The sequence below is a fragment of the Pristis pectinata genome, chromosome 38, assembly GCF_009764475.1.
Source record: "Pristis pectinata isolate sPriPec2 chromosome 38, sPriPec2.1.pri, whole genome shotgun sequence".
Lineage (NCBI taxonomy): Eukaryota > Metazoa > Chordata > Chondrichthyes > Rhinopristiformes > Pristidae > Pristis > Pristis pectinata.
In genome coordinates this window covers 8510704-8582173 of record NC_067441.1, presented here as the reverse complement: position 1 = coordinate 8582173, position 71470 = coordinate 8510704, and the positions used below count along the sequence as shown (strand labels likewise).

Here is a 71470-nt window from a genome sequence, read left to right as displayed (position 1 = left end):
CCTCGATAGCTCAGTCCCTCGAGTCACGGCAACACCCTCGTAAATCTCCCTCTGCACTCTTTCCAGCTTCATGGCATCTTTCCTGCAGCAGGGTGGCCGGAACTGAGCTAGCAGGGATGGGACAAATAGCCTCCTTCTGTGCCAGCTGTATCCAGGTCCACTGAAAGTACAAACAGGAAATAATCTGTGAAGGTGGCTTCACTACTGATGCCCAGCCATGAGTGCTAAGTGCTGCAGTGAAGTCCCTCTGCCTAGTGGTCATGGTCAGAGAGTCACACAGCACCAAACCTGGGCCCAACATCAACCACCACACTAATCCTACATTGATCCAATTATTTATATAGAACATAGAACAGTACAGCACAGGAACAGGCCCTTCGGCCCACAATGTCTGTGCCGAACATGATGCCAAAATAAACTAATCCCCATCTGCCTGCACGATGTCCATGCCCCTCCGTCCCCTGCACATTCATGTGTCTGTCTAAAGGCCTCTTGAACGCCTCTATCGTATCTGCCTCCACCCCCACCCCGGGCAGCACATTCCAGGCGCCCACCGCTCTCTGTGTGAAAAACCTGCCCCGCGCATCTCCTTAAAGCTATGCCCTCTAGTATTCGCCATTTCTACCCTGGGATAGAAATATCTACGCCGCCGATAATTGTAAAGACTTCTATCAGGTCTCTCCTCAACTGATCCATGCCGATCAAGATTCCCATCTTAGCTAGTCCCATTTGACTTCCAAACCTCTCCTATCCATGCACCTGTCCGTGCCTTTTAAATGTTATTAATATACCACTTCCTCTGGCAGCTCATTCCATATACGGACCACCCTCAGGTTGCCACAGGTTCCTATTAAATCTCTCCCCTCTCACCTTAAACCTGTGCCCTCTAGTTCTTGATTGCCCAACCCTGGGAAAAAAGACCAGGTGTATTCACCTGTTGTGGGAGTGTTGTTCTGTCCCACTCCTGACTTGTGAGGTGAGTCACTTGTCACTCTTAAGAGCCTCGGCCCTGCCCTTAAAGCCATGGTGTTATGAGGCTGCTCCGGTTCAGTCTCTGGGGAATCCAGAATTCAGGAAGCCCCTCTGAAGAATGTGGAACTCAAAGTCCAAGTCGAGTTTATTGTCACGTGCACAAGTCCATGTGTGCACGGGTGCAATGAAAAACTTACTTGCAGCAGCATCACAGGCACAGAGCATCAGAGACACAACATTCACAAGAAAAACAGAAATTAAATATAAATTAGACACAGTTTTTACAAGAAAGAACAGAATTAGAACAAAAAACAAAGTCCATTGTAGTGGTCCCAGTGTTGCTGTACTGAGGCAGCGATTAGGGTTGTGCTGGTTGGTTCAAGCACCGAATGGTTGAAGGGAAGTCGCTGTTCCTGAACCTGGTGGTGTGGGGACTTCAGGCTTCTGTACCTCCCGCCCGATGGGAGCTGCGAGAAGACGGCACGGCCCGGATGGTGGGGATCTTTGACGATGGATGTTGCCTTCCTGAGGCAGCGCCTCCTGTAGATACCACCGACGGTGGGGAGGGATGTGCCCGCGATGTATTGGGCAGAGTCCGCTCCTCTCTGCAGCTTCCCACAGTGAGAAGTTGAGGCAAAAATGCAATGGGAAGCCAGAGAGACACAGAAGGGAAAAAGGTCGGGATGAAGAGGATTCGTGGGGAGCAGAATCACCGGCTCAGACCAATTGGTTCAAATAGTTGTACAGCATGGGAGGAGGCCCTTCGGCCCATAATTGTCCATGCTGTTCAATCTCATCCCATTTCCCGGGACTTGGCCCGTATCCCTCTACACTCGTGTCATCCATATTCCTGTCCACATGCTTCTTAAAGGTATCTAATGGTCCCCTCTGGTGGTGTAGGTGCCACGTTCTTGTGGGCAACCACCCCAGGTCTCGCCATAACCTTTCCTGTCAAGAGGCAGCCTGCGGTCTCGGGCTGCAGACGGCTTCCTGTTCCCTCTCCTCAGCCTCCTACAGCCGTCTGCTCTCTGCATCCTGGGTCTCTGATGTGGCCAAGCTGTGCGTGACAAGCGAGAAGTTTCCACTGGAAACAGATCGATGGGGAAGGTGAGAGGGCCAAGGAAGGGCACAGAGAGAGAGAGAGAGAGAGAGAGAGAGAGAGAGGGTGGCAGGAGTTCTCACACACCCAGCAGCTCGATCTGTACCATTCCCTTCCCTGCTGCTTTGGCAGGTGCGCTGGAAACAACTCACGGTGCTGGGCTGGAGAGCAACAAGCCTCGTGACACCAGGCGGCCCTGAATCTGCTTCACCACTGTCACCATAGAGACCTGGCGCCCTGGCAAATGGATGGCCAACCTCCAGCCTCATCTGTTGGGAGGTACGGTAGCGTAGCGGTTAGCGTAACACTATTACAGCGCCGGCGACCCGGGTTCAATTCCGGCCGCTGTCCATAAGGAGTTTGTACGTTCTCCCCGTGTCTGCGTGGGTTTCCTCCGGGTGCTCCGGTTTCCTCCCACATTCCAAAGACGTACGGGTTAGGAGGTTGTGGGCGTGCTATGTTGGCGCCGGAAGCGTGGAGACACTTGCGGGCTGCCCCGCACAACACTCGACGCAAAAAAGATGCACTTCACTGTGTGTTTCGATGTACACGTGACAAATAAAGAAATCTTATCTCTTATCTTAAGCACAGACATGGTGGGCCAGAGGGCCTGTTCCTGTGCTGTATGATCTACCTCTTCAAAGAATTCTCTCAGGATGGTTAAATGTGACTCAGCCTTTTAAAGTCAATACCGATAACCTCTATTATGTTTAGGCTTTTCCTTCAGATATCATCTTCCATAACTACGGAAGTAGAAGTAGTTCTAAATGCGGGCAAAATCAGCTCCAACCTCTGCCTCCTGAGAGACATTTAAGCACAGACAAGATGGGCTGAAGGGCCTATTCCTGTGCTGGATTCTCTACCTTCGAACAGTTACTGGCCTGCAAGGCCCCCTTTAAGGATGACTTCACCCAGCTAGAATTGTTAGAATGGAAAGAGGCCATTCAGCCCATTTATGTTGCTGTTGTACAAGGCACTGGTGATGCTGCACCTGGAATATTGAGTTCAGCCTTGGTTATCCTTTGTGGTTATGGAAAGATGCCATAAAACTGGAAAGAGTGCAGAAGATATTGCCGGGACTTGAGGGATTGAGTTACAGGGAGAGGTTGGACAGGCTGGGACTTTATTCCTTGGAGCGTAGGGTGACCTTACAGAGGTGTGTAAAATCGTGAGGGGCATAGACAGGGTGAATGCGCAGTCTTTTTCCCAGGGGGTGAGGAATCAAGAACTAGAGGGCATGGGTTTAGGGTGAGAGGGGAGAGATTTAACAGGAGCTTGAGGTGCAACTTTTTCACCCAGAGGGTGGTCCATATGTGGAACGAGCTGCCGGAGGAAGTGGGTGGGGCAGGTACCTTGACAATAGTTAAAAGGCATTGGGACAGGTACACGGATAGGAAAGGTTTATGAGGGATATGGGCCAAACGCGGGCAAATGGGACTGGCTTAGATGGGAATTTTGGTCGGTGTGGACCGGTTGGGCCAAAGGGCCTGTTTCCGTGCTGTGTGACACGGGGAAGGAGGCACGTGTACCGGTTCAGCCACAGCTGGGGTACTGGTCTTGCACTATGATCACGCCAGTGAGTGGTTTTGCAGAACTCTTATGGGAGCTGAAGAATTTGTAATTGTTTTATTATTGTCACGTGTACTGAGATACAGTGAAAAGCTTTTGTCTGCCTGCCATCCAGACAGATCATTCCGTACATAAGTACATCGAGGTAGTACGAAAGGAAAACAGAATGCAAAATATAGTGTTACAGTGACAGAGAAAGTGCTGTGCAGGCAGACAAGTAAAGTGGGTAGATTGAGAGATCAAGAGTTCATCTTTTAGCGTGTGAGAGGTCCGTTCAAGAGTCCGATAATAGCGGGATAGAAGCCGTCCTTGATCCTGGCGGTACGTGCTCTCAGGCTTTTGTACCTTCTGCCCGATGGGAAGGGGGGAAGAAGAGAGAATGACCGGGGTGGGGAGGGGGTCCTCGATTATGTCGGCTGCTTTCCCGAAGCAGCGGGAAGTGCAGACAGAGTCAGTGGAGGGGAGGCTGGTTTGTGTGACAGACTGGGCTGCGTTCAGACTGTCCCAGATGAGACTGCTTTCATCACCTACATATTTAGCTCAATGACGGACATCGCAGTGACCTTGGTTCTGTTGTGGAGTAGACGTTGTCTTTCATTAGTCCCGTGGATTCGCTCCATCGCATATGGGACTTGCTCAGTTGGGCAATTTGGTTGGCATGGACGAGTTGGGCTGAAGGGCCTGTGTCTGTGGTGTGTAAATCTGTGACTGCAGCTTCCCCTCTGCTGAGTTTCAGCATAAGATATAGGAGCAGGATTAGGCCCTTCGGCCCATCGAGTCTGTTCCGCCGTTCAACCATGGCCGATTTGTTTTTCAACCCCATTCTCCCACTGTAATCCTTAACCCCCTTACCAATCAAGAACCCATCAATCTCTGCCTTAAATACACCCAATGACTTGCAACGAATTCCACAGATTCATCGCCCTCTGGCTGAAGAAATTCCTCCTCATCTCAGTTCTGAAGGGACGTCCCTTCATTCTGAGGCTGTGCCCTTGGATCCCGGAATCTCCTGCTGATGGAAACATCCTCTCCACGTCCGCTCTATCCAGGCCTTTCAGCAGTTGGTAGTTTTCGGGGTATTTTGGCTGCCAGATGCCTGTGGAGCTGTTTCTCCTCTCGAGGTGTGGTTTCTCAAGTTTCTAATCCAAGAGGTTAATTAGCTCCTGGATCGCTCGGTCATTCGAATCAAACCCAGTTTTCCATTGGAGAAGCCTTGAGTCACTGGTGGACTGCAGTTAGCAGAGACACAGTGGGCTGAAGGGCCTCCTTTTGTCCTGCAAATATCTATGATTAACTGGATGCTTTCAGGAACTATGGAGCAAGAAGCTCAGTCTGTCCAGCATCGATTCTGTGCAGCGGAGGGCAGGTGTATCGAGGGCACAGCCGGCTCTGTGTCATACTGACGGCTGGGAAACATCTGGATCCCTGGGATTACGGACCATGCAATACATACAATCCAGTGCCTACCCTCATCCGCCAGTGGAGTGGCTCAAACTGCAGAGTAATACCTTCCCTGCCAGTGCAGCCTTTCTCCTGCCAGTGGAGCCTTTCTCCTGCCAGTGGAGCTCCTCTCCAGAAGGGTCCCCATGAAGGGTCTCTCTTCAGTTCTGGTGAAGGGTCTCGATCCGGCGTCGACTGTCCATCTCCCTCCGTAGATGCTGCCTGACCTGCTGAGTTCCTCCAGCACTTTATGTGCGTTGCTCCAGATTATAGCATCTGCAGAATCTCTTGTGTCTCTGTTGCACCTGCTTCAACCACTTCCTCTGGCAGCTCTTTCCACATACATACCAGCCTTTCTGTGTAAGAGTTGCCAACCAAGTTCCTATTAAATCTTTCCCCTCTCACCTTAAGCCTAATGCCCTCTAGTTCTTGATTCCCCAACCCTGGGGATAAAGGTATTCACCCTATCTATGCCCCTCATGATTTTATGCGACACCTCGCACTTATCCGAATTAAACTGCATTTGCCATTCCTTGGCCCACTTACCCAGATGATCAAGATCCCCCTGTAATTTTTGATAATCTTCTTCATTGTCCACCTTTGCCACCTATTTTAGTGTCATCTGTACACTTACCAATCATTCCTTGTACATTCTTATCCAAATCGTTGACATAGATGGCTCCTGAGGCACACCAGGAGTCACGGGCCTCCAGTCTGACAAACAACCTTCTACCCTCGCCCTCTGCTTCCCGCCATCAAGCCAATTGTGTATCCAACCAGCCAGCTCTCCCTGGATCCCATGCGATCCCGCCTTCCAGAGCGCAGCCTGCCTTACGGAGCCTTATCAAAGGGATAAGAGGTTTAGAGGACACACAATAGAAGAAGACTGTGGAAAAATCGGAGCGGGAGTAGGCCACTCGGCTCCTCAGACCTGCCCAACCGTTCACGATCATGGCTAATCTGCCTCAGGCCTCATCTCCTGCTCAACCCAACTCATCCATGCCCACCAAGGGACCACCAAGCTAGTCCCATTTGCCCGCATTTGGCCCAGATCCCTCTAAACCTTTTCCTGTCCAAATTTATTTCAGCTGTAGTAACTGTACTCACCTCTACCACTTCCTCGGGCAGCTCGTTCCATATACCCACCACCCTCTGGGTGAAGAAGTTGCCCCTCAGGTCCCTTTTAGATCTTCCCCCTCTCAGCTTAAACCTGTGCCCTCTAGTTTTTAATTCCCCTTCCCTGGGAGAAAGACAGTGTGCGTTCACCCTATCTACGTTACCCATGATTTTATACACCTCTATAAGCTCACCCCCGAATCTCCTACGCTCCAAGGAACAAAGTCCTAGCCTGCCCAACCTCTCCCTATAACTCACGCCCTCGATTCCTGGCAGCATCCTCGTGGATCTTCCCCGCACTCTTTCCGGTTTAATGACGCCTTTCCTATAACGGGGCGGGGGGGGGGGGGGAGGGAGGTGGGATCCAAACTGTACACAGTACTCCAGGTATGGCCTCACCAACATCCCGCACAACTGCGACGTAACCTCCCAACTCCTATATTCAATGCCCTGACTGATGAAGGCCAGCGTGCGAAATGCCTTTTTCACCACCCTGTCTACCAGTGACACCACATTCAACGAACTCTGCACTTGTACTCCCAGGTCCCTCTGTTCCATTACGCTCACGAGTTCTACGCTGGTTTGACTTTCCAAAATGCATCACCTCACACTTATCTGTGTTGAAGCCCATTTGTTACTCCTCGACCCACAAACCGCTGGAGGAACTCGGCGGGTCGGGCAGCATCCGTGGAGGGGAACGGAGACAGTCGACGTTTCGGGTCGAGACCCTTCGTCTGGACTGGAGGATGGAGGGGAGATGGCCGGTGTAAAGAGGGAGCAAGAGCTGGCAGGTGATAGGTAGATCCAAGCGAGGGGAGCGGGGGGAATGACGTTGGAAGCTGGGAGGCGATAGGTGGAGGTGACGAAGGGCTGACGAAGATGGAATCCGATCAGAGGGGAAGGTGGAGCACGGAATAGAGGCGAGGAACCGGTGGGAGGAGTGTGTGGGCGATGGACAGATGGAGACGGTGGCAGAGGGGAAGGAGGGTCCTGAGCCGAAACGTTGACCGCCTGCTCTTCTCCACGGATGCCGCCTGGCCTGCTGAGTCCCTCCAGCGTCAAGGTGCTTTTCATGTGGATTCCAGCATCTGCGGTCCGTTGTTTCTCTGGTTAAGGTGGTTTCAGTAGGAGTCTGAAGACGTTAGAGAAACACAATGCTGGTATGGATGGGGATTGGAATTACACCAGTGTACATGGCAATAAAGGACGAAGCAACGTTTAGGAGGTACATGAAGAAGTGTATAAAAAGGTGCCTTGAGAGATGACCGGCAGCAGTGATTTGGAAACCCTTCACTGAGGGAGACCCTGAATCAGGGACTCAAGAGAACTCGCTGGGATTGAACCCTGGCTGGGTTCATCAAAGTGTGGGTGACATCTGAACACAGCTGGTGGGTTTGGGAAGCCGTGAAAGCTAACGAAAGAGTTGTATAACTAAAGAGCTAATGAGTCTGCTTTTAAGCTGCATAGTGAATCTCTGAATGAATCGCGATTAATAAAGAAGTATAACTCTCAGGCAAAGTCATCGCCTGATGTGTTTTATTGGGTGCTGCATTTAAGTAGCAACAGGTAGTTGGACTCTGGAATGCACTGCCAGAGACTCTCACCCCACTGAAGAAGCATCCAGACGAGTATTTGAATTGTCAAGGCACAGAAGGTTACGGACAGAGTGTGTATTTTTCATTTCATTCGAGGGGCGTGAGCTTCGCAGGCCGAGCCAGCATTTATTTTCTGCCCCTAGTTGCCACTGAGAAGGTGGTGGTGAGCTGCCTTCTTGAACCCATGATGCTGCTAAGGGATCTGGACCCAGCAATGGTGAAGGAACGGCGGTCCGTTCCAGAGTCAGGATGGCATGCGGCTTGGAGGGCAACTTCCAAGAGGTGACGGTCAATCACCTGGGCGGGTGGCCAGCATGGGCAGGGTGGGCCAAAGGGCCTGTTTCTCTGCTCTACGGTTCCAAGAGTCCGTAATCCCCATGAACTACACCTCTCCTGGTTTCGCCTTTCCATATTCAGGACCCCACCCAAGTACATTGCGTTAAGAGATGTCATGCAGTCTGATGTATTGGGCCAAATCATAGAATGTACTACAGCACAGGAACAGGCCCTTCAGCCCACAATGTTGTGCTGAACTAATTGAGCTAATGATACCTAAATCCCTTCTGCCTGCACATGGCCCACATCCCTCCGTTCCCTGCACATCCATGTGTCTAAGAGCCTCTTAAACGCCTCTATCGTATCTGCCTCCACCCCCACCCCTGGCAGCACATTCCAGGCACCCACCGCTCCCTGTGTAATAAACCTGCCCCGCACATCTCCTTTGAACTTACCCCCTTCTCATCTTAAATGCACGCCCTCTAGTATGAGACATTTCCACCCTGGGGAAAAAGATACCGGCTGTCTACCCTATCTATGCCTCTCATAATCTTATAAACAGGTCTCCCTTCAGCCTCTGCCGCTCCAGAGAAAACAACCCAAGTTTGTCCGACCTCTCCTCATAGCTCATGCCCTCTAATCCAGGAAGCATCCTGGTGAATGGTGGAGGCTGAGGGGGAGAGGCTCGGAGACAGGCACATGGATGTGCAGAGAATGGAGGGAGATGGACACTGTGAAGGCAGAAGGGATAAGGCGTTTTAATTAGTTTGGTACAACATTGTGGGCTGAAGGGCCTGTTCTGGTACTGTTCTATGTCCTACGTTAATAATCTCTTTGAAGAAGCATCGGTTGTGGAGCCAAGCAGGAAGCTGAGAAGCTCACCGTCAGAAGGCCTCAGGCCTTAGGCATTGGGTACACAGTCACAAATCATGAACTGCGAGGAATTAATTAAAAGCAGGCACAACGTAAATGCGGCTAAATATAGTTCCAGTGTGACAGAAATAGAGTTGACCGTAAAATTAAAGGAAATGCTTGCCAAACGAGACAGCTTTAACAGGAAGGCCAGCGATCTCCTGTAAGGTATTATTAACTCCCCGTAGTTCATGAACACTCCTAATGAAAGTGTACTCCTTAAACCAAAAGCTGGCTAACCAGAACTGCAGTCTATATATAACTAAGAAAGTAATTTAGTGACAGTTCCGTGTGAAGCAAGACATTGGAAACTAGTGGCTTTCTCCCTCCCTTCCCCAACCACCACATGTTAACAGATTAAAGGGAAAACACTAGAAATGAAAGAAGTGTTTTTCTTTTTGCATTACCTTGGTCTGCACAACAATCTTTGCACCATTCTATTGTTCTGTGTTTGTATTTAATAGAGTCACAGAGTCACACAGCACAGAAACAGGCCCTTCCGCCCAACTGGTCCATGCCGACCAAGATTCCCATCTGAGCTAGTCCCACTTGCCCGCATTTGGCCCGTGTCCCTCTGAACCTTTCCTATCCATGTACCCGTCCAAGTGCCCTTTAAATGCTGTTAATGTACCTGCCCTCAACCACTTCCTCTGGCAGCTCGTTCCATGTACGGACCACCCTCTGAGTGAAAAAGTTGCCCCTCAGGTTCCTATTAAATCTCTCCCCTCTCACCTTAAACCTGTGCCCTTTAGTACTTGATTACACAACCCTGGGGAAATAAACCTTTGTGCATTCACCCTATAACCCCTCATGATTTTATACAACTCTATAAGATCACCCCTCAGTTTCCTACGCTCCAGCGAAAATAGTGCCTAACTGCTCAACCTCTCCGTAACTCAGTCCCGCAAGTCCCGGCACCATCCTCGTAAATCTCCTCTGCACTCTTTCCAGTTTAATGGCATCTTTCCTGCAGCAGGGCAACAAAAACTGAACACGATATTCCAAATGCGGCCTCACCAACATCTTGTACAACTGCAACATAACCTCCCAATTCCTGTACTCAGTGCCCTGACTGATGAAGGCCGGCGTGCCAAACGCCTTCTTCACCACCCTGTCTACCTGCGACGCCACTTTCAGAGAACCATGTACCTGTATTTATTATCAATTTTAACACTGATTACTCTCTGAGCTTCACACGAGCAAGGAATTTCATTGCACACTGGTGTTCATGACAATAAGCCAATCTGAATGCAAAGTTTCTTTGCAAATAACTTGGTTAGCTGCTTCTTGCTGGTTGGTGGGATCTCACTGTGTAAAATTGACCATTTTCCTATGTGCTTGAGCAAGGGCTTTGAACGAAGTATTTCGGGTAGCCCTGAGCCCAGGTGATTGCGCGATGTTCTGTGCTGTTTGTAGCTCCTCGGTAAATGAAGCAGCTCTTACCTGCATCAAAATAACAGTCGAGCACAGGCCATAAGTTCGACGGGTATACAGTGGAAAGCATTCTGACTGGTTGCATCACTTTCTGGTCTGGGAACTCCAATGCACGGGAATGCAAGAGGCTACAGAGAGCGGTGAGACTCAGCCAGTTCCACCACGGGTACAGCTCTCCCCACCATCGAGGACATCCACATGAGGTGACATCCATCATCGGGGACCCCCACCGTCCGGGCCATGCCCTCTTCTCGATGCGGCCATCAGGCAGGAGGTACAGGAGCCTGAAGACCCCACACCTTAAGGTTCAACAACAGCTTCTTCCCCACTGCCGTCGGGGTCTTGAACCTACCTCAAAAACTTTAATTTTACCTCGAACTACATTCCTTCTTCTCTCTCTCAACTTGGACTTGTGCCATTATATTTACTTTGTTGTGTAAGTTGTGTCATAGAGTCACACAGCACAGATACAGGCCCTTCGGCCCAACTGGTCCATGCTGACCAAGATGCCCCCCCCAAACTGATCCCATATGCCAGAATTTGGCCCATATCCCTCTGAACCTTTCCTATCCACGTCCCTGTCCAAGTGTCTTCTAAATGTTGTTACTGTACCTGCCTCAACCACTTCCTCTGCCAGCTCGTTCCATGTACGGACCACCCTCTGTGTAAAAAAGTTGCCCCTCAAGTTCCTATTGAATCTCTCCCCTCTCACCTTAAGCCTGTGCCCTCTAGTTCTTGATTCCCCAGCCCTGGGAAAAAGACAATGCGCATTCACCCTGTCTATGCCCCTCGTGGTTTTATACACCTCTATAAGATCACCCCTCATTCTCCTACGCTCCAGTGAAAAAGTCCCAGCCCGTCCAACCTCTCCCAATAACTCAGCCCCGAGTCCTGGCAACATCCTCGTAAATCTTCTCTGCATTCTACCTAGTTTAATAACATAATTCCTACAGAAGGTCAGCCAAAACGGAACACAATACTCCAAGTGCAGCCTTACCAGCGTTTTTACTACTACAGCACTATCGCCCAACATCTACACTCAGTACCCTGACTGATGAAGGCCGACGTGCCAAATGCCTTCTTCACCACCCTGTCTACCTGAGGCTCCACTTTCAAGGAACCGTGTACCTGAACTCCCTCTGTTCTATAACACTCCCCAGGGCCCTGCCTATGTATAATTTATGTTAATTTAAGTTTATGTTAACTTACATTACACCTCATCTTATAATGTACTGTGCTGCTACTGCAAAATGCTAATTTTCATGGCATTTATACCCTGGGTATGTGTGCCTGTGACAATAAACTAACAGCACATAAGTGCCAGGCAATGACTATCTAAACAAGAGAGAGTTGAACCACCTCCCTGTAATATTCACTGGTATTATTCGGCTCGCTGTTGACCAGAAATTCAACTGGCCAGTCCTGTATGTCCCACGTCTACCAGAGCAGGTCAGGGGCTGGGGAGGCCACGGTGAGGGACTCACCTCCTGACGCCCCGAGGCCTTCCCCCCATCAGGTCAGGAGTGTGACGGGACACTCCCGACTTGCCTGGGTGAGTGTGGCTCCCAACAACTCTCGAGAAGCTCGACGTCGTCCAGGACAAAGCAGCCTGCTCGATCGGCACACAGTCACAGAGAGAAAGCGCAAACTCTGCACACACACACACACACACACACACACACACACACACACACACACACACACACACACACACACACACACACACACACACACACACACACACACACACAGAGTGACGGAGGTCGGAATCGAACCCGGGTCTCTGGAGCTGGGAGGCAGCAGCTCTGCACTATCGTTCACAATTTGACACTGGTGTGTGTGGGTCTGCATACGTGTGTGTTTGTGCATGTGTGTGTGTGCATGTGCTTCTGTGCATGCTTGTGTGTTCCTGCATGTGTGTATGCATGCATACATGTGTGTCTGTGTGTGCGTGTGCATGCATGAGTCCTGATTGACTGTTCCCATCCTCACAACAGGCAGTGAGTCCCAAACCATCACTGCTCTCTCTCACCACTGCCAGAAGATCCTCATGCCCAGAAGCTCACTAGTCAGGTTCATCCTGAGGCCATCTGCTCTGTGTCACACTGAGAGAGGCTCCCCCTTTATCTGTGAGGCTGAAGTCCAGGCTCCTGGACGATCTGATTTGTAAGCAGGACCACTGGAACCAGAAAGACACCATTAAACTAGAAAAAGTGCGAAGAAGATTTACGAGGATGTTGCCAGAACTCAAGGGACTGAGTTATAGGGAGAGGTTGGGCGGGATAGGACTTTTATTCCTTGGAGTGTAGGAGGGGGTGACCTTATAGAGGTGTGTAAAATCATGAGGGGCATAGACAGGGTGAATGCATACAGTCTTTTTCCCAGGGTTGGGGAATCAAGAAATAGAGGGCACAGGTTTAAGGTGAGAGGGGGAAAGTTTAAAGGAGGTGAGTGGGGTAAGTTTTCTTTTGCACGGAGAGTGGTGGGTGCCTGGAGGGGTGGTGGAGGAAGCAGACGTGATAGTGGGGTTTAAGAGGCTGAAGGACTCATTGACGACTTAGCTAAGGTGGATGGTCACAGCCTTTTCCCCTGGGTAAGGGGAGTCTAAAACTAAAGGCCATAGGTTGTAGGTGAGAGGGGAGAGATATAAAGGGGACCCGAGGGGCAACTTTTTCACCCAAAGGATGGTCCGTATGTGGAACAAGTTGCCAGAGGAAGTGGGTGAGGCACGTACACTAACATTGATAGGTACATGGATAGGAAAGGTTTAGAGGGACACGGGCCAAATGCAGGCAAATGGGACTGGCTTAGATGGGCACCTTGGTTGGCATGGACCAGTTGGGCTGAAGGGCCTGTTTCCGTGCTGTGTGCCTCTAACCATTGGGACACCACGCCGGTGCTGACGTCTGGGCTGCTCTGTGGGTGCTTCATAGAGTCATACAGCACAGAAACAGGCCCTTCGGCCCACCTCGTCCATGCTGACCACGACGCCTATCTACACTAATCCCATCAGCCTGCGTTAGGCCCGTATTGGGCAGGCACGGTAGTGCAGCGGTTAGCGTGACGCTATTACAGCGCCAGCGACCCGGGTTCAATTCCGGCCGCTGTCTGTAAGGAGTTTGTATGTTCTCGCCATGTCTGCGTGGGTTTCCTCCAGGTGCTCCGGTTTCCTCCCACATTCCAAAGACGTACGGGTTAGGAAGTTGTGGGCGTGCTATGTTGGCGCCGGAAATGTGGCGACACTTGCGGGCTGCCCCCAGAACACTCTACGCAAAAAGATGCATTTCACTGTGTGTTTCGATGTACACGTGACTAGTAAAGAAATCTTATCCCTCTACACCTTTCCGATCCAAATTTTAAACATAATTGCATCAATGTGTTGGGCCCAGGATAGATCTTTATTTTATTGACAAACACTACACAAACCCGAGAGCACTGTCCCATTAACACACCACTTCCCCTAACTTTGGATATCACTGACATGTAACTCCATTTAACTCTCTTTGTTTGACTTTAGAAGCTACTGGTCATCTGAGGATTCCGTTCCCTTGTGTTCACTGATCAATCTTAGCCACAGTTCCCCAGCAGGTCTGGAAAGCCTGCCTTGAACTTTCGTCCTTTAATAACACACACACACGCACACACAAAAACGTTGACCTGTGGCAGTTTGATCTGCCCACTTGGTCATACCTTCTTCAACTTAATCATGCCCGTTTCCTGTAAGTGTGTGAAAGAGATCCTGCTCACTGCTGTGACAGTGCGCTGTCCTCTCAAAGGAATGAAGTCTTGACTTCGAATGCGTTTTCACAGGCAAAGTCCTGGGCTTATCAGAGACGTGCCAGGAATTCACTCCCGCGGTTTGAACATTAACATTTCCAATGGATTTTTCGGGAAGAGTCCAAGCTTTTGGTTGCAGCTTCTTTGTAAATCCTAGGGGCAGCCAACCCCGCAGAAAGTGGACGTAAACAAGCACCTGTCGACTGATCGCTGCCTTTAGTTCCTCAGGTTAGTGTGCAGTCCATCCTGTTTGTTTGCACAGGTCCTCCAGGTTTTCCTGATCACCACTCTTTTATGTGTCAAGGTCACTTTTATAAGTGCTGCCAGCTGACTCCCTTCTAACGTGGGTTTTGCGTCGAGGCAAGTCCACCCCTCCTCGGGTCTGGCCTCAAGAGCATCCCTGTTCAAGGGAAGTCAGTGGCAGTGATAGGAGAGGGGCCCTCACTGGATGTGCTATCAGGGAATGTCCTGTTCTCCCTGCACCTCGAGCGAACTGAGAGACAGTCCGTGTCCCAATGTGGCATTGCCCCATGTCTAGCAGTCACCAAGAGCCGATGATCCCCAACATTGAACAGCAGGTCATTTAGGAGCAGAGATGTACAGAGGGATCTTGGAGTCCAAGGCCATAGCTCTCTGAAAGGGGCAACACTAGTATATAGGGTGGTAAAGAAGGCCTACAGCGTGCTTGCCTTCATTGGTTGGAGTGTTAAAAGTCGGAAAGTCATGTTGCAGCTGTATAAAACTTTGGTCAGGCCGCATTTGGTGTGTAGTTCTGGTCGTCCCAGTACAGGATGTGGAGGCTTTGGAGAGGGTGCAGAACAGGTTCACCAGGATGCTGCCTGGATTAGAGAGTATGAGCTACAAGTTGGACAAACTTGGGTTGTTTTCTCTGAAGCGGAGGGGAGACCTGATAGAGGTTTATGAACGTATGAGGCTCATCGATAGAGTAGACATTCAGAGTCTTTTCCTCAGGGTGGAAATGTCAAATACTCGAGGGCATGGATTTAAGGTGTGAGAGGGGGAAAAGTTGAAAGGAGATGTGCAGAGCAAGTTTTTGTTTTTTTTTTACACACACAGAGAGCGGTGGGTGCCTGGAACAGGGTGCCGGTGGAGGGGGGAGGTGGAGGCAGATACGATAGAGGGGTTTAAGAGGCATTTAGACATGAACATGAAGGGAATGGAGGGAAATAGATCATGTGTGGGTAAACGGAATTTAATTTGGCAGCACAGATGTGGTGGGCAGAAGGGCCTATAATGATATTAGAACACAGCTCAGGAACAGGCCCTTCAGCCCACAACGTCTGTGCTGAACACAACGCCGAATTAAACTAAACCCCTTCTGCCTGCACGTGATGCACGTCCCTCCATTCCCTGTGTATGGAACCAAATAACGGAGGTGGGTTGGGGGGGCGGCGGGGTGGGGGGGGGGAGACCCAGTGGGAGGGGTGTGTGGGTGACGGGAAGATGGAATGTGGGGGAGGGGGAAGAAACAGGGCGATGGGGGGAGGGTTGCCCTGACTCCAGACCAAACGGTTTGCATTGGGATCCGTTGGATCAGTTTATTGTCACACACACACCAGGGTGCAATGAAGTTCCTTGCTCGTGTGAAGCTCACAGAGTAAACAGTGTACACGCTGACAGTAAATACAGCGACAAGTGCAAAACAACAGCGTGCAAACAGAACAGTGACAGCAACGGAAGAGGGAGAGTTCAGAGTCCGAGAACGTGGCAGCCCCATCGGGAAGGGGGTGTGAGGGAGGTGACTGGTTCAGGAGCCGGACAGCAGTGGGGAAGAAGCTGTTCTTGAGTCTGGATGTCCGGGGCTTTCGAGCTCCTGTATCTTCTCCCAGAAGGTAGAAGAGAGAACAGGGAACGGCCGGGGTGGGGCAGGCATCCCTGACGATACCGTCGGGTGTCCTGAAGCAACGCAGGGTGAGGACGGACTGGATGGGAGGAGGGTGACGAGCCGGTGACAGACTGGGCCGTGTTTACCGCTCTCTGCCGCTTTGGGCTTGAGCGTAAATTGGGAGGTGGAGATGCAAAGACACGAAAAGCTCAGCAAAATGAACACTGGTTATGTCAGGGCTCCCTGCAGGGATCTGGTGGTGAGGTCTGGCACGTGGATCTTGGCCTGTGGAAGGGAACTGTTGCCTCGGCCACATTCTCAGATGCGCTGCCTTTTCTGATGTTACCAGGAGATTTGCTTACACTTTCAGTTGGAGCCAATGACTCAAAACGTGGCTCTCGGTTTCGGTGCTGGGGTGAGAACTATGCCTCTGAGCTTCTCTGACAGGATGCATCGTGCAGTTAGAGCAATCTCTGCCCCTACGCACTCCTCTACTCCTCCCTCCGCACTCCTCTACTCCTCCCTCCGCACCCACTGACTCTTACCCTCACCCTCAACTTGTCAGCTGGTGGGTTCAAGCCCTACTACAGAGACCGGAGGCTAACCCACCCCTGGACCGGCACGGTGGCGCAGCAGGTAGAGCTGCTACCTCGTGGCTCCAGAGACCCAGGTTCGATCGTGACCTCCAGCACTGTGTGTTTTGCACGCGCACGTGTCTGTGTGGAGTTTGCACGTTCTCCTTGAGACCGCGTGGGTTCCCCCCCCCCCCCCACATCCCAATGACGTGGGGGGGGGGTCCGTGGGTTAATCGGGCCACTGTAATGCCCCCCTTAGTGTGTGGGTGAGGGGTGGGATCTGGGGGAGGAGTTGATGGGAATGTGGGGAGAATAAAATGGGATCGGTGTAGATGGGTGGTTAATTGTCATGAGAATGTGGGAGAAGTTACAGAAAAATAACGGGGAAATCGATTGCTCTGAAGGCCAGCATGGAGTCCATGGGCCGAATGGCCTCCTATGTTGAAAAATTCTCTACGCTGACAGACTGCTGCTCGGTCTGACCTGCTCCATTGTGGATGGAACATTAGACAAGGCTCCATCCAGATAGTGTAGGGAGGTTGCCAAAGGATACAGTGGGATATAGACCAGCTGCAGATATGGGCAGAGAAGTGGCAGATGGAGTTTAATCCGGGCAAGTGTGAGCTGCTGCACTTTGGGACAGTACACAGCTAATGGCAGGATCCTTAATGGTATTGATGAACAGAGAGATCTTGGGATCCAAGTCCATCGCTCCCACAAATCCATAGGTAATAGAAGGCATACGACATGCTTGCCTTCATTAGTCGAGGCACTAAGTTCAAGAGTCAGAAAGTTATAAAGCTCTAGTTAGGCCGCATCTGGAGTATTACCTTCAATTCTGGTCGCCCCATTCCAGGAAGGATGTGGAGGCTTTGGAGAGGGTGCAGAAGAGGTTCACCAGGATGCTGCCTGGATTAGAGAGCATGAGCTATAAGGAGAGGTTGGACAAACTTGGGTTGTTTTCTCTGGAGCGTCAGAGACCTGATAGAAGTTTATGAGATCATGAGAGGCATAGATAGAGTAGACAGCCAGTATCTTCTCCGCAGGGTCGAAATGCCTAATACTAGAGGGTGTGCATTTTAAGGTGAGGGGGGGTAAATTCAAAGGAGATGTGCGGGGCAATTTTTTTTGTTTACACAGAGTGGTGGGTGCCTGGAATGCGCTGCCAGGGGTGGGGGTGGAGGCAGATACGATAGAGGGGTTTAAGAGGCTGTTAGACAGGCCCATGGATGTGCAGGGAACGGGGGGATACAGACCGTGTGCAGGCATAAGGGGTGAGAGTAACTGGGCACTATCAGCTTAACTAGTTTGGCACAGACATGATGGGCCAAAGGGCCTGTTCCTGTGCTGGACTGTTCTGTGTTCTATCTCCCCTCTCAGAACGAATAAACAGAGAGCAGGAAACCTCTTCCCCCGAGTTCTTAGCCAGTATTAACCCTCAAACCCATCATTGGAACAGTCAGCACAAAAATAAATTGCTGCAGATGCTAGAAATCTGAGCTAAAGCAGAAAACACCCAAGGTCATTGACCTTGATCATCCCATTCTCCACAGAGACTGACTGACCCGCTGAGCGTTTTCCGTTTCCTGTTCCCAAAGCACACCAGTGCCTCTGCTTCCTCAGAAGACTAAGGATATTCGGCACGTCCCTGATGACCCTCACCAATTTTTACAGATGCACTACAGAATGCATCCTATGCAGATGCATCAGGGCTTGGTACGGCAACTGCTCTGCCTAAGACCACAACAAACTGCAGAGAGTTGTGGACACAGCCCAGCCCATCACGGAAACCAGCCCCCCCCCCCCACCCTCCACGGACTCCGTCTACACTTCCCGCTGCCTCGGGAAAGCAGCCGACATAATCAAGGACCCCTCCCCACTCCGGACATTCTCTCTTCTCTCCCCCCCCCTCCCATCAGGCAGAAGATGCAAAAGCTCGAGAGTACATACCACCAGGCTCAAGGACAGCTTCTATCCCGCTGTTATCAGACTTTTGAACGGACCTCTCACACACTCTACCTCATCGTGGCCCTTGCACCTTATTGTCTGCCTGCACTGCACTTTCTCCGTAACTGTAACACTATATTCTGCTTTCTGGTTTTTAAATTCCTGGCTCAAATGATCTGTCTGGATGGCACACAAAACAAAAGTTTTTCACCGTATCTCAGTACATGCGACAATAATAAAGAAATTACCAATTACCAATCAGAGGATCAGGTCAATCATTCTACTGCTGTTTGTGGGATCTTTCTGTGTACTGAAGAAAGTGCCTGCCGTCCTCCAGTGACTGTGCTGGGAGAACTCATTGGCTGATGTGCTTTCGGCTGTGATGGTCTTTCCTTCTCTTCAATACTATAATTCCAACCAAACTCCGAGACCTGGGACTCAACACCTCCCTCTGCAACTGGATCCTTGACTTCCTGACCAACAGACTGCAATCAGTGAGGACAGGCAGCAATACCTCCGGCACGATTATTCTCAACACTGGTGCCCCACAAGGCTGCGTCCTCAGCCCCCTACTCTACTCCCTATACACTCACCATTGTATGGCCAGATTCTGCTCTAACTCCATCTACAAGTGTGCAGATGATACCACCGTAGTGGGCCGTATCTCAAACAGCGATGAGTCGGAGTACAGGAAGGAGATAGAGAGCTTAGTGACATGGTGTCATGACAACAACCTTTCCCTCAGTGTCAGCAAAACAAAAGAGCTGGTCATTGACTTCACGAAAGGGGGCGGTGTACATGCACCTGTCTACGTCAATGGTGCTGAGGTCAACAGGTTTGAGAGCTTCAAGTTCCTAGGAGTGAACATCACCAATAGCTTGCCCTGGTCCAACCACGTAGACACCACGGCCAAGAAGGCTCACCAGCGCCTCTACTTCCTCAGGAGGCTAAAGAAATTTGGCATGTCCCCTTTGACACTCACCAACTTTTATCGATGCACCATAGAAAGGAATTTGCTCGAAGGAACTTGAAGTTCTCAACATTGACGTAGACAGGAGCGTGGACACCGCCCCCTTTCCTGCAGTCAATGACCAGCTCTTTCATTTTGCGGGCAACTGCTCTGCCCGGGACCGCAAGAAAATGCAGAGTCGTGGACACAGCCCAGCACATCACAGAAACCAGCCTCCCCTCCATGGACTCTTTCTATACCTCTCGCTGCCTTGGTGAAGCAGCCAGCATAATCAAAGACCCCACCCACCCTGGGTCATTCTCTCTTCTCCCCTCTCCCATCAGGCAGAAGATACAGGAGCCTGAAGGCACGTACCGCCAGGCTCAAGGACAGCTTCTATCCCACTGTGATAAGACTATTGAACGGTTCCCTCATACGGTGAGATGGACTCTTGACCTCACAATCTACCTTGTTGTGACCTTGCACCTTATTGTCTACCTGCAATGCACTTCCCTGTAGCTGTGACTCTTTACTCTGTATTCTGTTATTGTTTTTACCCTGTACTACCTCAATGCACTGTGTAATGAATTGATCTGTACGATTGGTATGCAAGACAAATTTTTCACTGTACTTCAGTACAAGTGAAAATAATAAACCAATTCCAATACCTTCTCCTCTCAAAACCCTGCTTGCAGTGCCTGACCCGAAACCTCTCTCACCCCGCAGCCGGGGCCCACTTGCTCTGAGACTGATGGCAAGCCCGGGCTTACACGTTCTGCCCTCATGAACCTCCTTTCACATCCCTTTCACGATCCCCAACTGCTCTTCACACCCAATTAGGTCCTCGTGGTCACGGTTGGAGTGTAGCCAATATATACACAGCAAGCTCCCATAAGCAGCAATATGACAATGACTTGATAATCCGTCACTCATGGTTATAGTAATATCTCCTCAGGGCATGGACGGAGGCCATTCAGCCCATCCAGCTGGGATTGAGCGATAAATACTGGACAGGGGCCTTGTGGTAAACACCGCTCTTCCCCACGTTGACCAATGGGGTCTTTTACATCCATCTTACAGGGCCTTGGTTTGATGTCTCATCTGTTGTTGTACCTCCCTCTTTGATAGAGTCATGGAGTACTACAGCAAAGAAACAGGCCCTTCTGCCCATCTAGTCCTTGCCGGCCTGGTTTTCTGCCAGGTCGCATCCACCTGCACCCAGACCATATCCCTCCAAGCCCCTCCCATCCATATACCGATCCAAACTTCTCTCTGATGTTACAATTGAAGCTACATCCACCACTTCCGCTGGCAGCTCGTTCCACACTCACACCGTCCTCTGAGTGAAGAAGTTCCCCGCTCAGAATCCCCTTAAATATTTCACCTTTCACCCTAAACCTACGACCCAACCTGTCTCACCCAACCTGAGGGGGAAAAGCCTGCATGCATTCACCCTATCTATAGCCCTCATAATGTTGTCTACCTCTATAAGATCTCCCCTCATTCTCTTGCACTCCAGGGAATAAAGTCCTAACATATTCAACCTTCCCCTTTAACTCAGGTCCTCAAGTCCTGGCAACATCCTTGTAAATTTTCTCTGCACTCTTTCAAGCTTATTGATATCTTTCCTGTACGTAGGTGACCAGAACTGCACACAATACTCTAAGTTTGGCCTCACCAACGTCCTATACGACTTCAGCATAACATCCCAACTCCTGTACTCAATGCTCTGATTTATGAAGGTCAGTGTGCCAAAAGCTCTCTTTACGACCCTATCTACCTGTGACGCCACTTTCAAGGAACTATGGATCTGTATTCCCAGATCCCTTTGTTCTGCCACACACCTCAGAGCCCTACCATTCACTGTGTAAGTCTTACCCTGGTTTGTCCTCCCAAAGTGCATCACCTCACACTTGTCTGCATTAAACTCCATCTGCCATTTTTCAGCCCATTTTCCCAGCTGGTCCAGATCACTTTGCAAGCTTTGAGAGCCTTCCTCGCTGCCCCCAATCTCGGTGTCGTCGACAAATTTGCCGATCCAGTTTACCACACTATCATCTAAATCATTAATATAGATGATAAAAACAACGGACCCAGCACCGATCCTTGCGGCACACCGCTAGTCACAGGCCTCCAGTCAGACAGGCAACCATCTACTGCCAATCTCTGTCTTCTCCCGCTAAGCCAGCGTTGAGTCCAATTGACAACTTCATCCTGAATGCCAAGCGACTTAACCTTCTGGAGCAGCCTCCCATGCGGGACGTTGTCACTGGCAACCCAACTGTCACAGAACTTTCCTCCTGAGGGGATGGTGGAGGCAGGGAGTCCCACAGCATTTAAGAAGAGTCTCGATGAACACTTGAATCATAAGGTAAAGGAAACTATGAAATAGATGCTGGTAACTCAGAATAGTGCCAATAGGTAGTTGATGGTCAGCATGCCCATCGAACGGAGAGCAGTACAGCCCAGGAACAGGCCCTTCGGCCCACCACGTCTGTGCTGAACATGATGCTGAATTAAACTAAATCTAGGCGGCATGGTAGTGTAGCGGTTAGCGTAACGCTATTACAGCGCCAGCGACCCGGGTTCAATTCCGGCCGCTGTCTGTGAGGAGTCTGTACGTTCTCCCCGTGTCTGCGTGGGTTTCCTCCGGGTGCTCCGGTTTCCTCCCGCATTCCAAAGACGTACAGGTTAGGAAGTTGTGGGCATGCTATGTTGGCGCCGGAAGCATGGCGACACTTGCGGGCTGCCCCCTAGCACATTCTCAGTGACGCTAAAAGATGCATTTCACCGTGTGCTTCGATGTACATGTGACTAATAAATAAATATCTTACTTTATCTCTTCTGCCTGCCCATGATCCATATCATTCCGTTCCCTGCACATTCATGTGTCTATCTAAAAGCTTCACAAACACAAATCGTAAATCATATCTGCTCCCTCCACCACCCCTGGCAGCCCATTCCAGGCACCCACCACTCTCTGTGTAGAAACAATCACCCTGTCTACTCCCCTTAAACTTTCCACCTCGTGCCTTAAAGCTATGCCCTCTAGTTCTTGACATTTCCAACGTGGGGAAAAGTCTCTGACTGTCTGCCCTATCTATGCCTCTCATAATGTTATAAGCCTCTATCAGGTCTCCCCTCAGCCTCCACCGCTCCAGAGGAAACAACCCAAGTTTGTCCAACCTCTCCTTATAGCTCATGCCCTCTAATCCAGGCAGCAACCTGGTGAACCTCTTCTGCACCCTCTCCGAAGCCTCCACGTCCTTCCTGTAATGGGGCCACCAGAACTGCTCACTGTTGTGTCGAAGGGCCTGTGTTTTACAACTATGAGAACCACAGACACATTTTTATCCAGCTAGCCAAAGGTTTACACGAGGTTGACAGTCCCTAACTGTAGGTGAGTTGTAGAATCTGGGAGAAACCAACGGGACTCGCTTGTCAGAGATGGGATTCTCTCTGGATTTTGGGAGACCCACTTGGAACTGCTATTAGTGTCACAGAGTCATGCAACACTGAAACAGGCCCTTCGGCCCAACTGGTCTATGCCGACCAAGATTACCATCTATGCTAGACCCGTTTGCCAGCATTTTGCCCATATCCCTGTAAACCTTTGCTTTCCGTGTACCTGTCCAAATGGCTTTTAAGTATCGTTATTGTACCTGCCTCAACCACTTCTCTGGCAGCTCCTTCCATATACCCACCACCTTTTGGGTGAAGAAGTTGCCCCTCAGGTTCCTATTAAATCTCTCCCCCTCTCACCTCAAACCTGTGCCCTCTAGTTCTTGATTCCCCAACCCTGGGAAAAAGAGCATTCACCCTATCTACGCCCCTCATGATTTTATACACCTCTATAAGGTTACACTCCAAGGAGTAAAGTCCTAGCCTGCCCAACCTCTCCCTATAACTCAGGCCCTCGAGTCCCGGCAACACCTATTAATATAATTAACTCCAGGAGAGTGTAGGAAGATTTGCAAAACTACAGAACCATCCAAACCAGGAATAGAAAATAAATCGCATGCCTTTAACACCTTGTGTTCCTGTAACAAGAAGTTGGTGTACCTTTACTAGTTATAAAAGTAGCAGCGATGGGAACAAGGAGCACTTGAGAGGCACGAGTCATCTCAGCAGGATTGGCCGCCGCATGGGGGTGAAACTCAACCGCAAAGTACTGCTGCGATGGCTTCAATGTTCGGCAACACGAGTGGCTGAGAAACGTGCTTGAGACGTCCATCTTGGAACGGACCTCCTGCACAATAAAGATGAACTCTCGCTCTCCCAATCTACCTCGTCGTGGCCCTTGCACTTTATTTGTCCACTTTCTCTGTAACTGGGACACGGTATTCTGCATTCTGTTTTGCTTTTGCACTACCTTGATGTACTTATGTACGGAATGGTCTGTCTGGAAGGCACGCAAACAAAGTCTTTTCACTGTATCTCGGTACATGTGACAATAATAAACTAATTACGTTCTCTGAACTGGCTGGAAATGAGACCAAAACTCTACCTTCTTTACTAATGATCATTAGTATCATACAGTGCAGAAGCAGGCCCTTCAGCCCACCACATCCATACTGTTCTATCTCCATCAATGCCATTTACCAGCATTAGGTTGGCCGTTTTCTCTGACGAAGGATCACTGCGAATTATCGGACAGGTTGCCAAGGTGGTAACCGCTCTTTGAAGCAGTTCCTGGGCGTCAACATCTTGGAGGATCGATCCTGGGCCCTACGCATTGATGCAGTCACAAACAAAGCATGCCAGCAGCTCTACTTTGGTTGGACTTCCAGGAGATTCGATGTGTCACCGAAGACTCTTAGAAATTTCTACAGATGTACAGTGGAGAGCGTTCTAACTGGTTGCATCACCACCTGGTATGGAGCCTCCAATGCGCAGGATCGCAAGTGGCTGCAGAGGGTTGTAGACTCAGCCAGCTCCATCGCGGGCACAACTCTCCCCGCCACCGAGGACACCTTCGAGAGGTGGTGCCTCAAGAAGGCGGCGTCCATCATTAAGGACCCTCACCACCCGGGACATTCTCGTTACTACCATCAGTGAGGTGACACAGGAGCCTGAAGACCCACATTCAACGTTTTAGGAATAGCTTCTTCCCCTCCACCATCAGATTTCCGCACGATCCATGAACCCATGAGCACTACCTCGTTATTCCTTTAGTTTTGCGCTATTTTTCTAATTTATAGTAATTTTTATATCTTTGCACTACACTGCTGCTGAAAACAACAATTTTCACTTTATTTAAGTCAGCGATAATAAATCCGATACTCTCATACCAGTTCCTGCCTGGGTTTAATGCCTTATCCAACTTCACTCACCGAAAGATGGCGTGTGTGTGTGTGTGAGCGAGCGAGAGAGGGGCACTGGACCGCAGAATTCCAATGAGCAAGTGGTCACAAAGCCACAGTGAGTGGACACCAATTTCCAGGAACCTGCTGCACTGCAGGTGTTGTTGGTCTGTTTGGCCATTCCCTATGGGGGAAGCAAGGGTTTGTCATCACTGTAACCGGCTTTGAAAATGTTCTCGGGTTGAGTCAAGGAATGAAAGTGAAAAGCCAGAAATGCCTGCGGTTTCAGAAGAAGCTCGGAGACCAAGAACCCATTGACTAAGACTGTCCGAAACTCATTGGAGTTTTAGCAGAATAAAGGCTGATCTCACCGAGACACGTGGATTCCGAGATGGGTTGACGGGGCAGAGGCTGAGAGACTAGTTCTCAGGGGTCACAGCGTTGTCTCGGCCTTCATCAGTCAGGGTACTGAGTACAGCAGTTGGGACGTTACATTGCAGTTGTACAAGGCGTTGGTGAGGCTAAACCTGAAGTATTGGGTACTGTTTTGGTCACCCTGTTATAGGAAAGACATCATTAAGCTGGAAAGAGTGCGGGGAAGATTTACCAGGACTCAAGGGCCTGAGTTATGGAGGAGGTTGGGCAGGCTGGGAGTTTATTCCTTGGAGTGTAGGAGACTGAGGGATCACCTTATAGAGGTGCATAAAATCATGAGGGGCATAGACAGGGTGAAAGCACTCAGTTTTTCCCAGGGAAAGGGAACCAATGGTTTGTGCATGGGTTTAGGGTGAGGGGGGAAAGATTTAAAAGGGACCCGAGGGGTAAATTTGTCACGCAGAGGGTGGTCCATATGTGGAACCGGTTGGCAGGAAAAGTGGTAGAGGCAGGTACAATAGTGGCGTTTAAGACACTTGGACAGGTCCATGGATAGAAGAGGTTTAGAGGGATATGGGCCAAATGCGGGCAAATAGATGGGGCACCTTGGTCGGCATGGACGAGATGGGCCAAAGGGCCTGTTACCGTGCTGTACGGCCCTATAAAGGGGGTCAGCTAGTGAGGACTCCTCAAGGTGCAGCAGATCTCTGGAATTCTACCACCCCAGGAGCTACGGAAATTCAGGATCCGAGCGTTATCGAGTCTGGCACCAATGGGATCCGGGATCAGGATGGGACACAGGATCAGATGTGATCTCAGTGCTCCTATGATGTTCTGATGTGGGCAAGGAGGGGGTTTTGTGGTTGAAGAGCAGATGTTGGGGGCAGGGCAGGTGAAGGAGGTACTGGATTGGGCGGGGCATCGGACATCTCATTTCTGGATATTCTGCCACCACCCCACCCCCCCACTTTTTCTTAGTCTTTCTCGGATGTGAAAGAGATTGGGGGATGATCTCAGTCTAATCAGGGCCAGCTTCACCACCCCTGGCCCCGTCTCCTGTCCCACCACGGCACAGTTCTGTGCTCCTGGTCTGGTTCTTCGGTCCCTCACAGGACCCACAGAATATTGAACACTACAGCACAGTACAGACCCTTCGGCCGACGATATTGTGCCGACATTTTATCCTACTCTAAGATCTATCTAACCCTTCCCTCCCACATAGCCCTCCATTTTTCTATCATTCATGTGACTATCTAAGAGTCTCTTAGATATCCCTAATGTATCTGCCCCCACAACCTCTGCCAGCAGTGCGTTCCACACACCCACCACTCTCTGTAAAAAAAAACTTACCCCTGACATCCCCCTTATACCTTCCTCCAATCACCTTAAAATTATGTCCCTTCAAATTAGCCATTTTCACCCTGGGAAAAAGTCTCTGACTGTCCACTTGATCTATGCCTCTTATCATCTTGTACACCTCTATCAAGTCACCTCTCATCCCCCTTCTCTCCAAAGAGAAAAGCCCTAGCTCGCTCAACCTATCCTCATAGGACATGCTCTCCAATCCAGGCAGCATCCTGGTAAATCTCCTCTGCACCCTCTCAAAAGCTTCCACATCCTTTCCATAATGAGGTGACCAGAACTGAACACAATACTCCAAGTGTGGTCTAACCAGAGTTTTATAGAGCTGCAACATTACCTCGTGGCTCTTGCACTCAGTACCCCAACTAATGAAGGTCAACATACTATATGCCTTCTCAACAACCCTATCAACCTGCGCGGCAACCTTGAGGGATCTATGGATGTGGACCCCAAGATCCCTCTGTTCCTTCACACTTCTCAGCCCAGGTCTGCATCCTATCATTGTCCTATTATAACCTACAGCAACCTTCCACACTATCCACAACACCGCCAACCTTTTTATCATCAGCAAACTTACTAACCCACCCTTCCACATCCTCATCCAAGTCACTTATAAAAATCACAAAGAGCAGGGGTCCCAGAACAGATCCCTGCAGAACACCACTGGTCACCGACCTCCAGGCAGAATACGCTCCGTCTACAACCACCCTCTGTCTTCTATGGGTGAGTCAATTCTGAATCCACACAGCCAGGTTTCCCTGGATCCCATGCCTCCGGACTTTCTGAATGAGCCTTCCACAAGGAACCTTATCAAAGGCCTTACTAAAATCCACGTACACCACATCCACTGCTCGACCTTCATCAAAGTGCTTTGTCACATCCTCAAAGAATTCAATCAGGCTCGTGAGGCACGACCTGCCCCTCACAAAGCTATGCTGACTGTCCCTAATCAGCCTATGCTTCTCCAAATGCCCATAAATCCTGTCTCTAAGAATCTCCTCCAGTAATTTGCCCACCGCTGAAGTCTCACTGGCCTGTAATTCCCGGGGTTATCCCTACTCCCTTTCTTGAACAAAGGGAGTTTGTTTGAACAAAGAGGTGAGGTGTTCAAGGTTCGGCTCACTTGGTACCCACTTGAATATCTGCACCCCTTCCCCTTGGGTAAGGAGCAGATAGTCCCATCAGCTCTGGGCTAGGGTCCTGGGGACCACAGGCTGGGCTTCGATTCAGAAACCTTCCCGTCACACCAACCTTTTTGGTTTGATATTCCTTAGCTGAGAGGTTGTACTGTGAGCAAGGACAGGACATTGCCTATCCCTAATGGTCCCAGAGGAGGTGGGAGTTGAATCACCTTCTTTGGAGACACAAGAGACTGCAGATCGCTGGTATCTGGAGCTACACACGAAACTGCTGGGGGAACTCAGCGGATGGAGCAGCATCTGTGGGGGAGGGGAGAGGAAAAGTCGATGATTTGGGTCAAGACCCTGTAGCAGACAGACTCCCCTCAGTCCTGATGCAGGGTCTTGACCTGAAATGTCAACAATTCCTCCCCCCCCCCCCCCCCCCCACCAAGATGCTGCTCGACCCGCTGAGTTCCTCAAGCAGATTGTTTGTTGAATCACATCCTTGGCCCGGCTCAGTGACTTTTGTCAAAGCCCAACTCCTTTTAGAATCACATAGCGCAGGAGACCATTTGGCCCATCATCTCAATGCTAGTTCTCTAGGCTGATTTTTCCCACTCTTAGCTCCTGACAGTTTTTTTCCCCCCTTTTCCAGTGCAAAAAGGACAAATTACTGGAGGAACTCAGCGGGTCGGGCAGCAGCTGTGGAGGCAGAGAGATGGTCGATGTCTCGGGTCCTGACACAGGGTCTGGACCCAGATCGTCGACCATCCCTCTGCTCCCACTGATGCTGCCCGACCCGCTGAGTTCCTCCGGAGGCTCGTTTTGTGCTCCGGATTCCAGCATCTGTCACCCAGTGTGTCTCCAATTCCCTTCTCCAGTTTCCGTCCGATTCCCCTTGGGAACTTCCTGTTAAATTGGCTCCCACCGGATCACAGGAACTCACAGTGCAATGCAAACTCTTCGTAGCTTCTGCCTGGCACTTTGTGCCAATCGCTCGAAACGCAACGACCCTCCTGTTAGTGTTACTCTCTCGTCAGCAATAATAGCTGCAAATGGTAGAACCTGTGCTGAGATACCTTTTTACTTTCCTTTACGTCTCTATGCCTTGTAGAAGCTCCTGACCCACAGTGGAATGTTAATAAAACATTCTTGAAATCTTGCAACTTTTTTTAAAATCATATTGCAGCTGGAAAAAGCTTTTGTTCGGCTGCACTTGGAGTATTGTGTGCAGTCCTGGTCGCCCCCCATTACAGGAAGGGTGCGGAGGCTTTGGAGAGGGTGCAGAAGAGGTTCACCAGGATGCTGCCTGGATTGGAAGGTATGAACTTATAAGGAGAAACTTGGGTTGTTATCCCTGGAGGGTGGTTTAGATGGGGAAATGGAGGGACCAGCAAACAAATGGAGGAACTCAGCGGGTCAGTCGACGTTTTTATTTAATCTTCCTCGTTTAATCTGTTTAATCTTGTTTAATCTGGCCAACGAACATTTTAAGTTGTTTCTGAAATAGTCTTCTCCGTGACTTCTTGCCAGTACCTTCTCAGGCATTTCAACACACCAATTCCTTCACTCCGTTTAATCCTTCTGCTTAAAATCTCAGTCCGACGGGGCCAAAACCAGGGCTCAACACCAAATGATGTCCCAGATTTAATCAGTGCCTTTTAATGTCAGAAAAGTACAAAAAAATGCGTGGGATTCTGGGGAGGAAAAAGAAGAGGCAGGAGAAAACAAGGATGAACGTAGGCACCTTACAATCAATAGTACCTTAGAAGTGTAGTTACTGTTGCAGGGAACAGTGTCCGCTTTGTACAAAGCAAGATCCCACAAACAGCAATATTATAATGTGTGCTTTGTAACATCGAGTAGCCATCAGCAGGGGTGCGCCTCCGTTCTTCCAGCGGTGGATCAAGATCTCGACACGTCCACTGGCGAGGGATTCGGTCCAATGTCCGGTTGGTGAGACGGCACCCGACAGCGCAGCTCCACCTCGCCGCAGGCGCTGAATCAGCAAGCCGGGCTCCGGTCTCACGTCCGCGGAGCCTGACGTGGGCGGTCGACTTCCGAGGGGGCGGCAAGGTACAGCGGGGGCAGGGCAGGGGCTACTGGAGGTGTCCAAGAACAGTATGGCACAAGACCAAGAGAGATGGCAGAGAGTTGGGGACGCAGCCCAGTCCGTCAGGCAAACCAGCCTCCCCTCCACATCCCGCTGCCTCGGGAAAGCAGCCGACATAATCAAGGACTCCCCCCTCCCATCGGGCAGATACAAAAGCCTGAGAACACGTACCACCAGGCTCAAGGACAGCTTCTATCCCGCTGTTATCAGACTATTGAACAGATCTCTTGTATGATAAGGGTGATCTCCCAACCCACCTTGTCATGGCCCTTGCACCTTATTGTCTGCCTGCACTGCACTTTCTCTGTAACTGGAACAATAGATTCTGCATTCTGTTATTGCTTTTCCCTTGTACTACCTCAATGTATGATGTTTGAAATTATCTGTGTGGATGGCATGGGAAACAAAGCTTTTCACTGGATCTTGGTACATGTGACTTGGTACATAAACCAATTAACCACAAGGTGGGAGAGAGTGCACGAGGGAGAGCGAGAGAGGGCGCGCGCGCGCGGGAGAGAGCGACCAACTGTGAGTGATTGCAACACTGGGGCGGGGAGGCAGGAGCAGCAAAGGAGGAGCGAATGGCGACAATAAGCACAGGTTGAGTTTATTCCCTTTTTCTTGGCACGGGGGTCTCCCCCTCCCACCCCCACTGTGGGATCTAACCACATCCGTCCCAGCAAGATGCAACCAAGTCTTGCATCCATAGCGACATCCTTGTGAGTGGCAACCATCCAATCACTCAGTCTGAGGGGGAGCAGAGGTAGTGGAGGCAATGGGTGGGGTATCTCATCGGGGTGTAGGATACCAAGTGGTCCTGCCACTGGTTGGGGGGGAGTGGTGGGGGGGGGGGGGTGGTTGAGGGGGCTGTTCTCATGCCCCCCTCCCCCCACACCCCTTGGCTGCATTATGTACAGTCCGCCATCCGTTGACCTGTCACATGACCGGCTGACCCCGTAACCTCACGTCATCGAAAGGGCACAGCTCCAGGACCTGAAAAGGGCGTAGGGATATGTGAAAGGCCGGCCGTCTAGGCTCCCAAACCCTGCCTCCAACCTCCGTGACCGCTCCGAAGCTCGGACCCAACCCACATCCCACCACACACAAGAGTGAGATCCAGCACCTCGAGTCTGCCATCAGCCACCCATTTAGATGAAGCATGGAAAGATCCCACTGCCCCCACAGCCTCACGGGGAGAGAGCGTTCCAGATTTGTGCTCACCTCTGCGGTTAGGAAAGCCGGGATTACAACTGGACTCTCCCACCAGAGGGGGACAATCTCCCCCTATCTTGGGTCAACCCTCGTGTCTTCCAGACTCAAGGGTGTATAAGCCTTGAATCTGGGCAACTATCCCAGCCACAGTGAATCCAGACTATTCAACACAAGAAAATAACAGGAGTAGGCCACTCAGCCCCTCAAGCCTGTTCTGCTACCCAGTATATAAAGATCAAAAACATTCCATTTATATGCACATATAAATGTAAGAGGGAGAGTACAGTTAGTGGCAGAACCCTCAACAGTGTTGATGTTCAGAGGGACCTTGGGGTCCAAGTCCATAGCTCCCTAAAAGTGGCTGCAGAGGTTGACAGGGCGGTAAAGGCAGCGTATGGCATGCTTGCCTTCATTAGTCGAGGCACTGAGTTCAAGAGTCAGGAAGTTACGTTGCAGCTTTATAAAACTCTGGTTTGGCCGCATCTGGAGTATTGCGTTCAATTCTGGTCGGTCCCATTGCAGGAAGGATGTGGGGGCTTTGGAGAGGGTGCAGAAGAGGTTCACCAGGATGCTGCCTGGATTGGGGGGGTGGGGGGGGGGTGGCTGGTGTGTTATAAGGAGAGGTTGGACAAACTTGGGTTGTTTTCTCTAGAGTGGCGGAGGCTGAGGGGAGACTTGATAGAAGTTTATAAGATTACAAGAGGCATAGATAAGAGTAGATAGCCGGTATCTTTTTCCCCCAGGGTGGAAACGTCTAATACTAGAGGGCACGCATTTAAGGTGAGAGGGGGTAAATTCAAAGGAGGTGTGTGGGGCAGGTTTTTTTTTAAAAAACACAGAGTGGTGGGTGCCTGGAAAGTGCTGCCGGGGTGGTGGTGGAGGCAGCTACGATAAGAGTCATTTAAGAGGTTCTTAGACAGGCACGGGAATGTGCAGAGAATGGAGGAACATGGGCATTGTGTAGGCAGAAGGGAATAGTTTAGTTAGGAGCTTAATTAGTTCAGCACAACATCGTGGGCTGAAGGGCCTGTTTCTGTGCTGTACTGTTCTGCGTTCTATGATTAAATGCAGTGTTCAGGCCCACACACAGCACACTGGGATCGATAATCTGCTGGAATTAGTAGAGAGCGCTCCTCCCATGCCCTGGTATTCCACCACCCCATCTCCCCCTCCCACCCATGCCCTGGTAACTCCCCCATCTCCCCCCTATACCCTGGTATAGCCCCCCCTCCCACCCGTACCCCAATACACCCATCTCCCCCTCCATACCCTGGTACAACCCCCCATCTCCCCCTCCGTACCCTGGTACAACCCCCCATCTCCCCCTCCGTACCCCGGTACCCTGGTACACCCATCTCCCCCTCCCCCTAGTACCCCCCCGTACCCTGGTACACCCATCTCCCCCTCCCCCTAGTACCCCCCCGTACCCTGGTACACCCATCTCCCCCTCCCCCCAGTACCCCCCCATCTTTCCCTCCCCCCCCATACCCCAGTACACCCCCCCATCTCCCCCTCCGTACCCCAGTACCACCCGCCCCCCCCCCCCCCCCAATCCCCCAGTAACCCCTCCCCGGGATGAGGCTGACGTACATCGGAGTTACTGTTGGCCAGGTCCAGCGGTGTCTCCTCCTCCAGGTTGGGTCGCAGCGGGTCAGCCCCAGCCTGGCAGAGGGCAGCGGCCACGGCCGCGTCCAGCCGGCCCACCGCCAGGTGCAGCGGGGTGCAGCCGTTGTACATCGGCGCGTCCACGTCGCCCCCGGCCTGCAGCAGGCCCAGCACCAGGCCCGCCTCGCCCAGCTCCACTGCCAGGTGCAGGGCCGTCCGGCCACTCGTGGCCTCCTGTGGGGCAACAAGGGGTGGGGGGGGGGGGGGGTGAGAGGAGTTAGACAGAGTGGGGGGGTCAGGGTAACATCTCCCTCCCTCCCCCTCCCACTCTGCAACCCCAGGTTACAAACCAATAGCACAGACGCCTCAGGGTCCATAAGACATAGAAGCAGAATTAGGCTATTCAGCCCATCGAGTCAGCTCCGCCATTCAGTCGTGGCTGATTTTATCAACCCCATTCTCCTGCCTTCTCCCCGTAACCTTAACCCCCTTACCAAAGGAGAACCTATCAACCCCTGCCTTAAATACTCCCAATGACCCAATAAATAAATCCATCAAAGATCTTCACAATCCGGGCCGTGCCAACTTCCCACAGCTCCCATCGGGCAGGAGGTACAGAAGCCTGAAGTCCCCACACCACCAGGTTCAGGAACAGCTACTTCCCTTCAACCATTCGGTTCATGAACCAACCAGCACAACCCTAATCACTACCTCAGTGCAGCAACACTGGGACTACTTTGCACTACAATGGACTTTTCTTCTAATTGTGTTTCCTTGTAAAAATTGTGTACAAGTTATGCTTAATTTATGTTTTTCTTGTGAATGCTGCTTATCTGATGCTCTGTGCCTGTGATGTTGCTGTAAGTAAGTTTTTCACAGCACCTCTGCACACATGGACTTGTGCACGTGACAATAAACCAGACTTTGACTTGGCCTCCACAGCCGTCTGTGGCAACGAATTCCATAGATTCACCGCCATCTGGCTGAAGAAATGTCTCCTCTTCTCGGTTTTAAAGGGCCGTCCCTTTACTCTGAGGCTGTGCCCTCGGATCCTGGACTCTCCCACTGATGGGAACATCCTCTCCACGTCCACTCTGTCCAGGCCTTTCAGTATCCGGTAGATTTCAATGAGATCCCCCCCCGCCACCCCATCCTTCTGAACTCCATTGAGTACAGGCCCGGGGGCATCAAACGCTCCTCGTATGTTAACCCTTTCATCCCTGGGATCGTTCTTATGATCCGCCTCTGGACCCTCTCCAGGGCCAGCACATCTTTCCTTAGATACAGGGCCCAAAGTTGCTCACAACTCTACGACTCGCAGCATGGAAACTGGCCCTTTGGCTGTCTCGCCTATCCCGACCAAGGGCAAGCTCAGATGTGCAAAGGCACCTGACTTACAATGGATCCTGCCACAACAATGCCTTTATCCAGGTCCCTCCATCACCCGCTCTCTGTAATAAGGGGTACAACAGTATAGATTAACACATGAGGAGCGTTTGATGTCTCTAGTGCAGGAATGAGGGAGGGATCTCATTGGAGGCAAAGAGTAACACAGCATGGAAACAGGCCCTTCGGCCCAACTGGTCCATGCTGACCAAGATTCCCATCTAAGCCAGACCCATTTGCCAGCATTTTGCCCATATCCCTCTAAACTTTTCCTATGCATTTCACTGTGTGTTTAGATGTACATGTGACTAATAAAGATATCTTATCTTTCCTATAACAGGGTGACCAAAACTGTACACAGTATTCCAAGGACAGCCTCACTAATGTCTAGTATGACTCCAACACAACCTCTCGGTTTCTATATTCATTGCCCTGACTGAAGGCCAGCGTGTCAAACACCTTCTTCACCACCCTGTCTACCTGTGACGCTGCTTTCAGCGAACTATGTACTTGTTAGAAACTAGAACTATGAAACTTGGTAGAACTATGTAGGTGTTAGAAACATTGGCTGAACTTAACATGAGCAAGTCACCTGGACCAGATGGCATGCACACACAGGTTTTGAGGGACTTATAGGAGGAAATCACAGGGGCACTGACTGTGAATGTCCAATACTCTCGGAATACGGGGCAGGTGGGGTGGGGAGTGGCAGGGTCGACAGTGGTGGTAGAGAACTGGAGAGTGGCAAATGTTGCAGAACTACAGACCAGTCAGTTCAACCTTTAAGCTTTTGGAAATATTGGTCTGAGACAGGATTAATAAGGCAAGTCAGCATGGATTTGGTAAATAAAACATATCCAACCAAGTTGACAGATATTTTCACTACAGTAACAGATAGAGTTGATGACGGTAATGCAGTCAATGTGTAATCAAACCTCCACGAGGCTTTTGAAAGTTGAGAGAAGTGGCATTAAAAGGGACATTGTCAGCACAGGCGTGAAGTTGGTTGAGTGACAGACAACACAGGGCTCTGCTGACTGGGTCAGTGAGGGTGGCATGCCCCTGGGATTGGTGTTAGGGTCACTGGTTTTTTTTTAAAAAGTCAAACAAGTGGTTTGGATTGTGGATGAAAGCCAAAGTTTCTAAATTTGTGGAGTCACAGAGCATTACATCACGGATACAGGCCCTTCGGCCCAACCAGTCCATACCGACCATGGTGCCCACCCAGCTAGTCCCAATTTCCTGCATTCAGCCCACATCTCTCCAAGCCCCACCCCTCCATGTACCTATCCAAGTGCTTCTTAAACGATACTGTTGTACCTGCCTCAACCACTTCCTCTGGCAGCTCGTTCCGTATACCCAAATCTGGCTGAGGGTGAGAGGGGAAAGATTTAAAAGGAACCTGAGGGGCAACTTCTTCACGCAGAGGGTGGTGAGTAGATGGAACGAGGTGCCAGAGGAAGTGGTTGAGGCAGGGACAACAGGCATTGAAGACGGCCCAGAGATGTACGAGAACGTTCCTGGCACGAGGGACAACATGTTCAAGGACAGATTAGAGAGGGAGGGTCTGTTTTCTTTGAAAAGACGAAGGGAGGTTGTTGATGGAGGGGTCAAAGACTGGAGATAACTATAACATTTAGAGAGGGTAGAGCCAGAATCTTTTTCCCAACGTAGAAATGTTGAATACCAGCACAGTTTTAAGGTGAAAGGGGGAAAATTTAAAGGGGGGTGTTCAGGTTTAAAGGGGATGTTTGGAACAAGGTTTTTTTTTTAACCACACAGAGAGTGGTGGGTGCCTCAAATGTGCTGCCAGGGGTGGTGGTGGAAGCAGGTACGATAACGCTGTCCAAGAGGCTGTCTGACAGGCACGTAAATCTGCAGGGAATGAAGAGATATGGATCATGTGCAGGCAGAAGAGATTTAGATTATTTTGGCATCGTGTTCAGCACAGACATTGTGGGCTGAAGGGCCTGTTTCTGTCCTGTTCTGTGTTCTATGGTCTTAGAGGTCACAGGCATAAAATAAAGGGGACGAAAAGTAATAGCGGGAGGAGGAACAAGTTTTTTCTTAATCTGAACAGCATGGTTGGAACCTGGGACACACTGTCTGCACGGTGGAGGGAGGCTCCAGTGTGCCCGACGAGAGGAGATGGGATAATCATGTGGAGTGGGAACCTTTGCAAAAGGGGCGGCAGTTGCTTGGGTGGACAGTTGGTGTGGGTGCGATGGGCAAACGACCTTCTGTACTGTAACCATTCAATGATCGACGGGTACTGTACGATCCTATGGGTCAGACATGCAAGCCTCCATCTGAGGGAGGTGTCCACGGTTGTAAGGCAGAGAAGCAATCACAAGCAATGCTTCTCAACCCAGCGGGAACGTGGCTGGCGAGAGACAGCCCAGGACAATGGGAGGACCGATGCAAGAGGGAAGAACGAGTCGCGCGTTGGAGGTCGGTGCTGGGCCTAATTCTATTTATCATCTATATCAACGATTTGGATGACAATGTACGAGCCATGATTAATTGCAGATGGCACTACAATAGGTGGTGTCGTAGGCAGTGAAGGTGGTTATCAGGAATTACAGGGGGATCTTGATCAGCTGGGTAAGTGGGCCAAGGAATGGCAAATGGAGTTTAATTTGGATAAGGGCAAGGTGTTGGATTCTGGGAAGACAGACCAGGGTAGGACTTTCACAGTGAACGGTAGGGCCCTGGGGAGTGTTGTAGAACCTAGGAGTACACGGTTCCCTGAAAGTGATCTCACAGGTAGACAGGGTGGTGAAGATGGCGTTTGGCACGCTGGCCTTCATCAGTCAGGTCGCTGAGTATAGAAATCGGGACGTTATGTTGCAATTGTACAAGATGTCGGTGAGGCCGCATTTGGAAAATCGTATTCAGTTTGGTCACCCTGCTATAGCAAAGATGCCATTAAGCTGAAAAGAGTGCAGAAGGATGTTGCCGGGACTCGAGGAACTGAGCTACAGAGAGGGATTGAACAGGCTGGAACTTTATTCATTGGAGCGTAGGAGACCGAGGGGTGATCTTGTATAGATGTACAAGATCACGAGGGGCAGGGATAGGGTGAATGCGCACGGTCTTTTTCCCAAGGGTTGGGGAATCAAGAACTAGAGGGCACAGGTTTAAGGTGAGAGGGGAGAGATTTAATAGGAACCTGAGGGGCAACTTCTTCACCCAGAGGGTGGTCAGTACATGGAACGAGCTGCCAGAGGAAGTGGCTGAGGAAGGTACATTAACAACATTTAAAAGATATTTGGACAGGTACATGGTTAGGAAAGGTTTAGAGGGATGGGGGCCCAAATGGGACTAGCGTAGATGGGCATCTTGGTCGGCGTGGACCAGTTGGGTCGAAGAGCCTGTTTCCGTGCTGTATTATTCTATGACAAACAATGAGGGAATGAGATACCCAATGGAAGGACAGGACAAGGAGGGAACTACTGACCAGGGAAGAACTTGCCCAGTGGGACGCTGGAGCAATGGGAGAGACGGCTCAGCAATGAGACCCTGTGGTTCACGGCTGGTGTGAGCCTGTGGCAGCAAGGAAGAGCACAGAGTCCGTCCCAGCCTTCAGTGGGATAGCACGCCCTGTGGCCCCCAACCTCGCACATCTCTGGCGCAAACTTTACAATTACTGGCAACAACTTGACGGGCTCGGCGAGCACGCGAAGCCCCAGGCGTAGAAGGCGACCGACCAAGTGCTTGGATGGGATTAATATGGATGGGTGCCCACTGATTGGGGTGGACTAGATGGGCCAAATGGCCTGCCTCCATGGTGTACGACTCTATGAACCAATAGCCAACAGGATTTTTTTTTTAAACAACTTTACCCCTACAACCCTTGACCCAACGTTCAGATGCTGACTCTTGTTCACAGACCAAAGGAAATAGTTCCGCTCTGTCTCCCATCTGCTTCCTAAACCACGGGTGTGTGTAGTGGTGAACAGGCGGCGTATGTACTGGTGAACGTGGTGATGGTCCGGGAGCGGGGGGGGGGGGGGGGTTGGAGAGACGGGCGTGCGGAGCCTCAGGTCCCACCTGTGTATTGATCTTGGCTCCGGACTCCAGCAGTTGTTGCACTATTGCCTCTCTCCGGCACAGAACCGCCACGTGCAGACAGGTCAAGCCTGCAAACGGAAACCGGGACACAACTCAGCCAGGTGCCTCCGCACGGTCAGGGTCACCCTCGCCCGATCACCACCGTAACACCAGCAGTCGGATCGTGGGGGCCACTGTACCCCCCCCCCACCCCGCCCCCCCCCAAGTACGCTGATCCTGTACCTCATCTCCACATTCCCGGCCAGTCTCGACCCTAACCCTGGCACCCTCACCAGTGGGGCAGCACAGTGGCGCAGCGAGCAGATCTGCTGCCTCCCAGCCCCAGAGACCCGGGTTCAATCCCAACCTCTGGCAGTCTGTGTGTCCGTGTGTGTATATGTATGTGTCTGTCTGTCCCTGCCTGCCTGCGGAGAGAGGGGGGCAGTGGGATTAGTTTGGGGACTGATACAGGGGTGTGTGTCTGTGTCTCTCTCTCTCTGTGGAGTTTGCACATTCTCTCCTTGTGACCCTATGGGCTCCCCCCCCCCCCCCCCCCCCCAGGTGCTCCGGTTCCCTCCCACATCCCAACGACATGCGGGGTCGGTGAGGTAAATCGCCCCCAGTGTGTGGGTGAGGGGTAGAATCGGGGGGCGGGGGTGGGAGTTGATGGGGATGTAGGGAAGAATACAAAATGGGATTAATGCAGGATCAGTGTAAATGGGGGTAGAATTGCTGGCACAGTGGGCCGAATGGCCCGTTTCCATGTCTTATGAATCAAAGGGAAACTACAGCCTTCGAGACAAGCAACCTGGGGGGACTCAGCGGGCCAAGCAGCATCTGTTGGGGGGGGGTGCTAGAAATCATCAACATTTCAGGTCAAAGCCCTGCATCAGGACAAGTGTGTAGTCCTAGTGCAGGGTTTCAACCCAAAATGTCGATAATTTCTTTCTCCCCCCCCCCCCCCCCCCCCACAGATGCTGCTCGACCCTCTGAGTTCCTCCAGCAGATTGTGTGTTGCTCCAGATTCCGGCATCTGCAGTCTCCCGTGTCTCCACAACCTTTGAGGCTGCTGGTCTCGGGTGTCGGGAACAGAACCTATCCTCTGTTAGATAACACACTCAGTTTATTTCAAGCGTCATCTTTTCCGGGCTCTGCGTTCAATATCCATCTCACCCCACTCTCCCACCAAGTCCTGGGAGGAGTCAAGAAGCCCATTTACTAGGTGCGGTCAGTAGCAAGCACTGGAAACACTTGCCATAGTGGCAACACATTCTAACTAGAAGAATCTCTCTGTGTGTGGCTCAGACCTCTAATTATTTACCGTGATCCCAACATTCCCACACATAGGTGAAAGTTATGGAATCATTACACTAAAGACAGTGGTAGGATAAAGAAAACTTTGGGATAATCACCGACCCCGGCTCGGTTCCTGTGTGCCACTCGAGAAGAATAATTACTTTGAGAGCAAATAAACAAAGGAACTCAGTAGGTCGAGCAGCATCTGTTGGGGGGCGAGGGAGTGGAATTCTCGATGTTTCGGTTCGAGACCCTGCATCAGGGCTGAGAGTGGAGAGGGGAGATGGCCCGTGTAAAGTGGGTGGGATATGGATATGGTGGGTGGATAGAACCAGGAGGTGAAGGGGGGATGAGAATGGGTGGGGGGGGGGGCTAGGGTGGGGTTATGGGAAAGGGTACAACAATGGGAGGACAGGAGGTGGATGAGACAGCGAGCGCACGAGAAAGAGCAAGAGTGAAACACAGGAGGCAAGGGTTGTAGATTACCCAGCAGAATACGAGGTGCTGTTCCTCTAGGTTGCACTGGGCCTCACCCTGCCAGTGGAGGAGGCAGAGGCCGGACAGGTTAGTGTGGGAATGGGGAGGGGAGCTGAAATGGCTGGCAACTGAGAGCTCGGCATGGCCATTGCGGGAAGGGCACCAGAGGGCTCTGCAAACCGGCCGTCTAGTCATAAAGTCATACAGCATGGGAACAGGCCCTTCGGCCCAACCAGTCCATGCTGACCAAGGTGTCCATCTAAGCTAGTCCCATTTGCCTGCGTTTGGCCCATATCCCTCTAAACCTTTCCTATCCATGAACCTGTCCAAGTGTCTTTTAAGTGTTGTTAAGGTACCTGCCTCACCCACTTCCTCTGGCAGCTCATTCCATATACGGACCACCATCTGGGTGAAGAAGTTGCCCCTCAGGTTCCTGTGCCCTCTAGTTTTTCATTCCTTTTCCCTGGGAAAAAGACTGTGTGCATTCACCCTGTCTATACCCCTCATGATTTTACACACCTCTATAAGGTCACCCCTACGTTCCAGGGAAAACAGTCCCGGCCCATCCAGTCTCTCCTTATAACTCAAGCCCTCCGGTCCCGGTAATGTCTACAAGTCTGAGTTTGGTCTTGCCGGTAGAGAGGCATTACTTTGAAAGAACAGCCACTATAAATATCGAGCAACACAGAAAGGAAATGGAGGAACTCAGTGGGTCAGGCAGCATCTACGGAGGAAAATGGACAGTTGACGTTTTGGGTCGGGACCCTTCATAACCTGCTGAGTTCCTCCAGCACCCTTGCGTGTTGACCCAGATTTCCAGCATCTGCAGTCTCTTGTAAATATTTCTTGTATCTGTTCCAGAGGAGAGTCCTTCTTCTATTTAATCGTTTTTTTAAGATCCCAAATGGATTGTGGAAAAGCCCCGCGATCATTCGGAAAGTCACCGAAGGTTTCACACACGGTTACGTTGAGGAAACCTTTTCGGCTAGCGGCGTACCTTGCCAGTTATGCCGTTCCAGGTTCTGAGGTGCCAGCACGTTGGTGGTGTTGCGCCCGAACAGGGCCAGCTCCTTGGCTGAGGCGGGCTTCGTCAGGGCCTGCATGCACTCCTCCAAGCCGTACTGGCAGGCCAGGTGGAGCGCAGTGTTGCCGTTGCGGTCCTGCAGCCCCACGTCCGCTCCCTTCAGCACCAGCTGACGCACTACGTTCGCCTGCCGAGTGTACATGGCCAGATGCAATGGAGTCTGGGGGATCAGAGAGACAGTATGTTACTGCACACCTGCTGCGGGGGCGAGAGCACGCTCTGCAAGGTGGTGCGCTCAATACGGAATGCTAAAAACAAATCAGTCTTGGTCATACACAGAGTCACACTGCGCTGAAACAGGCCCTTTGGCCCAACCGGTCCATGCCAACCAAGATTCCCATCTGAGCTAGTCCCACTTGCCCACTATCCCTCTATACCTTTCCCATCCACGTACGACATCACCAACAGCCTGTCCTGGTCAAATCATGTAGATGCCATGGCCAAGAAAGCTCACCAGCGCCTCTACTTCCTCAGGAGGCTAAAGAAATTCAGTTTGTCCCCTTTGACTCTCACCAACTTCTATTGATGCATGATAGAAAGCATCCTGTCTGGATGTATCACGGCTTGGTACAGCAACTATCCTGCCAGGACCGCAAGAAACTGCAGAGAATTGTGGACACAGCCCAGCGCATCACGGACACCAGCCTCCCCACCTTGGACTCTGTCTTTACCTCTCACCGTCTTGGTGAAGCAGCCAGCATAATCAAAGTCCCCACCCACCCAGGTCATTCTCTCTTCTCTCCTCTCCCATCGGGTGGAAGATACAGGAGCCTGAGGGCACGTACCACTAAGGACAGCTTCTACCCCACGTGATAAGACGATTGAACAGTTCCCTTACACGATAAGGTGGACTCTGACCTCACGATCTACCTTGTTGTGACCTTGCACGTTATTGCACCGCACTTTCTCTGTAGCTGTGACACTTTACTCTGTACTGTTATTGTTTTTACCTGTACTACATCAATGCACTCTGTACTAACCCAATGTAACTGCACTGTGTAATGAATTGACCTTTACGATCGGTATGCAAGACAAGTTTTTCACTGTACCTCGGTACAAGTGACAATAATAAACTAATACCAATAAGAACATAAGATGCTGGAGGAACTCAGCAGGTCAGGCAGCATCTGTGGAGGGAAATGGACAGTTGATGTTTCAGGTCGAGACCCTTCATCTGGACTGGAAGAGGGGAGATGGCTGGTGTAGAGATGAGGGGAAGGGATGGGGCAAGAGCTGGTGGGTGATGGGTGGATCCAGGTGAGGAGGGGGCGACGGGCAGATGGAGGAGGGGAGGGCGGGAGTGGCGACGGGGGCTGGGAGGTGATAGGTGGAGGTGACAGAGGGCTGCAGACGGTGGGATCTATGAGAAAGAAAGGTGGGGCATGGGACCAGATAAGGGAGGTGGGGAGGGCAGATTGCTCCAGATTCCAGCATCTGCAGTCTCGTGTGTGTCTGTTCTCTTGGTCATCACTGGCAAGGCCAGCATTTATTGCCCATCCCTAACTGCCCCATGAGGAGGTGGGGGTGAGCCGCCCCCTTGAAGCGCTGCAATCCCACCGGTGAAGCTGCTCCCACAGTGCTGCCGGGGAGGGAGTTCCAGGATTTAGACCCAGTGACAGTGAAGGAACGGTGATATATTTCCAAGTCGGGACAGTGTGCGAGGGGGAAGGGGGATCTGCGGGTGGTGGTGTCCCCCTGCCCCCGCTGCCCTTGGTGGGAGAGGAGGTGGCGGGTTTGGGAGGGGCTGTCGGAGTAGCCCAGGCGAGTAACCGCGGGGCGTTGTGTTGATGGTGCGCACTGCAGCCACCGTGCGCCGGTGGTGGAGGGGGAGAGTGTTTGGGGGAGTGGGTGGGGTGCCGATCGAGCGGGCTGCTCTGTCCTGGATGGTGTCGAGCGCCTCAAGAGTTGCTGGAGCTGCACTCTCCCAGGCCAGTGGGGAGTGTCCCGTCACACTCCTGACCTGTGTCATCTACAAGGGGAGAGTGGAACTGTGGGATTAGTCTGGGGACTGATACAGGGCTATGGGGAGAGAGCAGGGCGGTGGGATTAGTTTGGGGACTGGTACAGGGCTGTGGGGAGAGAGCGGGGCGGTGGGATTAGTTTGGGGACTGATGCAGGGCTGTGGGGAGAGAGCGGGGCAGTGGGATTAATATGGGATTGATATAGGGCTCTGGGGATGGAGCAAAGCAGTGGGATTAGTTTGGGGACTGATACAGGGCTGGGGGAATTGATACAGGGTTGTGGGATCAGTTTGGGATTGATACAGGGCCGTGGGGAGAGAGGGGGGCAGTGGGATTAGTTTGTTTGGAGTCAGTCTGGGTGTGATTATTGAAAGGTCTCCTACCGTTCTGAAAACCGGTTCTTCAAGGAACTGTCTTTGTGAATAAGTAGCTTCCTTTTGTGTGAGAACATTGTACTGGAGCAACAGGAGGTAAGGGTGAAGTTAGGACGTAGCTGTGCCAGGAGGTGATCAGGGGAGGGAAGGGAGAGGAAATCCCGAGGTCCTCACTGTTTCCTCCTGTAACTAACCCTGCAGCAACAGGTGAGCTGCTGGAGGTTCGTGCTGTGTGTGGAATCATCCTGTGCCACCTCACCTCCCCGTGTAAGTCCGTGCAAGGTGCACAGTTGAACACTTCGTTGAAGCTGTACACTGAGTGGCAGGAAGGATGTATCACCACACAATCCACCCTGGCTGTTGAAATCCCTTCCAGCACAAGAGTTTGGGATTCTTGGGATCTGATGCAGAGGCTCCCATCATTTTGAAAAGATCCCACCCCAAGCCTCTGGTGTAGAGCGAGGCTCTGACAATCCGGCATCCGACTGTTCGGGAAATCCTGTGCTCCGGCATCTGCCTCATTAGTCTGGAATGTGAGCCAGCATCCAGACTGTATCCCAATGAGAGCCAGGATCCAGACTTAAACTGGTATGTCCAGAACACTAGGGGTCAGGATCATCAATGGGTTTGTGGCCGGAATCCGGGTTGGGAATGCCTTTATATTTCCCGCTCCCTTTAAACTCACCGGATTCACTGGAAGGTTTATTATACTACAGTGTTAGGGGTAAATAAAAGGGAACGGAATAACATCCTATAGTCTGGAAAATCTGACACGGAAGTGTGAGGTGTTGCATATTGGGAAGTCTAATGTAAAGGGAAAGCATACAGTTAATGGCAGGACCCTTAACAGCATTGATGTACTCGAGGTCCAAGTCCACAGCTCCTGAAAGTGGCCTCACAACTACATCGGGTAGTAAATAAAGGCGTTATGGCATGCTTGCCTTCATTGGCTGAGGCATTGAGTATAAGAATCAGGAAGTCATGTTGCAGCTGTATAAAACTTTGGTTAGGCTGCACTTGGGAGTATTGTGCGCATTCTGGTCACCCCATTACAGGAAGGATGTGGAGCCTCGAGGGTGCAGAACAGGTTCACCAGGACTTGGACAAACTTTGGGTTGTTTTCTCTGGAGTGTCAGAGGCTAAGGGGAGACCTGATAGAAGTTCGTTAAATTAAGAGAGGCATAGTTAGGGTAGACGGTCAGAATCTTTTCCCCAGGGTCAAAATGTCAAATACCAGAGGGCATGCACTTAAGGTGAGGAAGTTCAAAGGAGATGTGCAGGGCAAGTGTTTGTTTTAATACACAGAGAGTGGTGGGTACCTGGAACGGGCTGTTGGGGTGGTGGTGAAAGCAGATACCATAGTGGCGTTTAAGAGGCTGTTAGAAAGACACATAAATATACAGGGAATGGAGGGATATGGATCACATACAGGCAGAAGAGATTTAGTTTATTTTGGCATCATGTTCAGCACGGATGTGGTGGGCCAAAGGGCCTGTGCCTATGCTGTACTGTTGTGTGTTCAAAGCCCAGAATACCCTGGATTATCACACGTGAAATGCTGAAGGAACTCAGCAGGTCAGGCAGCATCTATGGAGGGAAGTGAACAGTCAAAGGTTTTAGCCGAGACCTTTCATCAGGACTGAGCTGCTAAGTACCTCCAGCAGTTCGTGTGTTTTGCTCCAGATTTCCGGCATCTGCAGTCTGTCGTGTACTCCAGATTACCGGAATTTTACTCTTGTTCCCAGAGCTCGGGCTGACCTTGCGCCGTTGCCTTGGGCTGAACACTGGGGATGTTCCCGGGAGGGCAACGTAAGTCGGCGTACATTCGGGACGTGCTTTCCCCTCGGGGATCACACTGACGGGAGTGGTCTGGGTGGAAAGCCCACTGTAACCGAGGCAGTCTGTGTCAGCCTCCAGGCCTGGAGGAAACATTCCCCACCACCCCCCCCCCCCCCCCCCGACACTTCTGCCTCCCTCTGAGAGACCAAGCGTTCAAGGGGAAATTTAGCCATCGAAATTACCCAGAAGAGACAGCAGCCAAAGTCCGCACAGCAAGATCCCACCAACAGGAGTATGACAGTGAGTCCTGGTGGTTTTGGGTTTGGGACGAATGGAACAGGCAAACTCTCCTGTCCTTCCTCCGTGGGATCTTCCCATTCCCCTCCCTCCCCAAGAGGAAGGGTCAGGAGTTCAGTCTGAAAGGCACTTCCAAAACTGCAGCACTCCTGGTACAGGACGTGGGGGTCAGAACCACGGGCTGGTTCCTGTGGGAATGGGACTCCAAGAGGACGGAGAGAGGGTGAGGGAGGGGGCCGTGGGTGGCTCCCGGCGGCTCTTGTACACGCCCTTTTACCTGGAAGAGGTCGTTCTGCCAGTTCAGGTACTCTGCCTTGGATTGGCTGATGAAAGCAAGGGCTAGGCTCTCTGCCTCGTGTATGATGCAGAGGTGAAGGAACCTGCAAAACAGAGCCAGCGTTAGGGCGAAGTCAGACGACCAGTTTGTTTCCGTGCAGAAGCCCTTTGAGTTGGTGTCAACTCCATGCCCCCTGTTCTTTCCCCACAGCCCCATGTACCACTCTCCCTCCAGTTCCCATGCAATTCTTGCAAGCCCTGACCAACTGTTTCTAGCAGTGAGCTCCACACCATCACCACTTCCTGCGTCAAAAGGTTTCTCCTCAACTTCCCCCTTCCCCACTCGTACCTTCTCCCAAACTGTTCACTCTCTCCCCCCTGGTTCCCTTGAACCATCCGCCAATGGGAACAGTTTCCCTCCATCTCCCTGCCTAAGCCGGTCCTGATCTTGTCCGATTCCATCAAACCTTCTCTGCCCCAAGGAGAACGACCCCAGGTTCTCCAATCCAACCCTGGAGCTGAAATCCCTCATCCCACCCCAGAACCATTCCAGTAAGTACCTCATCTGAGACCTTCACCTCCTTCCTAAAGTGCGGGAACCAGAACAAAGTCATCTACGCAGAGACACATTTCCTTCCCCGAGGGACTTTACAGAACCCACAAGCACAAGTAGGTTCTGAATTCACCTAGTTATTAGTCCAGCTTCCTCAGTGCAGTGATATAACTGCCACACTTCTGCATGCTTTGTAAAGAGTGAATCATCAGTGGGGTTCTTTCAAGCCCAGGATAACCATCTTCACATTATTGCCTAACACTTCCAGCCACAGATGCCTGCAAGACTGAATCTAATGGCACCCGCCCTCTTATTTTTTACCAGACTGGAGGCCTTTCAGCCCATTGTGTGTATGCTGGCTCTCAGATCAAACCCATTCTCCCTTGTTTCGGAATCAGAATCAGGTTTATTATCACTGACATTACGTCGTGAAATGTGTTGTTTTGCGGCAGCAGTACAGTGCAGGACCTAAAGATTACTACAAGTTACAAAAATAAATAAATAGTGCAAAAGAGGAATAATGAGGTAGTGTTCATGGACCGTTCAGAAATCTGACAGCGGAGGGGAAGAAGCTGTTCCCGAATCGTTGAGTGTGGGTCTTCAGGCTCCTGTACCTCCTCCCTGATGATAGTAATCCATGCCCATCAACTTCCCCCTCTCTCTCCTGCCACTCTCCTAACCAAGGGGCAATTTGCAGTAACCAATTAGCCTACCAACCCGCACAGGGAGAACGTGCAAACTTATAGAGTCATGCAGCAAGGAAACAGGCCCTTTGGCCCAACTGGTCCATGCTGACCAAGATTCCCATCTAAGCTAGTCCCAATTGCCTGCCTTTGGCTCATATCCCGCTAAACCTTTCCTATCAATGGACGTCCAAGTGTCTGTTAAGTGTGGTTAATGTACCTGCCTCAACCATTTCCTCTGGCAGCTCGTTCCATATACGCACCACCCTCTGTGAAGAAGTTGCCCCTCAGGTCCCTTTTAAATTTTTCCCCTCTCACTTCAAACCTGTGCCCTCTAGTTCTTGATTGCCCAGCCCTGGAGAAAAGACTGTGTGCATTCACCCTATCTATGCCCCTCTTGATTTTATACATGTCTATAAGGTCACCCCTCAGTCTCCTATGCTCCAAGGAGAGAAGTCCCAGCCTGTCCAAACCCTCCACACAAACAGTGCCGGACGTCAGGATCGAACCAGGGTCGCTGGAGCCACAGGGCAGCAGCACTACCCGCTGCTCTGCTGTGCCTGCCCAAGCTCAATTGTTTCACCAGAGGAGGCCATTTGGTTCCTCAGTCCGGTGCTAGCTTTGAAAGAGAACCCCAGTTAACCTCAGTCTTTGCCCTGCACATGCTAGGCAAATGTCTCGAATGTTCCTGTCGAACTTGTAGCTCTCACCCTTTCAGGACATACCTTCCAGCTGACATCTCGCAACAGAAAGTGATTGGTTCTTTTGCCAGGCATGGTAGGTCTCTGCCTCTCCTGGCACGTTCCTGGATTAGAGATTATTAGCTATAAGAAGGTTAGATGGACTTGGGTTATTTTTCCGCCCCCCCCAGGAGAGTCAGAGGCTGAGAAGAGACCTGATAAAAGTTTATAAAATTATGGGAGGCATAGAGAGAGTAGATAGTCAGAAATGGAGACACAGGAGACCATTAGTTGCTCCAGATTCCAGCACGTGTAATCTGTTGCAGGAACTTGATGCAGATCTGACATTTGTCCCAGGTAGGAAGCGTCAGATATTAGAGGGCATAGGTTTAAGGTGAGGAGGGGTTAAGTTATCATCTCCCTCAATGTCTGGGGCAAGTTTTTTGCTCCCCTTCCACAGAGAGTGGTGGTTGCCTAGAACAGACTGCCAGGGAAGGTGCCAGAAGCAAATACCATAGTGGTGTTTGAGAGGCATTTAGACAGACGCATGAACGTGCAGGGAATGGAGGGATGTGGATCACGTGCAGGCAGAAGGGATTTAGTTTCATTTGGCATCGTGTTCAGCACAGACATCACGGGCTGAAGGGCCTGTTCCTGTGCTGTACTGTTCTATTGTAACCTGTTGTAATGTTGAACATATTTATTGAATAAAAGTCAATAAGGAAACATCTGACTTTTTAAATAAAGGCTTTCTGTTCGCATAGTTGAAGAAGTCGCAGTGCACCAGTGGTTAAGAGGAAGCTAAAGATATCTCAAGGGAAGGATGCAAGATCATTAAAAATATACTGGGGAAAATACAGTGAGCCCTGAGCTCAGCTGAACTCCGTGACCTAGTGGTTCTTTGCTGCAGGGTTGTTAAAGAAACAGGCAGCGGTGCTCCCATTTAGCCGGCCGACAGCTCATCGACAAACAAACAGGAGCAGAAATTGCCTGTGTGGCCTCGAGCCTGCTCCACCGCAGTTAGCCTGCGCCTCTTCCATTTTCCTGCCATATCCTTTGAATTCCAAAATCCTATTGATCCCACTCTACAAATGAACATCCGTGGCCCTGTAGGCTTGGGGGTTCCAAAGACAGCCTTTCTCTGCATAAAAATCTTCTCACCTATGCACCAAATGACCTCAGTTCCATTTGATCTACACTTCCCCCAGCACTCTTACCCAACTAAGACCTATTCTCCCACCATCAGCAGGCTTCTGGGACCGTGTTCCTGCCTCCTTCTCCCCTTTGGTGCTCTCTGAACAGGATTTGGCCCCAGTATTCCAAGGAAACAGCAAGCCTCCCTCAGTCAATACACCTCAATCCTCCAGTCCGTGGAGCAGATCTTCCAAAAGGCAATTACATGCCCGAAGCTGCTTGCAAGCTGACCAGCACAGTGCAAGTCTTTTAATCATAAATTCCTTCGAATTGCATTGACGGCCAATTAAGTTGTAGCCCCCAAGCTGAACCAGCTGTCAAGTAGCTTAAAGGATTTTGAGTGTCTCTGGCACTCACAGCCTTCAAGCTGCTTGACTGTCATACAGCACAGAAACAGGCCCTTCAGCCCAACTTGTCCATGCCAACCAACCTGAGCTAGTCCCATTTGCCTGCGTTTGGCCCATATCCCTCTAAATATTTCCCATCCACGTTCCCGTCCAAATGTACTTTAAACATTGCAATTGTACCCGCTTCTACCACTTCCTCTGGCAGCTCGTTCCATATACCCACCACCCTCTGAGTGAAAAAGTTTCCTCTCAGGTCCGTTGTAAATCTTCACCCCTCACCTTAAACCTGTGCCCTCTGGTATTAGACTCCCCTACCCTGGGGAAATAAAAGACCGTGACCATCCACCTTATCTATGCCCCTCATGATTTTATACTCCTCTATAAGGTTACTCCTATGCTCCAGAAAAAAGTCCCAGCCTATCCAGCCTCTCCTTATAAATCAAACCCTCCAGTCCCGGTGACATCCTAATTAATCTTTTCTACACCCTTTCCAGCTTAATGACACCCTTCCTATTATTGGGCGGCCAGAACTGCAAACAATCTTTTCCCAGATTACTTGGAATTAAAAATTTAAAAATCTATTAAGAATATATTAAACCGAAACACAAGAAAAATTCAAAAGCAAATTTTGTTTTCAATGATAAATTCCTTTGAATTACATTGACGGTCAATTAAGTTGTAGCCCCAAGCTGAACCAGCTGTCAAGCTGTAAGGATCTTTGAGTGTCTCTGGCACTCACAAGCCTTCCAGCTACTGGCATGTGGGTGGCAGTGACTCACGAATGTGAGGTTTTAAATATAGTTTAATTATGTAAAATTAATTCAAAAATTCTAAATCCTCTGAAAATTACTTCTCTCCAATAAAGCCATTCCTCTCCTTTGAAATAATCCTTCCGAACAGGGTTTGGTATAACCTTGCACAGGTACATTGGGACAATTTTCCAGTGTAACTCTGGGCAAACCGCAGAAAGTTGCCCCTTTGCCACTAGACTCCACGAGGATTCCTGTGTCACACCGTAGTTGGCCAAGTGCCAAACTCCCAACAAGTCTGAGATTTCTGTGCTCATGACGAAGTCGTGACAACTGTTTTCAGGATCACTATTGTGTCTTAGAGAACTCTGGTCCAATTTTACCCTAGGCAGAGAAGATAACTTGTTTCCTGTTAAGTCCTATCACACGCAAACACCTTGATCACACCAGTCCTGAAATCAAAGGAATACGAGCTCAGTCCTTGCAATCTGCCCACAAAAATTAGCCATAAAATCACAAGAGACTGCAGCTGCTAGAATCTGGAGCAGCAAACAATCTGCTGGATGAGCAGCAACTGGGGGGGGGGTTGGTGGTGGGGTGCGTGTGTGGCAGGAATCGTCAACATTTCAGATCGAAACGCTGCATCGGGACTGAGAGTGGAGATGGCCAGTATAAAGAGAGGGGGAGTGGTGGACTGAGGAGGAGTGCAGACTAGAGGAACCTCATATTCCACCTGGGCAGGTACAGCTTAATTACATGAACATTGAGTTTCCCACTTTTAGATAACCCTTCCCTCCAATGTCTTTCCCCACCCTGCCCCCTCTCTCTCCCCCCTTCCAATCCACCTTGGCTCCTCCCATTTCTGTCTCTTTTCCCACCCCGCCGTCACCCAACTTCATCCCCTGCCCTCTCCTACACACACATTTCACCCGCAGGCTCTCTCCTTCACCCCCCCACACCCCCCCCCAATCTGGTTCCATCTGCCATACACCTCTCAGTCCCCATTATCACATCCTTTACTTCTCAGATTCCAGCACCGGCAGCCCTTTGCGTTCCTGCTCATCTCCAACCTTCACCCTCCTCGCACCTCGCTCCAACTGCCTCTTATTTTCCTCTGCCCGCCTGCCTCCATCGATCACCCACCTGCCCCTCATCTCCCAGCTCAACCTCTCCCCTCCCCCTATCTGGCTCAACCTGCCCATCATCACTCACCCCTCCTCAGTCCCCCAATCACCTCAGGCCCACATCTCGCCCCCTTCCCCTCTCCTCTTTGCATGGGCCATTTCCCCTCTCCACTCTCAGTCCTGATGCAGGGTTTCGACTTGGAATGTCAACAATTCCTTTCATGGACTTGTCAACAGATAACTCTGTAAGAACACCCCTCAGTCTCCTAGGCTCCAGGGGAAAAAAAAAGCCTCCCCCAGCCCTCCAGTCCCAGCTACACCGGGAATCTTTTCTGCATTCTTTGCAGCTTCATGACGTCCTTCCTCTAGCTTGGTGATCAGAACTACACACAATCTTTTGAAGAAAAGCTTAAAATTAAAATTTAAAGAATCTATTGAGAACATATTAAAACAAAACACAAGAAAATACAAAAAAAAGGAGAATTTCACAGATGCTGCTCAACCCACTAGGTTCCTCCAGCAGTTTGTTTATTGTGGCCATGGAATCCAATTAGTCAATACACTGATAAGATAAGGTCTATTAGTCACATGTATATCGAAACACACAGTGAAATGTACCTTTTGCGTAGTGATTTTGGGGGGCAGCCCGCAAGTGTCGCCACACTTCCGGCGCCAACGTAACACGCCCACAACTTCCTAACCCGTACGTCTATGGAATGTGGGAGGAAACCGGAGCACCCGGAGGAAACCCACGCAGACACGGGGAGAACGTACAAACTCCTTACAGATAGTGGCCGGATTTGAACCCGGGTGTCTAGTGCTGTAAAGCATTATGCTAACCACTATGCTCTGGAGGGGCAAGGATTGGCTACGTGTATCCATATTCCATTACACCATTACCATAAGCAGTATTACTGGTGATGCACACAGATCTAGTGAAAGCTCTTTATATATATTGTGGCTAGAGAAACATGCTTCTTATCAATGGGTAGAGGGGGAAGAGAGGCAAGGTCCTTGGTAGAAGGCCGAGGAGACTAGGGGTCTCTCTCTCCCTCTCTCTCTCTGGGAAAGGAGGTTGAGCCAAGTGAGGCCTTTAAAACAGTGGAGGACTTTGGTTTGGTGGACGTTCAGAGAAAGTTTCCGTGTGGGGAAGAGGTTAGCACCGTGCAGTTCCACTGGAAAGTCAGAAGAGGCTTTCTTATCCATAGAGTGGGGAGGATGTGGAGGGAGGGTCACAGAGAGATACAGCACAGAAACAGGCCCTTCGGCCCACTGAGTCCCTACTGACCCTCAACTACCCACACCCATCCCATTTTATTCTCCCCACATTCCCACCTCACTCACCTGCGACCCCCCCCCAGATTCTACCCCTCACCCACAAACTATGGGGGGCAATTTACAGCAGCCAATTAACCCACCGACCTGCGCGTCATTGGGACATGGGAAGAAACCGGAGCTCCCGAGAGAAACCCACGTGGTCACAGGGAGAACGTGCAAACTCCACACACAGACAGAGAGCCAGTGTCGGAGGTTGGGATCAAACTCGGGTCTCTGGAGCCGTGAGGCAGTGGCTCTACCCGCTGCGCCGCCTGTGGAGGGGAGGCAGGGCAAGCAAATGAGGGGGAAGGGAACAGTGGGTCACACTGAGGAGAGCCAGGAGCATAAACAATAGCATGGACCAGTTGGGCCGAACGGCCAGACTCTGCGCAAGAGTGGGCTGAAAGCCAGGTGAACGGGGCAGTGGTCGGCAGTGACTGGTGGTAGCTCGGCTCCCGAGAAGCCGCTTCCTTGTTGGTGTGGAGGTCAGCGAAGACAGACTAGCAGATATCAGTCTGTCCAACAGGTAAAGCAAGTTGGTGACCAAGTGGTTCAGCTAGTAAAGCCATTGCCTCCTGCCCAAGGTGCACGGACTTAGGAAACCTGAGCCAAAATTATGACAGGCAGAAATGGCCAATTCATAAACCAAGAGCGAGTGACCTAAAGTTGGAGGATTCGACCTGGTCCAGAAGTCTGTGACATGCCCAGACAGAAGATGAGGTGCTGTTCCTCAAGCTTGCGTTAGGCAACAGTACAGGAGGCCACAGATCATACAACACTATAGCACAGTACAGGCCCTTTGGCCCACAATGTTGTGCCGCCATTTAATCCTGCTTTAAGATCTATCTAATCCTTCCCTCCCACATAGCCCCCTATTTTTCTATCATTCATGTTACTATCTAAGAGTCTCTTAAATGTCCCTAATGTATCTGCCCCCACATCCTCTGCCGGCAGTGCGTTCCAAGCACCCACCACTCCCTGTGTGAAAAAACTTACCCCTGACAGTCCCCTTATACCTGCCTCCAATCACCTTAAAATTATGCCCCCGTGTTAGCCATTGTCGCCCTGGGAAAAAGTCTCTGACTGTCCACTCGATCTATGGCTCTTATCATCTTTATCTATAGGGAGCGGGACGAAGAATTAAAATGATGGGCAACTAGAAGCTCAGCTCCCATCCGGCAGAAGATACAAAAGCTTGACAGCACGTACCACCAGGCTCAAGGACAGCTTCTATCCCGCTGTTATCAGACTCTTGAACGGACCTCTCGCACGCTACAAGATGAACTCTCGCTCTCCCAATCTACAGTGTTGTGGCCCTTGCACTTTATTTGTCCACCTTCTCTGTAACTGTAACACTATATTCTGCATTTGGTTTTATTTTTTTTATTGCCTCCATGTGATTATGTACGACAATAATCTGTCTGGATGGCACACAAAAGTTTTTCGCTGGAGACACAAGATGCTGGAATCTGGAGCAACAATCTGTTGGAGGGACTCAGCAGGTCGAGCAGCATCTGTGGCAGGGAAAGGAAATGTTGATGTTTTGGACAAGTCCTGATGCAGGGTTTCAAACCAAAATGTCAACAATTCCTTGCCCCCTCCACCCCCCCCCTCTCCTCTCCCCCCACAGGTGCTGCTCGACCCACTGAGTTCCCCCAGCAGAACGTTTGTCTTCCACTGCATCTTGGTACACGTGACAACAATATTCCTGCAGCGTTCTGCAAAGCAATCACCCAATCTGCGTTTGGTTTCTCCGGTATAGAGGAGGCCACAGTATGAACACTGAATGCAGTACACTAGGTGTACTGCTTCACTGCTTCACCTGGAGAGAAGGGTTGGGTCCCTGGATGGTGGGAAGGGAAGAGGTGAGTGTTGCACCTCCCGTGGTTGCTTGGGGAAGTGCCACAAGGGAAGAGGTTGGCGGGGATGGAAGAGCAGGCCAGGGAGTTGTGAAGGGAGTGATTCCTCTGTAATAGAACATAGAACAGTACAGCACAGCAACAGGCCCTTTGGCCCATAAAGTTGTGCTGAACTAATTAACCTAGTCATAAATGCTCAACTAAACTAATCCCTTCTGCCTACATGATGTCTGTATCCCTCCATTCCTATCTAAGAGCCTCTAACGTCTCTATCGTATCTGCCTCCACCCCCACCCCTGGCAGCGCATTCCAGGTACCCACAGCTCTCTGTGTAAGAGTCTTGCCCCACGTCTCCTTTGAGCTTTCTCCCTCTCACCTTAAATGCGTGCTGTCTAGTATTAGACGTCTCGATCCTGGGAAAAGGACTGGCTACCTATGCATCTTATAATCGTCCATCAGGTCTCCTCTCAGCCTCCGCCGCTCCAGAGAAAACAACACAAGTTTGTCCGACCTCTCCTTATAGCTCACGCCCTCTAATCCAGGCAGCATCCTGGCGAACCTCTTCTGCACCCTTTCCAAAGCCTCCACACCCTTCCTGTAATGGGGCGACCAGAACTGAGTGCAATGCTCCAGATGTGGCCTGACCACAGTTTTATAAAGCTACAGCATAACTTCCTGATTCTTGAACTCAGTGCCTCCACTCATAGCACGCCATATGCCTTTTTTAAAAAACCACCCTATCAACCTGTTCAGCCACTTTCAGGGAATGAAGTACAAACAGGAAGGGAAATACAAGGCTAACAGTGGGATGTTGTTGAAGCTGGTGGAGATTGTGTGGGATCCTGGAATTCAAATAGCTGCAGGGAGAACAGAAACAGGAAGGTTGTAGTGAACAAGGCTGAGGTCACCCCCTGGAGTACTGCACCCAATCCTTGTCACTGCATTCCAGGAAGGAATGGAAAGGTGCAGAGATGGTAAGGAAAGGATCTACCAGAAAGACACAAAGGGAGACAGGAGAACAAGCTCATGTTGTACGTAGAGGGCAGTAAACTGAAGCTACCTGCCTGTAAGAGGCAGTGGAAATCAGGGCTTACAAAGGGGGAATTGGATGGGCTCTGGGGACGGGACTATTTGTGGAGCTGTGGGGAAAGAGCTGGGGAGTGGGGCTGGTGGGATCTCTCTACTGGAAGCCAGCACTCAGCTCAATGGGCTGAACGGCCTACTGTACAGATTATGCTTCAGTGATACTACTTTTTGATGGGGTGGGATAGTGGCAAATCTGGCAGCATCTCCCCAAGCCAAGAATGGGACTGCCAGATTTGTGTTAGTTTCAGGGATCAAGGAGGAAGATGTGAGGCGGGACGCGGAGGGCAGGCTCCAACAAGGCCAACGGACAACTGGGGCGCTCTGTGTCTGCAGGGAGCTCGGGGATGGGGCAGGGAGCGGGGTCAGTCGGCTTACCGCCCTCCATTCACCCTCTCCGCCCCCGGTCTCCAGAGTTCCGGGAATCTGCCAAAGTGACCAGGGGCCCTCTCCCAAGAGATTCACACGGGGTCTGCGGGATCCGGATATATGGGAGAGCCTGCTGGAGGAGACGTGTCTGCAGGCAACCAAGGGACGAGCTGGGAATCTGGGCTGGAGAGCCGGTGAGGTAAAACAGCACTGGGGACACACGGCACCTGGGATATTACAGCATTGGGTGAGGAAAATGTGGTCTGGATCAGGGTTTTGTACACAGCAGAGCAGCTACCTCACCACAACCTACTGGAAGTTGTCCCTCGAGCCACACCTCTGCATGGGGGGGGGAAGGGGGGGGGGAAGGGGGTTGCAGGCAGACAATAAGGTGCAAGGGCCACAACGAGGCAGATTGGGAGATCAAGAGTTCATCTTTTAGCATACGAGAGGTCTGCCAAGAGTCTGATAACAGTGGGATAGAAGCTGTCACTGGGGGAATTCGATGGGCGTATGACAAAGGCAATAGCAGGCATGGCAGTGTAGTGGTTAGTGTAACGCTTTACAGTGCCAGTGACCCGGGTTCAATTCCCGCCGCTGTCTGTAAGGAGTTTGTACGTTCTCCCCGTGTCTGCGTGGGTTTCCTCCGGGTGCTCCGGTTTCCTCCCACATTCCAAAGACGTACGGGTTAGGAAGTTGTGGGCGTGCTATGTCGGCGCCGGAAGCGTGGCAACACTTGCGGGCTGCCCACAGAACACTCTACGCAAAAGATGCATTTCACTGTGTTTTGATGTACATGATAAAGATATCTTGTGTTGTTACAGGGAAGTGGGAGTGGTAGGACTGCTCTGTGAGCTAGTATAGACTCAGTGGGATGAACGTTCTCTGATGTCATAAGAAAATATAAGAAAAGGGAACTGTGGCTTTTCACACAGTAGAACGAACTGAGACACTGAGAGGGGGCGTATATCTAGAATCAGTTAAAAACAAATCTGACGAACTGTGGTTAGGTCACTGGAAGAATAAATAAGATGTCCTGCACCAACTTGCAAGCAGACTTCAGCAATGCAAAATCGGCTCCCTGGCAGAAGAGCATTGAATTCATTGAGGCAGAGATGTTGACGATTACACCACCGGAAGGGCAGGGAGATGTTCTTGAAGCACCCGTCCCTTTCACAGTCACACATTCGCCCCCTCACCCATAACCTCAACACAAATGCAACAAGCCTCAGCATCTTACGGGAATTAAAGATCAGATTGCCTGCGTCAGCTGAATTATCTCGGGGATCCTCTCTGATTTGACCAGGGGCCAGTTGCGCATGTTAGACTGAGATTTCTACACACTGGGACCTTGAATTGGATCACTCTGTGCAGGAGGGAGGGAATTTGGTGACCATAGTGAAGACGAGGGAGGTGTTGAGGCCTTCTAACGGGGTGGGGGGGGGGGGGGTTTCCTTGAATGCGTGGGGCTCAGCCTAGGTACAATCTGACAGGCTGGGGCCTCGACCTTGGGGCGGCTGTTAGTCCCCTGGAGTTCCCGAAATTCCCACTGCTCTGCCCCCCCCCCCCCACCCCCTCCAGCACGGCCGAGGTGAATAAGCGGGTCCTGGACTGTGCTGGTGGATCTGAGGCATGAGGTTCCAGCCCCAGCCCGCGCGCCGGGGAGGGTGCGCTCAAAAAACTGTCTGTCTTTCTCTCGGACGAGGGGTTAACCAGGCAGGTACAGTAGTGTAGCAGTTAGTGTAACACTATTACAGCGTCGGCGACCCGGGTTCAATTCCTGCCACTGTCTGTGAGGAGTTTGTACGTTCTCCCCGTGTCTGCGTGGGTTTCCTCCGGGTCCTCCGGTTTCCTCCCACATTCCAAAGACGTACGGGTTAGGAAGTTGTGGGCATGCTATGTTGGCGCCAGAAGCATGGCGACACTTGCGGGCTGCCCCCAGAACACTCTACGCAAAAGATGAATTTCACTGTGTGTTTTGATGTACCCGTGACTAATAAAGAAATCTCACCTTAAACCAAAGCTCCCAGCTGCTGTCCTGGGAGGACAGAGAAGAGCCCACAGCTACACGTCAAAGAGGAGCAGCAGGTGTCTGCCTGCTGTCCTGTGGGCAAGGTTCACTGTCAACGTCACACAGTCGTACAGAACGGAAATAGGCCCTTCAGCCCCACTCCTCTATGCTGACCGAGATGCCTTTCCACGCTAATCCCACTTCCTTGCATTTGCTTTCCCATCCACGTACCCGTCCAAATACTTTTTGAAACACTGTGGTTGTACCTGTCCTGACCAAGCCGGGACGAGTATATTGAGATATGCACAAGTACAGTGAGGTACAGGTACAATGAAAACCTTGCTTGCAGCAGCATCACAGGCACGTAGGTACAGACAGCACACAGAACACAAATTACACCACCACCTCTGGCAGCTCATTCCATACACCTACCTACCTCTGTGTGAAAAGTTTGTCCCTCAGATTTCCTTTAAATCTTTCCCCTCTCACATTAAATCAATGTTCTCTGTTTTAAACTCCTGAACACTTGGAAAAAGGTTGTGACTGTCTACTCTATCCATGCCCCTCATGATTTTATAAACCCCTGTACAGTCACCCCTCAACCTCCTACGCTCCAGTGGGAACAATCCCAGCCTCTCTCACCCATTCCCCCCCCTCCCTCCCTCCCACATTTCTTCTCCATCTAACCCCATCCCTCCTCCAATACGCTCTCTATCGCCCCTCTCTCCTGACACCTTGCACTCTCCCCTCTCCAGTTCCCCTTTCTCTCCCCCCACAACACCCTCTCTCCCCCACCATCCCCCCTCCCCTTTTCTCCGTCCCTCTCTCCACATCCTTCTCCCTCTCCCCCCCACCCAGCCCCATCCTCCACCATCCTCCCCTTACCTCCCTCTCTCCTCCCCCACTCCCCCATCCCCCTCCCCTCACTCTACCCCTCCATCCCCTCCTTCCCCCCACACTCACTCTTCTCCTCCCTCCTCCATCCCCCCTCCCCCGCTCTCTCTTCTCCTCCCCCTCCATCCCCTCCCTCTCCTCCCCCACTCTCCTCCTCCCTCCATCCCCTCCCTCCCCCTCTTTCCTCCTCCCCCTCTACTCTGCCCCTCCCATCCCTCCCTATCCCTCTCTATCCCTCCCCCCATCTATTCCTCCCCCCTCCCCATCCCTCCATCCCCCCTCCTCCCCCCCATTCCCCCCCTCCCTCCCGCCCATCCCCCCTCCTCCTCCCCCCCATCCCCCCTCCTCCTCCCCCCTCCCGCCCATCCCTCCTCCTCCCCCCTCCCGCCCATCCCTCCTCCTCCCCCCCATATCCCTATCCCTCCTCTCCCCCCTCCCCCCCTCCCTCTCCCCCTCCCCCCTCTACCCCCCCCCCCCCCTCCCGGGTACTACAGGCACTTACGTGTCTCCCTCCTCGCTCAAGTAGCTCCAGGGGTCAAAAACCTCCTCGACCACCACCACCTCCTCCTCCTCCTCCTCCTCCTCCACCACCCTGCCGCAGCCCTCGGCCACGGAGCAGCGGGAGCTGAAGCTGTCCAGCAGGCCGGAGCCGTAGGCCGAGTCGAAGGCCGACTCGCAGCGCTCCTCGCCGGTGCTGCCGCCGGCGGGGCCCAGCTCCCAGGCCCGGGGCTTGGTTAGGCCCGGCCCGCCGGCCTCCGTGCCGCCGCCGCCGCCTGCAGCCCGATCCATGGCCGGGCGCCGGCGCTCCGATGCCGGGAACCACCGTGCCGGGGAGACGGGGCTCTCTGCATTCGGCTGACAGCCGTCCGACCTCACATCAAACCTCGCTCGCTGGAACTTCCCCTCAGCAAAGCCTCCCCCTCGCTGGCTCCCCGCCAGCTCCTTAAAGGCGAGGTGCAGGCGTCCCTCCCCTTTAAGGCGTCCTGCTGCGGTCACGCCAGTGCAGGCTGCATGGGTGGGGGGGGTGGGGTGGGGTGGGGTGGGGAGGGGAGAGTGAGTGGGAGGGGAAGGAGAGGGGGTGGGGGAGGGGGTGCAGGTATGGGGAGGTGGGTGCTGGGGGGGGGGGGTGGGGTGGGGAGGGGAGAGTGAGTGGGAGGGGAAGGAGAGGGGGTGGGGGAGGGGGTGCAGGTATGGGGAGGTGGGTGCTGGGGGTGGGGGGGGTAGGTGCGTGCGGGGTGCGGGGTGGGGTGGGGTGGTAGGTGGGTGCCGAGGGGTGTTGGTGAGGTGGTTGCGGAGGGGGTGTTGGGGGAGGTGGGTGCGGAGGGGGTGTTGGGGGAGGTGGGTGCGGAGGGGGTGTTGGGGGAGGTGGGTGCAGAGGGGGTGTTGCGGAGGTGGGTGTAGAGGGGGTGTTGGGGGAGGTGGGTGCAGAGGGGGTGTTGGGGGAGGTGGGTGTAGAGGGGGTGTTGGGGGAGGTGGGTGCAGGGGTGAGTTGGGGAGGTGGGTGCGGAGGGGGGTTGGTGAGGTGGTTGTAGAGGGGGTGTTGGGGGAGGTGGGTGCGGAGGGGGTGTTGCGGAGGTGGGTGCAGGGGTGGGTTGGGGGAGGTGGGTGTGGAGGGTGGTTGGGGGAGATGGTTGCGGAAGGGGTGTTGGGGGAGGTGGGTGCAGAGGTGGGTTGGGGGAGGTGGGTGCGGAGGGGGTGTTGGGGGAGGTGGGTGCAGAGGGGGTGTTGCGGAGGTGGGTGCAGGGGTGGGTTGGGGGAGGTGGGTGTGGAGGGTGGTTGGGGGAGATGGTTGCGGAGGGGGTGTTGGGGGAGGTGGGTGCAGAGGTGGGTTGGGGAGGTGGGTGCGGAGGGGGCTGGGGAGGTGGGTGCGGAGGGGGGTGGAGGTGGGTGCGGAGGTGAGTTGGGGAGGTGGGTGTGGGGGCTTTGGGGAGGTGGGTGTGGGGGCTTTGGGGAGGTGGGTGCAGAGGTGGGTTGGGGAGGTGGGTGCGGAGGAGGTGTTGCGGAGGTGGTTGCGGAGGGGGGGTTGGTGAGGTGGTTGCGGAGGGGGTGTTGTGGAGGTGGGTGCAGGGGTGGGTTGGGGGAGGTGGGTGTGGAGGGTGGTTGGGGGAGATGGTTGCGGAAGGGGTGTTGGGGGAGGTGGGTGCAGAGGTGGGTTGGGGGAGGTGGGTGCGGAGGGGGTGTTGGGGGAGGTGGGTGCAGAGGGGGTGTTGCGGAGGTGGGTGCAGGGGTGGGTTGGGGGAGGTGGGTGTGGAGGGTGGTTGGGGGAGATGGTTGCGGAGGGGGTGTTGGGGGAGGTGGGTGCAGAGGTGGGTTGGGGAGGTGGGTGCGGAGGGGGCTGGGGAGGTGGGTGCGGAGGGGGGTGGAGGTGGGTGCGGAGGTGAGTTGGGGAGGTGGGTGTGGGGGCTTTGGGGAGGTGGGTGTGGGGGCTTTGGGGAGGTGGGTGCAGAGGTGGGTTGGGGAGGTGGGTGCGGAGGAGGTGTTGCGGAGGTGGTTGCGGAGGGGGGGTTGGTGAGGTGGTTGCGGAGGGGGGGTTGGGGAGGTGGGTGCAGAGGTGGGTTGGGGGAGGTGGGTGCAGGGGTGGGTTGGGGAGGTGGGTGCGGAAGGGGGTTGGTGAGGTGGTTGTAGAGGGGGTGTTGGGGGAGGTGGGTGCGGAGGGGGTGTTGCGGAGGTGGGTGCAGGGGTGGGTTGGTGAGGTGGTTGCAGAGGGGGTGTTGGGGGAGGTGGTTGCGGAGCGGGTGCGGAGGTGGTTTGGTGAGGTGGGTGCGGAGGGGGCTGGGGAGGTGGGTGCGGAGGGGGGTGGAGGTGGGTGCGGAGGTGAGTTGGGGAGGTGGGTGTGGGGGCTTTGCGGAGGTGGGTGCAGGGGTGGGTTGGGGGAGGTGGGTGCGGAGGGTGGTTGGGGGAGATGGTTGCGGAGGGGGTGTTGGGGGAGGTGGGTGCAGAGGTGGGTTGGGGGAGGTGGGTGCGGAGGGGGTGTTGGGGGAGGTGGGTGCAGAGGTGGGTTGGGGGAGGTGGGTGCAGAGGTGGGTTGGGGGAGGTGGGTTGGGGAGGTGGGTGCGGAGGGGGTGTTGCGGAGGTGGGTGTGGAGGGTGGTTGGGGGAGGTGGGTGCGGAGGGGGTGTTGGGGGAGGTGGGTGCAGAGGTGGGTTGGGGGAGGTGGGTGCAGAGGTGGGTTGGGGGAGGTGGGTGCAGGGGTGGGTTGGGGGAGGTGGGTGCGGAGGGGGTGTTGGGGGAGGTGGGTGCAGGGGTGGGTTGGGGGAGGTGGGTGCGGAGGGGGTGTTGGGGGAAGTGGGTGCAGGGGTGGGTTGGTGGGGTGGTTGCGGAGGGGGCTGGGGAGGTGGGTGCGGAGGGGGGTGGAGGTGGGTGCGGAGGTGAGTTGGGGAGGTGGGTGTGGGGGCTTTGGGGAGGTGGGGGCTTTGGGGAGGTGGGTGCAGAGGTGGGTTAGGGAGGTGGGTGCGGAGGAGGTGTTGCGGAGGTGGGTGCGGAGGGGGGGTTGGTGAGGTGGGTGCGGAGGGGGTGTTGGTGAGGTGGGTGCGGAGGGGGTGTTGGGGGAGGTGGGTGCGGAGGGGGTGTTGGGGGAGGTGGGTGCGGAGGGGGTGTTGGGGGAGGTGGGTGCAGGGGTGGGTTGGGGGAGGGGTGCGGAGATGGGTTGGTGAGGTGGTTTCGGAGGAGGGTTGGGGGTGGTCTGTGTGGGGGCTTTGGGGAGGTGGGTGCAGACATGGGTTGGTGAGGTGGGTGCGGAGGGGGTGTTGGGGGAGGTGGGTGCGGAGGGGGTGTTGGGGGAGGTGATTGCGGAGGGGGTGTTGGGGGAGGTGGGTGCAGGGCTGGGTTGGGGAGGTGGGTGCGGAGGGGGTGTTGCGGAGGTGGGTGTGGAGGGGGGTTGGGGGAGGTGGTTGCGGAGGGGGTTGGGGAAGTGGGTGCAGAGGTGGGTTGATGAGGTGGGTGCGGAGGGGGTGTTGCGGAGGTGGGTGCAGGGGTGGGTTGGTGAGGTGGGTGCGGAGGGGATTGGGGGTGGTAGGTGCGGGGATGGTTTGGTGAGGTGGTTGCGGAGGAGGTGTTGGGGAGGTAGGTGCGGGGGGTGGGTTTGGGGAGGTGGGTGAGGGGGGGTTGGGGAGGTGGGTGTGGAGGTGGGTTGGTGAGGTGGTTGCAGAGGGGGTGTTGGGGGAGGTGGGTGCGGAGGGGGTGTTGCGGAGGTTGGTGCGGCGGGGGGTTGGGGGAGGTGGGTGCGAGGGGTGGGTTGGGGGAAATGGGCGGGGAGGTGCGAAGGGTGGGTTGGGGGAGGTGGGTGCGGGGGTGGGTTGGGGGAGGTGGGTGCTGGGGTGGGTTGGGGGAGCTGGGTGTGAGGGGGATGGTAGAAGGTGGGGTTGTGGTGAGTGGTGGGGTTGGAGGTTTGGGAGTGGGATCAGAAGGAGGCCATTCCGCCCGTCAAGTCATGCCTGGCTCCCCGGCAGAGCTAAAACAAAACAAACCACCACCACCCTCCTCCACCAAACTGCTGGGAGGGGCTCAGGCAGCATCTGTGGAGGCGGAAGGTTGTGGTGACAGCCGGGGTACCTCAACCACTTCTGGTCACCGCACGCCAGCAAGGGGAGAAGGTCCCAGGCTGGGTGTAGAAAATTGTCTCGGGATGCAGGAGACACAGAAGTCACTGGTTTATTGCCGTCACATGTACCGAGATACAGTGAAAAGCATTTGTCACGCATGCCATCCAGATACGTCATCCCATGCAGAAGTACATGGAGGTAATACAAAAGGAAAGCAGAATGCAGAATATAGTGTCACAAGAGATTCCTCGGATGCTGGAATCTGGAGCAACACTCTAAAAAAAAATGCTGGAAGAACTCAGCAGGTCAGCCAGCATCTACAGAGGGAAATAATTAGTCAACATTTTGGGTCGAGACCTTTCATCAGGACTGGAATATAGTGCTACAGTTACAGAGAAACTGCAGTGCAGGTAGACAAATAAGGTGCAAGGGCCACGACGAGGTCGATTGGGAGATGAGTTCTTCATTGTTCAGGAGTCTGATCTCAGCGGGATAGAAGCTGTCCTTGAGCCTGGCGGTACATACTTTCAGGATTTTGTATCTTCTGCCCGATGGGAGTGGGGAGAAGAGAGAACGACCAGGGTTGGGAGGGGTCTTTGAAGAGACCGCAGATGCTGGAATCTGGAGTGACAAACTGCAATCTCCTAGTCTTTCTTCACTGTCCTGGAAAGTAAATGACTTTGAAGTATATATTGTACGCTGTTTGTTAGAACATAGAAGAGTACAGCACAGGAACAGGCCCTTTGGCCCACAATATCTGCGCTGAGCACGATGCTAGACAAATGATCCCTATCCCTCCATGACATGCATGTTCATGTGTTTCTCTGAAAGCCTCTTGAATGCCACCATTGTATCTGCTCCCACCGCCACCCCTGGCAGCCTGTTCCAGGCACCCACCACTGTCTGTGTAAGAAAAACTTGCTCCGCACATCTCCTTTGAACTTTCCCCCTCTCACCTTAAGTACGTGTCCTCTGGTATAGGACATTTCTACGCTGCGAAGACTGTCTACCCCGTCTATGCCTCTCATAATTTTATAAACTTCTATCAGGTCTCCCCTCAGCTTCTGAAGAAAACAACCCAAAGTTTGTCCAACAGTGCGATGTTTACCAGGATGGTGCATGGATTAGATGGCATGAGCTATAAGGAGAGGTTGGACAAATGTGGGTTGTTTTCTGTGGAGCGGCAGAGGCTGAGGGGAGACCTGATAGAGGTTTATAAAATTATGAGAGGCAGAGACAGGGTAGACAGTCTCCCAGGGTAGAAATGTTGAATACTTGTGGGCATAGATCCTAGCCTGTAACCCACTCCCGGGGATCTGTTATTCTATATATAAACCCACTGAATTGCTGTATTAGATCCCAGTCTGTAACTCACTTCCGGGGATCTGTTATTCTATATATAAACCCCACCGATCCCCTGCATTAGATCCCAGTCTGTAACTCACTTCCGGAGATCTGTTATTCTATATATAAACCCCCTGAACCCCTGGATCAGATCCCAGCCTGTAACCCACTCCCAGGGATCTGTTATTCTATATAACCCCTGGATTATATCCCAGCCTGTAACTCATACCTGAGGATCTGTTACTCTATATATAAACCCACTGAACCCCTGGATCAGATCCCAGCCTGTAACCCACTCCCGGGGATCTGTTATTCTATATATAAACCCCCCAAACCCCTGGATTAGATCCCAGCCTGTAACCCACTCCCAGGGATCTGTTATTCTATATATAAACCCACTGAACCCCTGGATTAGATCCCAGCCTGTAACCCACTCCCGGGGATCTGTTATTCTATATATAAACCCACTGAACCCCTGGATCAGATCCCAGCCTGTAACCCACTCCCGGGGATCTGTTATTCTATATATAGATTCACAACCCCTGGATTTGATCCCAGCCTGTAACCCATTCCCGGAGATCTCACATTGCAGGATGCAATGAGGAAGGTCATTTGTCTGTGTGGGAGATGCCAAAATTGTTACATCTACGATCATAGGGCATATGCTTAAAACGAGGAGTAAGGGGGTTAGAGGGGATCTTTCTTTCTCAATCTTTTTATTCATTTTCAAATTAATACAGATTAATATATAGCATCAATGTTTGTACATGTAATACAAAGCGATCTGGATAACGATCATGGCACAGATAATCATAAAGAACAATAAGATAGAAAAAATATCTGTAGATCTAACGATAGTAAATGAATATAATATAAAAGAATGGAAAGAAAAAGATTTATTATATAAATTTAAAAAAAGAAAGAGAAAAAAGAACCCAAATCAATAAGGAAAATTATAACCAATGTAAAGTAAACAGAAAAATTTCCAAAAAAAAAGACGGGACTAAAATTTCTCAGTAGAAACAGAGCAATATTATGTCATCAACTCCGTTCCTCTAAGTTGGAAAGTTATTGAAAGGGGATCTACATCATGTGAAAGGTTAGAGGGGATCTGAGGAAAGATATTTTCACCCGTGGACGGGTGGGGTGGGGATGAGGGTCTGGAATCTGGAACACACTGCCTGAGGGGGTGGTAGAGGCAGAGAGTCTCACGCCATTAATAAAAACATCTGCAGGGGCACTTTTTTAAAATTTATGTTTTATTTACAGCGTGGTAACAGGCCCTTCCGGCCCAATGAGTCTGCGCCGCCCATTTTAAACCCAAATTAACCTACCCGTACGTCTTTGCAATGTGGGAGGAAACCCACTCAGACACGGGAGAACGTACAAACTCCTTACAGACAGCGACGGGAATCGAACCCCAATCGCTGGCGCTGTAATAGCATCGCACTAACCACTACACTACCGTGCCGCCCCCACTTGAATCACAAAGGCTACGAAACTAGGTGCTGGTAAATGGGACCGGCGTAGCTGGGTAGTTGATGGTTACCACGGACATGATGGGCCGAAGGGCCTCTCAGCCGTATGACTATATAAAGAAGGCATGCCAGCGTTTCTACTTTCTTAGGTTAAGGAGATTGGGCAGGTCATTGAAGACATTTGGAATACTGTGTGCAGTTTTGGGCCCCATATCTTAGGAAGGATGTGCTGATGTTGGAGAGGGTTCAGAAGAGATTTACGAGGATGATTCCCAGAATGAAAGGGCTTACATATGATGAGCATTTGTCGGCTCTTGGACTGCACTCACTGGAGTACACAAGAATGAGGGGGGACCTCATAGAAACATTTAGAATGTTGAAAGGACTGGACAGAGTAGATGCAGTCAAGTTGTTTTCCTTGGTGGGTGCGTCCAGGACCAGAGGGCACAATCTTAGAATTAGAGGGCACAGGTTTAAAATAGAGTTGAGGAGAAATTTCTTTAGCCAGAAGGTGGTGAATTTATGGAATTCTTTGCCACGTACAGCAGTGGTGGCCCGATCATTGGAGGCGTTTAAGAGGGAGATAGATAGGTATCTACTTAGTCAAGGTAGCAAGGGATATGGGGATAAGGCCGGAAATTGAGTCTAGAAAGGGATAGTTTTTTTAGTTTTTTTTCTGTCATGGAGCAGACTTTTTCCCCCATTTCTCATTTCTTTTTGCGTTTTCCCTTTCTTTGCTTTGGAGCAGCTTCAATGGGCCAAATGGCCTACTTCTGCTCCCTTGTCTCATGATCTTGTGACTGACAGACTTCTACAGGTGTACAATGGAAAGCACTCTGACTGGTTGCATCACATCCCGGTCTGGGAACTCCAATGCACAGGAATGCAAGAGGCTACGGAATGTGGTGGGACTCAGCCAGTTCCATCACGGGTACAGCTCTCCCCACCGTCGAGGACATCCACAAGAGGCGACGTCTCAGGAAGGCGACACCCATCGTCAAGAACCCCCCACCGTCTGGGTCGTGCCCTCTTCTCGATGCTGCCATCAGGCAGGAGGTACAGGAGCCTGAAGACCCCACACCTCACGGTTCAACAGCAGCTTCTTCCCCACTGCCGTCAGGTTCTCAAACCCACCTGAAAAACCCTGACACTACCTCGCACTGTATTTTCCTCAACTTGCACTAATATCGTTGCTTGTTTTGTTTTATTGTCAGTGAATTAGGATCACTGACTTAGATGATGTGAAATTTGTTGTTTTGTGGCAGCAGTACAGTGCAAAGACGTAAAATTACTATAAAAATACAAAATGAATACTGCAAAGAGAAAATGGAATAACGAGGTGGTGTTCATGGGTTCACGGACCATTCAGAAATCTGATGGCGGAGGGGAAGAAGCTGTTCCTGAACCGTTGAGTGTGGATCTTCAGGCTCCTGTACCTCTTCCCCGAGGGTGGTAACGAGAAGAGGGCATGTCCCGGATGGTGAGGGTCCTTAATGATGGATGCCGCCTTCTTGAGGCACCGTCTCTTAAAGACGTCCTCGATGGTGGGGAGGGTTGTGCCCGTGATGGAGCTGGCTGAGCCTACGACCCTCTGCAGCCTCTTGCGATCCTGTGCTTTGGAGCCTCCGTACCAGGCTGTGATGCAACCAGTCAGAATGCCCTCCACCATCCATCTGCAGAAATTTGTAAGCGTCTATGGTGACGTACCAAATCTCCTCAAACTCCCAACGAAGTAGAGCCGCTGGCATGCCTTCTTCATGACTGCATCAATGTGTTGGACCCGGATGGATCCTCTGAGATGTTGACACCCAGGAACTTGAAGCTGCTCACCCCTTCCACCGCTGATCCCTCAGTGAGGACTGGTGTGTGTTCTCCCGACTTCCCCTTCCTGAAGTCCACAATCAGTTCCTTGGTCTTGCTGACGTTGAGTGTGAGGTTGTTGTGACACCACTCAACCAGCCGATCTCTCTCACTCCTGTACGCCTCCTCATCGCCATCTGAGATTCTGCCAACAACAGTGGTGTCGTTGGCGAATTTATAGATTGCGTTTGAGCTGTGCTTAGCCACACAGTCATGAGTGCAGAGGGAGTAGAGCAGTGGGCTAAGCACACTTTAAATTTATCTTAATTTCAGTTTATGTAATTTATATTTTGGCAGTGTAGCGGTTAGCGTGATGCTTTACAGCACCAGCGACCCGGGTTCAATTCCCACCACTGTCTGTAAGGAGTTTGTACGTTCTCCCCGTGTCTGCGTGGGTTTCCTCCGGGCGCTCTGGTTTCCTCCCACATTCCAAAGACGTACGGTTTAGGAAGTTGTGAGCATGCTATGTTGGCTCTGGAAGCGTGGCGACACTTGCGGGCTGCCCCCAGAACGCTCTACACAAAAAAAGAAACATTTCACTGTGTGTTTCAGTGTACGTGTGCCTAATAAAGATGTCATGTTTGTAACGTACTGTCCTGCTGCTGCCAAAAGCTAATTTTCCTGGCATTTATACCCTGGGTATGTATACCTGTGACAATAAACTGGTACTTGAACGAAAGACGTTGCTGGCTCCTGTCAGACCAGGGGATTAAACATTTGTAGAACTGGTTGAACTCGTTTCAGATTTCTGAGTTGAAATTGTTGCAATCCTTGTGGCATATTGGCGAAGACAGCAAGCCTGGTACACAGTTGCAGGATCGGTGATGCGCATTTTCCGAGGAGGCTGCGTTGTTGAGCAACGCCGAACTCTGAGCAGTGTTTGCTGTGGAGCGGAGACAGAAGCCAACCTGGCGAAGGCTCAGAGGGTTAACAGGTTGGGATAGGAGAACCACATCATCTTCTGTGGAGGAGATGAACTGCCTGAAGCTAGAATGATATCACTGTGACCACACGCAACGTTGAGCTGATGAGTCCGCACACAGCGGCTGGTTATCACAGTAGGGGCTTCCTGTGGCATCTGTCACCTGGGCCTACAAGGAGGCAAACAGCAACAGCTGGGGAAAGAAGGGTGGTCATCCCCAACAAGCAAGCATTAAAATATTTATTTATTAGTCATGGATATCGAAACACACAGTGAAATGCATCATTTTTGCGTAGAGCTTTATGGGGGCAGCCCGCAAGTGTCGCCACGCTTCCGGCGCCAACATAGCACGCCCGCAACTTCCTAACCCGTACGTCTTTGGAATGTGGGAGGAAACCGGAGCGCCCGGAGGAAACCCACGCAGACACGGTGGAGAACGTACAAACTCCTTACAGACAGCGGCCGGATTTGAACCCGGGTTGCTGGCGCTGTAATAACGTCACGCTAACCGCTACACTACCGTGCCTGGGAGTTGGGGCACAGACTGGGATTTCCCCAGAGAGGGGAGGATTTGACGAGGCCCACGGACAGCTGGGGCATCGTGTGTCCGTGGGGAGCTCGGGGGTGGGAGTGGGCTCGGTCTGCTCCCCCGACCTCCATTCCCCCATCTCCATCCCAAATCCCCAGAGTTCAGGGAATTCCCCCCGAGTGACCAGGGACCCTCTCTCTCTCTCGATCGATCGAACCAGACCAGAGGTCTCCTCGCAAGGAGTGAGTCCAGGACAGGGGCTGGGTGCTGAGTCGCAGAGCAGGGGGTGTGCATTGGTTACCAGAGCAGCTGGCATCTGCCCCTTCACCCCTGCGCCAGATGTGCACTCACTGGAGCAGCTGTTTGGGTTTTACTGTGCGTCCCAGCCCAGCGTAGCTGCCTGCTTGTTTACTGGTTAGTTCTTTCTCCCTCAGGGGAACAGTCAGCAGATGGGAGGTATACTGTGTGCTCAGAACCAGCGGGAGAAGTGTGTCTCTCACACACCATGTCCTCCGCACATAGAACTGATGTCCTGATGCTGCATTTTGACAATTCTTTCCCATCTACAGGCGCAGCCCGACCAGCTGAGTTCCTCCAGCAGATTGTTTGTTGCATGTAGAACAGTACACCACAGGAACAGGCCCTTCGGCCCACAAAGCCCGAACATGTCCCTGCCTTAGAAATTACTAGGCTTACCCATAGCCCTCTATTTTTCTCAGCTCCATGTACCTATCCAACAGTCTCTTGAAAGACCCTATCGTATCCGCCTCCACCGCCGTTGCCGGCAGTCCGTTCCACACACTCACCACTCTCTGAGTAAAAAAACTTACCCCTGACATCTCCTCTATACCTACTGCCCAGCATCTTAAACCTATGTCCTCTTGTGGCCACCATTTCAGCCCTGGGGAAAAGCCTCTGACTATCCACCCGATCAATACCTCTCATCATCTTATACACCTCTATCAGGTCCCCCCTCATCCCCCGTCGCTCCAAGGAGAAAAGGCAGAGTTCCCTCAACCGGCTTTCATAAGGCATGCTCCGCATCCCAGGCAGCATCCTTGAAAATCTCCTCTGCACCCTCTCTATGGCTTCCACATCCTTGCTGTAGTGAGGTGACCAGAACTGAGCACAGTACTCCAAGTGGGGTCTGACCAGGGACCTATATAGCTGCAACAATACCTCACGGCTCCTAAATTCAATTCCCCGATTGATGAAGGACAATACACCATATGCCTTCTTAACCACAGAGTCAACCTGTGCAGCTGCTTTGAGCGTCCTATGGACTCGGACCCCAAGATCCCTCTGATCCTCCACACTGCCAAGAATCCTACCATTAATACTATACTCTGCCGTCATATTTGACCTACCAAAATGAACCACTTCACACTTATCTGGGTTGAACTGCATCTGCCATTTCTCAGCCCAACTTTGAATCCTATCTATGTCCCTCTGTAACCTCTGTCAGCCGTCCAAACTATCCACAACACCTCTGTGTCATCCGCAAACTTACTAACACATATCTCTACTTCCTCATCCAGGTCGTTTATAAAAATCAAAGAGTAAGGGTCCCAGAACAGATCCCTGAGGTACACCACTGGTCACTGACATCCATGCAGAATACGACCCTTCAACAACCACTCTTTGCATTCTATGGGCCAGCCAGTTCTGGATCCACACTGCAATGTCCCCTTGGATCCCATGCCTCCTTACTTTCTCAATAAGCCTTGCATGGGGTACCTCATCAAACGCCTTGCCGAAATCCATATACACTACATCTACTGCTCTCCCTTCATCGATGTGTTTAGTCACATCCTCAAAAAATTCAATCAGGCTCGTAAGGCAGGACTTGCCCTTGACAAAGCCATGCTGACTGTTCCTAATCATATTATACCTCTCCAAATGTTCATAAATCCTGCCTCTCAGGATCTTCTCCACTTTACCGACCACTGAGGTGAGACTCACTGGTCTATAATTTCCAGGGCTATCTCTACTCCCTTTCTTGAATAAGGGAACAACATCCGCAACCCTCCAATCTTCCAGAACCTCTCCCATCTCCTTTGATGATGCAAAGATCATAGTCAGAGGCTCCACAATCTCCTCCCCCGCCTCCCACAGCAGCCTGGGGTACATCTCATCCGATCCCGGCGACTTATCCAACTTGATGCTTTCCAAAAGTTTCAGCATCTCCTCTTTCCTAATATCTACATGCTCAAGCTTTTCAGCCTGCTGCAAGTCCTCACTACAATCCCCCAGATCTTTTTCCGTGGTGAATACTGATGTAAAGTATTCATTAAGTACCTCCGCTATTTCTTCTGGATCCATACACACTTTCCCACTGCTGCACTTGATAGGC

General features: G+C 51.9%; 1 protein-coding gene across 1 annotated transcript; it reads right to left on the bottom strand.

The window, feature by feature from the left end:
• Nucleotides 1-29305: 29305 nt before the first annotated feature.
• On the bottom strand, nucleotides 29306-69256 carry nfkbie (nuclear factor of kappa light polypeptide gene enhancer in B-cells inhibitor, epsilon). Its single transcript, XM_052044967.1, has 7 exons — nucleotides 69109-69256; nucleotides 58947-59451; nucleotides 45583-45685; nucleotides 40808-41054; nucleotides 38038-38126; nucleotides 32584-32832; nucleotides 29306-30774 (listed from the first exon to the last, which is right to left on the bottom strand). Exons 1-7 carry the CDS (start codon nucleotides 69254-69256, stop codon nucleotides 30718-30720), a joined length of 1398 nt encoding a protein of 465 aa, XP_051900927.1. The 3' UTR covers nucleotides 29306-30717.
• Between the last annotated feature and the right edge of the window lie 2214 nt (nucleotides 69257-71470).

Coding starts and splice junctions, on each gene's coding strand:
- nfkbie (XM_052044967.1), bottom strand. CDS start 69,256: ATGGGGGAATGGAGGTCGGGGGAGCAGACCGAGCCCACTCCCACCCCC. Junction 41,055..45,582: donor GGCAGAACGACCTCTTCCAG/GTAAAAGGGCGT, acceptor CTGATCCCCCAG/ACTCCATTGCATCTGGCCAT. Junction 30,775..32,583: donor TGGCCAACAGTAACTCCGAT/GTACGTCAGCCT, acceptor CGCCCTTTTCAG/GTCCTGGAGCTGTGCCCTTT.